The following is a 72,089-nucleotide window of genomic DNA, read 5'->3' on the forward strand; positions in this document are numbered from 1 at the left end:
CACGACATGCCGACAGTACAGGATAGAGGCCTGGACAACCCCTTCACAGAGGAGGAGGTCTGGGAGCCAATCAAGGCATCCTCATCGGAGAAGGCGCCAGGCCCAGATGGCTTCACAGGGGCTTTCTTCAAAGCTTGCTGGGGAACCATCAAGCAGGATATCATGGAAGTTTTTCATAGCTTCTACCACCTAGCCAGGGGCGACTTTAGCAGCCTGAACACAACCATGATAGTACTCCTTCCAAAAAAGAAGGCGCGATGAAGGTGCAGGATTTCCGACCGATCAGCCTAATTCACTCAGTAGCTAAGTTAATTTCCAAGGTTCTAGCTATCAGACTGACGGGGGTGATCAGCAGCATCATCTCCCCGGCGCAATCTGCCTTCCTGAGCTCCAAGTCCACACAAGATAGTTTCCTGTATGTTCAAAACGCAGTACGCTCGCTACACCGTAAGAAGAGGCCCGCGCTGATATTCAAGCTAGACATCGCCAGAGCGTTTGACAACGTCTCCTGGGAGTACCTATTAGAGCTCCTCGAGCGGCTAGGGTTCCCGTCGCATTGGCGCGATTGGATATCTCTCCTTCTCAGCTCCGCGACATCGCCAGTCATGCTAAACGGCTCCGTCGGCCCAAAGTTTAGGCATCAAAGAGGGCTCAGGCAGGGGGATCCTCTATCGCCCCTACTGTTTATCATAGCCATCGACACACTGCATAGGCTAGTGGAGGCAGCAACGCAGCTAGAGATCCTAGCGCCGCTGCCAGGAAGAGATATCACGTTGAGAGTTAGCCTCTATGCGGACGACGTGGTCATCTTCGCCAACCCTGACAAGGGGGAGATCGACGCCCTGTTACAGCTGCTGCGGGACTTCGGTCATGCCACGGGCCTGCACGTAAACCCTGCCAAGTCGACAGTATCCGCCATTCGCTGTAGGGACATAAACCCCGGCGACGTCCTTGCAAACTTCGGGGGACAGACACTAGGCTTCCCGGTACGATACCTAGGTCTGCCTTTGACGATCGCTAGACTCCTCTTAGTGCACATACAATACATCCTCGGTAGGATTAGGGCCAGACTCGCTGGCTGGAAGGGGAAGCTTATGAGCATCGCAGGCAGAGGGGTCCTAGTCCGCAGCGTCCTCACTGCCCTGCCGACTTTCGCCCTCGCTGTGCTATGAGTACCAAAGAAATTCCTAGACGACATAGATAAGGCGAGGAGGCATTTCCTTTGGGCTCAAGACGACCCAATCACTGGGGGTAAATGTAAGGTCAACTGGCCTATGGTTTGCTCGCCAATCGACAATGGAGGCCTAGGGATTTTGGAGCTAAGTAGATTCTGCAGGGCTCTCAGGCTGAGATGGCTTTCGCTGTCTTGGACTAGCCCAGACAGACCATGGATTGGTTCGCAACTACCATGCGATAACGGCGCTAGGAACCTTTTCTGTGCCTCTACGGCGGTCTCACTAGGAGACGGGGCAACGGCCTCCTTCTGGCACTGCTCCTGGACAGGAGCGGGAAACCATAGATCGGAATTCCCAACGCTGCACAAACACTCTAGAAAGAAGAACCGTACAGTGAGAGAGGCCCTCCAAAACGACACATGGATTAAGGACCTTGCCCACGGCAACAACGCTCACATTTGGGTAGAGGCGCTTAGGCTGCATAGATGGTTACAAACTTCAGGGCCTCACCTACAGGAAAACTAAAGTGACAGCATCTCTTGGATTCACGAGGCATCAGGTCTATACTCCGCTTGCTCAGCGTACAAGGCTCAGTTCCAGGGGCACACAAGATCACAATTTAGGAAGCTGATCTGGGCTTCTTGGGCACCTGCTAGACTAAAAATATTTTACTAGCTGCTATTGCGAAACAGGCTATGGTGCAACGACCGCCTGGAGAGGAGGGGCTGTCCTAATGGGTACTTTTGCCAGTTGTGCCTCCGAAATCTGGAAACGGCAGATCACTTGTTCTGGCAATGCACGAAGGTGCTTGAGGTTTGGACACTAGCGTCGGCCAGACACGGATGTGTCTCTCTTAACCCAACGGAATGGAAAGACAGGACCACACCACACGATATCATAATGGACATGATAAGCAAAGCCAGGCCAGAGCACAAGAAGGGATTAGGACTATGATTCTACTTATCTTATCACAAATCTGGAAGGAGAGGAACAACTGCACCTTCAGACTGAAGACTCCCGCCGTCAGAAACAAAACTATTTCCATACAGGATACCATGGAGCTTTGGAGGCAGGCAGGTGCTGCCTGTCTCGTGCACCCCTTCGGGGACTCAACGGGAGTAGTCATGTAGTGGGCTTTTTTCCCTACGGGGACGGATGTGTCTTATCCTTTTTTTGTTTCTTCTGAATTTTTCCTTTGATCCGTCATGGATCGCCACCACCTTGTTGTATTCCCGCTCTCTACCTACTTCGTTTAATATATGACAGCCAGCAGCTGGATCTTTCAAAAAAAATTCTCTTACAGATAAAAAATGAAAATTCTTTTCGTGAGCAGAAAGTTTCTGTCTTTTCCAACATGACCAAACGATCATCCCCAAGACTAATCATAAAGGTTTTGCTTGGCACAAATGCAAAAAGAAACACAAAAAACACAATCATAACAGAATTATGAAAGTGTGGAAAACACAAAACAGAAAGAAAAGGATAGATTCGTTGGGTTGCCTCCCAACAAGCGCTATTGTTTAACGCCCTTAGCTAGGCATTGATAAATCAATGATGCTCAGACAAAAGACAAGAATTGAAGCACAACGAGAGCATCATAGAGCATGTGAAAGTCACATCTAAGTCTAACATACTTCCTATCCATATGCATTTTATAGGAAAACAGACTGTCAAGACAACCAATAGTTACAATATGCAAGGAAGAAGAAAGAGACAATAGCAATCTCCACATAACGAGAGGTGATTTAGTGATATGAAAGTTTCTACCACCATATTTTCCTCTCTCATAATAATTACATGTGGGATCATATTCGAATTCAACAATGTAACTATCACATAGGATATTCTTTTCATGATCCACATGCATGCAAAGTTGACTCTCTTCAAAAATAGTGGGATTATCATCAACTAAAGTCTTGACTTCTCCAAACCCACTTTCAATAATATTGGAAATCTCATATTCATCATGAGGCTTAAACAAATTTTCAAGATCATAATAAAAATCGTCGCCCGACTCATGATCATTGCAACAAGTAGTGGACATAGCAAAACTAGCATCCCCAAGCTTAGGGTTTTGCATATTATTAGCATGATTGTCACTAATAGAATTTATAGTGAAATCATTGCAATCATGCTTTTGATCCAAGGAGCCCTCGTGAATCACTTCATTAATTTCTTCCTCACAATTTTCAGATGCATGCATCTTAAGAAAAACTCCATAAAGATAGTCAAGTGCACTCAATTCACTAGCAATTGGATCAACATAATTGCATCTCTTAAAGAGATTAGCAAGTGCATGAGGATCCATATCACTAGATTTTCAGCAAGTGAAGATGCAAGCATATTGAAGGCACATGGCACACAAGCGAACAAGGAGCAGGAGAGAAAAATGGCGAACGAAAAAGGCAAACGAAAAAGGAAAAGGAGAAAGGCAAATGAAAACGGCAAATGTGAAGTGGGGGAGAGGAAAACGAGAGGCAACTGGCAAAAAAGGTAAATGCAAGAGATGAGTTTGTGACACCTACTTGGATATATCTTGACTTGATCTCTCCTCCGAGGCAACAGCGCCAGAAATCCTTCTGCTACTGCGTCAAAAGACCTTCCCTAGCAACGGCGCCAGGAATCCTGCTGCTACGGCTACGCCTATAGGGACTTCCTTAGCAAATATGCAAAGGATTTCCCCGCGGCCTTGGAGCCTTGCGTTGGTGTTCCCTTGAAGAGGAAAGGGTGATGTAGCATTGCGGCGGTAAGTATTTCCGTCATTTTGAGAACCAAGGTATTTATCCAGTAGGAGGAGAGTTCAAGTACCTGCACAAACACAAAGAGCTTGCACCCAACGCTATGAAGGGGTTGTCAATCCCTTATAGATTGTTTGCAAAGTGAGAACTGAAAGAAAGAGTAAACAAAGCAAAGTAAACGTGAAAGTGGAAACGATTGTTGTGAATAGACCCGGGGGTCGTAGTGTTCACTAGTGGCTTCTCTCATGAAAGCAAGTAGACGGTGGGTGAACGAATTGCTGTCGAACAATTGATAGAACCACGAAAAGTCGTGACGTTATCTAAGGCAATGATTTTATCTATAGGCATCACGTCCAAAACAAGTAGACCGATACTTTCAGCATCTACTACTATTACTCCACACATCGACCGCTATCCAGCATGCATCTAGTGTATTAAGTCCAAAAGAACAGAGTAACGCCTTAAGCAAGATGACATGATGTAGATGGAGAATCTCATATCTACGATAAAGCCCATCTTGTTACCCTTGATGGAAACAACATGATGCGTGCCTTGCTGCCCCTTTTGTCACTGGGAAAGGTCACCACACAATATGAACCCAAAACCAAGCACTTCTCCCATTGCAAGAATCATAGATCTAGTTGGCCAAACAAAACCCAAGACTCAGAGAGACTTACAAGGATATCAAATCATGCATATAAGAAATCTGCAAAGACTCAAATATAATTCATAGATAATCTAATCTCAAATCCACAATTCATCGGATCTCGACAAACACACCGCAAAGACGATTACATCGGATAGATCTCCATGAAGATCATGGAGAACTTTGTATTGAAGATCCAAGAGAGAGAAGGAGCCATCTAGCTACTAACTACGGACCCGTAGGTCTAAAGTAGACTACTGACGAGTCATTGGAGAGGTGACGATGCACCGGGAAGGGTCTCCAGATGAGATCTCGCGGAAACGGAAGCTTGCGGTGGCGGAAAAGTGTTTTCGTGGATGCCCTGATTTTTTTGGATTTTTAGGGAATTTATAGGCCAAAGAGCTAGGGCAGGGCAGCGGCAGGGAGGCCACAAGCTTGGTTGCCGCGGGCCCTCCCTGTCCACGGCAACAGGGCTTGTGGGCTCCCTGTGGGCCCCCTGCCTTGGCCCTCAAGTCTCCCGATCTTCTTCCGTTCTAGAAGAATTATTGAGGGGATTTTATTCCGTTTGGACTCCGTTCCAAAATCAGATCTGAAAAGAGTCAAAAACACAGAAAAAACAGGAACTGGCACATGGCACTGGATCAATAAGTTAGTCCCAAAAAAGATATAAAAGGTAAACAAAACATCCAAAGTTGACAAGATAACAACGTGAAACCATCAAAAATTATAGAAAGGTTTGAGACGTATGAGAAGACCATGCAGCACGAGGAGGTCGATCGAGGGATCGTGGAAGAGCAGGTGGCAGGGGTTGGGGCAATCCTTATACCCACCCGAAATCACCCCTACGTAAGAGATCTTCCCAGGAGGCTGGTCTGGGTGAGGGACATGGCAAGGAGGAAGATGTGATGAGCCCTTTGAAAACAACTAGGCCGGACAGGGAAGGACCGGAGACTGAACCGGCAGCCCGTCAAAGTCTGAATTTAGCTCTATCAGCTAACCAACATAAGCAAAACCTTGTGGCACACGCGGCATCCAGGAGCACTTTAAGCCTTTATCAGGCAAAGGAGCATGCAATAGGGGCTGGGGCAGATGCAGATTTTCGGATTTCTGACACACCACCGCCACCACCTGCGTACATCTCCCCGCGAGAGATAAAGAAAGCAAACAAAACAGCCTCACCGGTCAAGTGTAGCAATTTGGGGGTAGCAAGGACATCAGACAAAGCTTTGGCAATAGCGGCGGCCTCCCTCGAGGAGGACCGTCGGGCCTAATGTCGATCCTATGTTGGAACTGTCGCGGGTTGGGCGACCCCACAATAGTCAATGAGCTCCGTGATCTTGCGTGGGAGAGTGTGCTGACGGTCCTATGTGTTGTGGAGACACAAATAGCAAAGAACAACGTGGATGGTTTGGCAAGGACTTTGGGGTATGATCACGTTTATGGAGTAGGGAGCTCGGGGAGAAGCGGCGGGCTGTGCATGTATTGGAGGAAGCCTCTTATGCTGCAGCAATGAAATTTTTCTCAATATCACATCGACATGGAGGTATCACAGGATGGGAGAGACCCATGGCGTTTAACTTGTTGGGTATGGGGAGGCGAATAGGAGCATGTGATATAAAACATGGGACATCATGCGCTTTTTGAAGGCAGATAGCGACCTTCCGTGGCTGTGCATTGGGGATTTTAACGAGGTCCTGAGAAGGGAAGAGCGGTTTGGACCAAACGAACGAGATGTGGGACATATTAATGCCTTCAGAGAGGTGGTGTATGTATGCCAGTTAGGTGACTTGGGGTATATGGGACTCAGTTGCACCTTCGAAAGGAGAGTGCAGAATGGGGCCACTTGTAGAGTGAGACTTGACAGAGCTATGGCGACGGTGGAGTGGAGTTCATTGTTTCCTTGGCTTCTGTCCGTCACCTTCATGCAGTCAAATCAGATCACTCCCCTATTCTCCTTCTTAACAACATGGAGGTGCACAAGCAGCGAACTAGCAAGGGAAGGCCGTTCCGATATGAGCTTATGTGGGAAAGGCACAATGATTTTCAGGCAGTGGTACAGGAAGCATGGACGGCCTCGACAGCCAAATCAGCTCGGGAAATAGGAGACAAGCTGCAGTTAATGGCGGCGACTCTGAGCGGCTGGGGATCCACCATGTTTGGCTCTGTCCACACGGAACTGAGGATGTTGCGAGTCAGGCTTGGTGAACTCTAAGAGAATCCGTATCGGATAGCAGCCTCAGGCGAGGAAATTAAAGCGGAGGATAGAATCATAAAGCGGAGGATAGAATCATCCAGTGGCTGCTAGAAGGGGATCAGAACACGAATTTTTTTCATCAGAAGGCGTCGAGTAGGCGAAAGAAGAACTGTATTGTGAACCTGACGCGCCCAGATGGGACTATATGCAATGAGCAGATGGAACTTCAGCAAATGGCGATCGATTTCTATGAGAATCTGTATGCATCTGAAGGGGTTATTGGAATGGAAGAGCTGCTGTCTCATGTACCTTGTAAAGTAACAAGCCCCATGAATGATACGTTATCAAAAGACATAACCGAAGGAGAGGTGAAATGCGCTTTGTGTCAAATGTATCCCACCAAGGCCCCTGGACCTAATGGTTTCACGACTCACTTCTTCCTGAAATACTGGCATTTGTGGACGTTCATTGTTATTATTCCTAAGGTACAAAACCCCACACTACTATCTCAGTTCCGGCCCATTAGCTTGTGCAATGTGATTTTCAAAATTACATCCAAAGTACTTGCTAACCGACTAAAGCAGATTCTGCTCGAAATTATCTCTGAAGAACAATCGGCGTTTGTGCCTGGTTGCCTAATTACTGATAATGTCATTACGGCATATGAATGCCTTCATTTTTTGAAGAAGAATAGGAGCAAGAAGAATGGGCATTGTGATGTCAAGATTGACATGATGAAAGCTTATAATCGTGTCGAATGGGTATATCTGGAGGCCATCATGAAGAGGCTAGGTTTTTGTGACATGTTTGTGCGCCAGTTCATGAGAGGGGTTACTTCGGTTTCGTTCTCTCTTCTATTTAATGGAATGCAGACTAGTGAGTTCAAGCCATCCAGAGGCATCAGACAGGGGGATCCTATCTCTCCCTATTTGTTCTTATTAGCGGCCGAGGGCCTTTCCTGTATGCTAAATCAAGCAAGCAATTAAGGGGCCTTTGAGGGGATTCATATTGCTCCTACGGCACCTAAGGTAAACCATCTACTGTTCGCGGATGACTGCTTGCTATTCAACAAAACTACCCCCGAGAACGCCTTGAAATTAAAGGATATCCTAACCATGTACTGCCAAGCATCTGGGTAGCGTATAAATAATGATAAATCCTCCATTTATTTTGGGAAGGGATGCCCGGCTTCACAACGAGAAATGATAAAGGGAAATCTTCAAATCCAGAAGGAAACCATATGTGAGCGATACCTGGGGCTACCATCGGATGTGGGACAAGCAAAGAATGGTGTTTTCTCATACCTAAAGGATAGGGTATGGAAGAACATTCAGGCTGGATGGAGAAGTGTTTAGCAGTCAGCGGCAAGGAGGTGCTGATCAAGTCGGTGGTGCAGGCTGTACCAACTTACTCCATGGCTCTCTTCAAACTACCAAGGGGTTTATGCCAGCATATAACTTCTATGATTCAGAAATTCTGGTGGGGCTGCAAGGCGGGGGAGAGAAAAATTGCATGGGTATCCTGGGAGACCATGTGCCTGCCGAAGTATAAGGGGGGACTAGGCTTCCGAGATATGGAGATCTTCAACTTAGCACTGCTCGCCAAGCAGGTTTGGAGAATTCTTTCTGAACCCAATACCATGAGCGCGAGGATACTCAAGGCAGTGTATTTTCCAACCTCCGATATTCTATCTTCCCAACTAGGTTCACGGCCATCACAGATTTGGCGTGCTCTATGCGAAGGAAGGGATATTTTGTACACTCGACTGATCAAGCGGAATGGAAATGGCGAGAATACGAACATCTGGAATGACAACTGGCTACCAGGAGATCATTGTATGCGCCCTCTTAATGTGGTATCTTCAAACCCCCCGGAGAGAGTTGCTGATTTTATATCACATGTGGATCGATGCTAGGATGAACAAGCTGTGGCAGAACATCTGCTCCCGATGGATGCAGATATAGTGCGCCAAATCCCACTCAGTCATACTCCTCAAGATGACTTCTACGCTTGGCATTACGAGCTATCAGGCGTGTTCTCGGTGCGCTCGTGCTACGTGATGGTTATGGCGACGGAGCTTAGACGAGAGAGATGGCTCAATGGAGAAGCGGAACCATCAAATCTTGCCTAGGAGGAGAGCAATTGGAAGAAGCTGTGGGGGGTTCAGGTCCCGGCCAAGCTTCAGATATTTGCATGGTGCCTTGCCCGTGCGTCCTTGCCGATGGGGCAGGAGAGGGAGAGTCGCCATATGACAGAAGACGCATGATGCACGATATGCCATGCCGCGATTGATAGTTGGAGAGATGCATTTCTAGACTTTAACATGGCTAGAAGTGTATGGTCCCTGCGCGATGATGATGATGACTCTTTGCTGCCGGTGTATGGCGATGAGACGACGGACCCGAGGCTATGGCTACATGGACTATGTAATACACTGAGCAAAGATCGGTTTGTGGTTGTTCTTACTACGCATTGGGCGATTTGGTGGGCACGGTGAAAGGCGATTCACGAGAAGGAATTCCATAGCCCACTGTCAACACATCTGTTCATTGAGCGCTATCTACAAGAATTAAGAGGATTACCAGATAAGAAGCATAACACCAGGAGGACGGCAAACACACCATCCCCATGATGGATTCCACTTGCTATAGGAGAGGCGAAGATGAATGTGGATGGAGCTGTGGCCAAGTCATCAAATATCAGGGCGGTTGGAGTCATATGTCGCAGTGCACAGGGAGTGTTTCTTGGGGCTTCAGCGACAATTTTTCATGGAGTGACAGAACCGGCAGTGATCGAGGCCCATGCATGTAGAGAAGCAATAGCCCTGGCGGAAGACTTGATGATCACCAAAGTGCGCATAGCATCTGACTGTCTGTGAGTCGTTAATGATCTGAACAGCCAAGTGCGCCGTGGAGAATATTGCATGATCTTGAATGACATTCAGGAGAGAAAATCGAGTTTTATCAGTTGTGATTTTGTTCGTGAACATCGTGATAGTAATAGTGAGGCACATAAACTTGCAAGGATGGCTACTACCCTAGGTCTAGGCCGTCATCTTTGGTTTGATTGTCCTCCTAACAACCTATGTATCCCCAAAACATTATGAGATGAATAAAGTGGGTTGTCTATCAAAAAAATATGCTACAATGTTTATGTTGCGTATGTATTGTGAACTTTGCAACGTATAGTCAAAACATTGTAGAATATGTTTTGCTTTATAGGGTGTATCCTTGTAGTGGAAGGAGGCTTCCACCGCCTCGACGAAAAAGGTCGTCCTCCTTAAGAATGAAGCTGAAACGTATTTAGCTCGTGCCAAAGTCCTCAACGAGAAAGCGGGGACCTCGTGAGTGCGAACCCTTTTATCTATAGGTGTCTCTACTGTTGTGGAGCCTATGAATGTTTTGTTTATTTAAATTATCGTGGTTGCATCCCATATTTTTTTTGTTTCTTTCTTAAAATGATGTATTTTGTATTATGACGACGAAGCTTGTTCCAATGACTCAGTTTTTCTATCTTAATTGTCGACTTTACTGACGTATAATGCTTTTTCATTTATTTGGCTATATAATAATAAAGTTCCTTGTTATGAAAATGTTCCTTTTTAATGTGCACCGCGCATGCAAGAAGGATTGGAATCTTGCGGATGTGTGAATACAATCCGTCAACATTCATGAACAATTTAGGCATGCATATTCTAGAGAAGCATCTGTGTAAGTGCTTGCACATCTTTTAGAATATATATGTAAGAAAACTATCACCCTGACATTCACATGTTTTCTTTAAAAATCATGTAAGTTTTCTGTGCATTCTAAAAGAAGAAATGGAAAACACCAGAAAAATGTGCGCGAAAAACCAACCAACCAAAATAACCGGGGGCAAAAAATTTAAAAAAACTGGGCGTCTATAATTCCCCACGGCCACACGTGCAATTGTGCTTAGTCTTATCATTGTGAAATTGTCAATACAAACTCTGTTGATTATTTGTTTGTTCCTCTTCAAGAAAACATGTATTACCAACATTTATGTCATCCACCCCTATTGTTGGAGACGTTACCTACGGATAACCCGCCCTTAGTGGGCCGGGTCATCAAAGGGGCGAATCACCATTAGAAGTGTGTCCCGTGGCCGAGAAGCTGGATGGCGGTTCGAGAGGTTATGCAGATGATGGATTGCCAAGGGAGTTCCCAAATCTTGGAGGGCACGACGACTTAGAGATAGGGAAAGCTATGAAGAGTAGCATGGCCAGGACTATTGTAAACACTAGGGCGTCGACGTTTATATAAAGGCGAGTCCCATGGAAAGGTCAGGCGAGTTAGAGAAATTGAGAGCTAGGTTGGGCGAGTTACGCCCTCCTTGTAATCGAAACCATCATCAATCTACACAAAGCAGGACGTAGGCTTTTACCTCCTCACGAGGGGTCGAACCTGGATAAAACTGAGTCTCGCTTTCGCTCACCCCCTTCGTGTCGCCACCAAGGTACGATGGCTCCATCTTTAAGTCCTTTCATGAGGACATCTGCCGTGATAAAACCATGACAGTTGGCGCCCACTGTGGGGCTAGCGCATGATGGAGTTGAGTTCTCGAAGGGAGCCCTACCAGGGTCAGAAAGCTACGCGGCCGGCATCATGACAAAGAGCCGCCGCGGAAGGTACTATATCGACAACTCGCTATGGGGGCTAGAAGCCGATTCAGTCGAATCTGGTAACATAGTCCCGTTCGGAAGGATCAACATCTTCATCAGCATGATTGGGACGCCCGTGCGTGAGCCGGACACCTCCACCAACATCGTCTAGCCGGCCAGGTATGTCCTCCCCATCACACGGCGAGACAGAAGTCGCCACGCCTTCATCGGTTTTACGCAGGGAAACGACCCTACAAAACGAACCGACGGCCCAGGAGATCACCCCTGTCAATTCTATTGGTGAGTCGTTCTTGGGCGAGACATATTCAATCCATCCTCTTCAGGAAGGACAACTCGGAGGGCTGTCATTGGCAATGGACCCCGAGATCCTCGAGAGATCCCATCGAAAAATCGCCATCTATATGACGGGGTCGGCACAGCCTAAGCAAAACCTGACCGGGAACAACGAAACCGGTGGGACGTCAAAACCCCCAGCACAAAACATGGCGGAGTTAGCGGCGGAGGTCGCCAGCCTTATGGCGACCGCTGTCACGTCCGAGAATCAGGAATCTATCAACACCAAGCTAGCGAACTGCGGGAGGCGATGGCAAAGGCGTAGCGGGACATGGAAGCAGAAGCCGCCAGGGTAGAGACGCAACAGGCTGCAATCACAGCGGAGACGGAGCGGTTGAACACCGAGGGCTAGTGGCTCGAGAGACAGCAGCACGCGTCCGACGCGGTTCACCAAAGGAGGCACCACGGACGTATCCCGGCCGATTTACATCCGCCCGCCTCTTCGACACTCCCTGCATCCCCGGGGTGGGTCCTAATCGACCTTTACAAACTGTTCCAAGGGGAGGTCTGGCTCCACCACCTAACCCGCCACTGCCTCAACCGATGGATGCCCATGCGACCCGGTTCCACACGCCATGAGGCCACTTCTCGAATCCCGTGGATAATGTGCTGGCGGCAACCCGCCACCTGGAGTCCCTTCCGATTTATGGAAACTCCTCGGCCGAGATAGAGGCCAGAAATGCCATCGAGATGCTAAAGACGGCTGTGGTCTAGCACGCGCAGTATTCTCATAGCCTCGAGCAGTTGCACTCCACGCCTCAGGCGAGCCACACCACAAGTCGCCACGAGGATTACCCGCAGTAACCAGCGGGCCATGGCGATTCCCTCAATGTAACCCGCTCGAGATGCCCGACACACGACCCCAAGACATCGTGGACGCGGCGCGAGCTGCGCATCAGATCGAAACAGCAGCCGCGGCGGGTCAGGTCTATCCGGCTTATACCTCGAGATCTCCCGCGCCCCTGGGCACCGGAGGCAAGCACATCGGAGTATCATGTCTCACACCGGTTCTGAGCAGATGCCAAAGGACTTCAAAGGGACCCGGAAGGTCCCTAATTACTCGTTGGATCTTGAACCGGGGTCATGGATCGAGAGTTACGAACTCGAGATGGACATGCTCGATGTAAATGAGGCGGTTTGCGCCAAGTATTTCACGATGATGCTCGAGGGGATGACGCGCGCGTGGTTGAAAAACTTACCGTCTAACTCCATCGACACCCAGGCAGAGCTAAAAGAACGCTTCATGAAGAATTTCAGAGGAACTTGCAAACGCTCGATGACAATCGTCGACCTGCAGCACTGTGTTCTGCGGCCGGATGAGTCGGCTCATCACTGGACTCGGCGAGTCGCGGAGGTGATTCATTCATCAGAAGGCATCTCGGCGGCTCAGGCAGTGTTGATCCTAGAGAAGAACTGCCATTACGAACCTCTGGTACTAAAGCTAGTGTGACTTAAGCGGAAAGTACACGACATGGGCGAATTAATGGAAACCCTCACTAGGTATGCTGAGTCGAATGACACCAAGGATCCAGGGGAGCACGACGACAAAGTTAGTACCGCCAGGAAGGGCAAGTTACCAAAGGGCCACTCTCAGTTTCAGGGCCGGGGCAACCACCACCATGGCGGACACGGCAAAATGAGACAATAGGAAGGTCCTACGAATTTTTTCACTAATACTAATACCGGCAACGGAAATCCGCGCCAGAAGAAGCGGGGCTTCAGCGGGAAGAAACCACACAATTATCACGAGATGCTCAAAGGCCCCTGTCCGCAGCATGCCACAGTGGAGGGACCGACGACTCTCTCTTGGGAGGATTTCTACGTGATGCAGGAATTCCGGGCCGAGGGGCTCAGAAGAGGACAGGGCGATGACCAGGGCCAGCGAAAGGAGCAACCCGGTGCGTCCAGGTCATGCCAGATCCCGTTCGGCGGTTTTCCTAACGCGGGACCACATGGCGGGTCGCAGCCCAACACTGGAAAGTACCAAGTTCACAACAAGCAGTATAACTCGCCAAGAGTGTTTCAAGAACCACCCCCACAAGGGGATCTCCAGCGACAGGAAGAACGTGGCGGCTTTCAGAATAACCCTAAGAAACTGCACAGCGGGCAATACCACGTGTTCACCACCAACACCTGCAAGTGGGATCGGAAGGTGAAATACAGAACCTTCAGCGTGGTCGAGCCGGCGCTCCCCCGTTACCTTCACTGGTCTGAACAACCCATAACCTGGAGCACGGAGGACCACTTGCCCCGAGTAGATAACCCTGGTGACTTGGCTTTGGTCCTGGCTCCCCAACTGGGGGTTACACTCTTTCCAAAGTCCTCATGGACGGAGGCAGCAGCATTAACATCTCATACTTTGATACCTTCCGACGAATGAATCTCTTGGAGAAAGACTTGATGCCATCATCCACGGTCTTCCATGGTATCATCCCCGGTAAGTCGGCGTATCCAATTGGGCGGATTGAACTTAACGTGGCCTTTGGCACAGAGTCCAACTACAGGAGCGAGTTTCTCATGTTCGAGGTGGTCAAGATCAAGAGCCCCTACCATGCGTTGTTTGGAAGGCCGTCATACGCTCGATTCATGGCCCGCCCATGTTATGTTTATCTCAAACTCAAGATGCCCGGACCCAAGGGACCTATCACCATCAGCGGAGAGAGGAAGATAGCTAAAGAATGTGAAGAAGGAGATACAGCTTACGCCGAGACGGTTTGCGTGACCGAAGAGTTTAAGTTTCACCTAGCTAATGTTGACCCGGCTGACATCACGCCTCTCAAAAGGCTAACCATCGACTCTGAGCCGCCCCTCAAGTTTAAACCGGCGGAAGATACCAAGGTCATAGACTTCACGCCTGGCAACTCCACCAAGCAGTTCACTATTGGGGCGGGTCTGGATCCCAAGTAGGAAAGCGCACTCATCGAATTCATCCGTGAGAATCGGGACATCCTCGCATGGAACCCTTATGATATACCAGGTGTACCGAGAGAATTCGCTGTGCACCATCTTAATACTGACCCTAAAGTTAAGCCAGTTCGGCAGTACCTTTGCAGGTTTCATGAAGAGCGTCGGAAGGCGATCGGAGAGGAAGTCGCCCGGCTCTTGGCTGCCGGATTTATCATCGACGTTTTCCATCCTGAATGGTTGGCTAACCCGGTCCTGGTGCTCAAAAAGAACGATACTTTACGCATGTGCATCGACTACACTGACCTCAACAGAGCCTGTCCGAAGGATCCCTTCGCCCTTCCCCGCCTTGATCAAATTATTGATTCAACCGCGGGTTGTGAGCGTTTGTGTTTTCTGGATGCGTACTCAAGATACCACCAGATCAAGATGGCGGTGGTGGATCAGGAGAAGACATCCTTTATAACCCCTTTCGAAGCTTTCTGTTACGTCTCTATGCCGTTCGGACTCAAGAGTGCGGGGGCGACTTTTCAGCGGTGCATCACAAACTGTTTGCACAACCAGATCGGTTGTAATGTCCATGCTTATGTGGACGACATCGTGGTCAGATCTCGACAGAAGGAGTCGCTCTTGGGGGATCTCAAGGAAACTTTTGACAATCTACGCGTCTACCAGATGAGGCTTAATCCCACCAAGTTTGTGTTTGGTGTTCCTCCAGGGAAGATATTAGGCTTTTTGGTATCGGAGCATGGCATTGAAGCTAACTCGGACAAGATTGAAACTATTACTTTGCTGAAGAAACCGACTAACATTAACCAAGTATAGCGCATGGCGGGTCGAATCAAAGCTTTGAGCCACTTTATAAGTCGCCTCGGGGAGAAGGCCATCCCTCTCTATCAGCTGCTCAAGAAAACTGATCGGTTCGTATGGACGGGTAAGGCCGACGAAGCCTTTGAAGCCTTGAAGGGACAATTAGTTAACCCGCCAGTATTGGCGGCTCCGACGGATAAGGAACCCATGCTCCTATACATTGCGGCCAATTCCAAGACAGTTAGCGTGGCGGTGGTTGTCAAACGGAAGGAACAAGGAAAGGAGTATCCGGTCCAGCGACCGATGTATTTTATCAATGAGGTCCTAACCCTCTCCAAGCAACGTTACCCGCATTGGCAGAAGCTGGTTTTTGGGGTGTTTATGGCGAGTCGGAAGCTAAAACGCTACTTCCAGGAACATCCAATTACGGTCGTCAGTTCCGCTCCCCTCGATGACATCATACAGAATCAAGAGGCAACCGGACGGATCGCCAAGTGGGCCATCGAGTTAAGGCCCCATAATGTGCGGTATACGCCTTGGACGACAATCAAATCTCAAGCACTCATGGACTTCATCAATGATTGGACCGAGTTGCAAATCGAAGAGGATAGGCCCGATCATACTTATTGGACCATCTATTTCGATGGATCCAGGCAATTGGAAGGCTCGGGGGCTGGCGTGGTGATAACTTCGCCTCAAGGTGACAAGTTTTGCTATGTCCTTCATCTCATGTTCCCATGTACCAATAATGCAGCAGAATTTGAAGATTTGCTCCATGGTTTGACACTCGCCAAAGAGATGAACCTCACGTGAGTTAAATGTGTGGGCGACTTGGATTTTTTGGCACAGCACGTTTCTGGCACCTGGGATTCACGAGACCCTTTGATGGCGGCTTACAGACGAGCTGTGTCAGATGTGGTGGGTCACTTCCATGGTTATCAAGTGGATCACATCGACCGGCGACTTAATGAAGAAGCGGACGTTCTTTCCCGTCTCGGTTCACAACGTAAGCCGGGTCCCCCCCAATGTCTTTTTGGATATATTGTATAACCACTCGGTGAGACTGCCTTCAGAGGAAGACATAGCGGTGCCGGACCCCGAGTCTCAACTCGTGGCGGCTCTTCATGCTACTCCGGACTGGGCGGCTCCTTATATGGTGTATCTCACCAGAGGCGAGTTACCTGCCGATGAATTATTGGCTCGCCAAATCTTCCGTTGGTGTAAATCCATGGTCATACACAATGGCGAGTTGCACAAACGAAGCACCTCAGGGGTATTTCAAAGATGCGTCTCTCCTGAAGAAGAATGTATGATCCTCAATGAGATTCACGCTAGCGACTGTGGTCATCATCCTGGGTCACGATCTTTTAGTTTCTAAATCCTTCAGACATGGGTTCTATTGGCTGACGGCTCACGCAGACGCAGAGGAGATCGTTTGCCGATGTGATGGCTGCGAAAAATTTGGATGTCAGATGCACGTGCCGGCTCAGGAATTGCGGATGCTACCGATCACTTGGCCATTTGCACTATGGGGGCTGGATATGGTTGGCCCTTTGAAGATGCCATCCACTAAAAAGACTCACCTATTGGTAGCGGTTGATAAGTTTACCAAGTGGGTTGAGGCAGAGCCCGTTAGTAGCTGTGATGCCGACACTGCCGTCAAATTCTTGAAGAAACTGATTTTCAGATTTGGGTATCCTCATAGTATCATTACTGACAATGGTACTAATCTATCCAAAGGTGCAATGCAAGAGTTTTGTTCACGAGAGCATATCCGGCTTGACGTTTCTGCGGTTGCACATCCCCGGTCCAATGGGCAGGCGGAAAGGGCAAATCAGGAATATTGCAGGGGATTAAGCCTCGGCTCATGGTACCTTTGGAACGTACTCCAGGGTGTTGGGTGGAGGAGTTGCCTTTAGTATTATGGAGCATCAAGACAACTCCAAATCGCTACACGGGCTTTACTCCTTTCTTTCTGGTCTACGGGGCAGAGGCGGTGTTACCAAGTGACATCAGACACGATTCACCACGAGTCGCCGCATATGTGGAACAGGACAATGAGCTGGTACGACAAGACTCATTGGACGCTTTGGAAGAGGAACATGACGTGGCCGCGTCACGATCAGCGATCTACCAACAAGATTTACGACGCTACCACAGCCGTCGGGTCAAGAGTCGGACTTTCCAAGAGGGCGACTTGGTGCTCCGTTTGATTCAAGATCACACTGGTATGCACAAACTATCACCTCCGTGTGAAGGACCGTTTGTCATTAGTAAGAATCTTCGAAATGGCTCATACTAGGTGGATCTTCGCCCAGATCGGCCAACTACGGAGGTTGAGGAACCTCGCCCCTGGAACATAGCCCACCTGTGGCCTTACTACACTTAGAGCCATGGGCTCCTTTATTTCCAATTTTTAGCAAATTGTAATTCATTATTGATGAAATCAATAAAGCTGGCACCCATGAACTTCGGGGTCCTTTGCCGTTTCATCTTTTGAAAGCATGAATCTTTGTTGTTCTATAAGTTTCCCAAACATGGACGCTATCAAGGTCAAAGAGCATAAGTCGCCATGCTGCACTTATTTCAAAACTGGGCCTTGGTAAAGCCAAAGAGGACCAGTCGCCACGTGCATGGTTCAAACATAGGCGCCTGATATGATTTTGAGAATTAAGCCGGCTTACTTGGGGGCTACATGTCCCCAAGTCATTTCCCAGTAAGAGCGTACTCGCTTCTGCGATCTTATGCCTGGCTTTTCCTAAATCATAGGTCACTTGGGGTCTAACACTCACTGAATTCAGCCTGAATACCCTCTTGGCTAGCGAAAAATTACCGCATTACAAATTATTATACTGGACTATGTGTTGAACAAGTCGCCACATGGACCTATGTACTTTGGGCGTGTCAATCCGTCATTTGGACCCTGAACTCGCCTTGGTTAAAACATAAAAGGTAACGGCCGGAGTTACACATGGAGAATAGAGAAACCATTGGTTCATTGAACCTGCTTCACTGAATCTTGACTCGCGCCTGATCAGCCGGTTTAAAGAATAAGGCTTTTTGCAAAGACCTTCGAAGGATAAACACTAGAGTTTCACAAACTCATCTTGTCCTGTCGCAGCTCATTGAGCCGACGAAATTTTATTTTCTTGATGGCACGACCACAAGGTCCCATACTATTTTTGAGTCGGCCTCTGTTTATAACTCGCCATGACTCATTGGGCCAGTTTTTAACTATTATTTTCCATAACCCAGGGGGCTGGTCTACTCTTTGCCATAAACTCACTGAGTCGGCTTATGTTTTTCCTGACACATAGGATGAAGGCTTTTATGTCAAATTGTGACACTTCCTTGATTATCAAAGTTAAAGGCGATTCACGCATAGACTCAAGGAATAACTGGTTTAGGAAAGGTCAAATCAAAAGGCACTAGTGGCCAAATTGTTTCTCCACAACATCAAACAAGCTATTACATGGCTCCCATGGCCAAGACGGGTGTCATCCCCCAGTGAAGAAAGGATCAGTTTGGCTTTTTAAGGTCACACTTACACCTTAGGAAGATTCAAGCCGCCTCTGAGTCACCTTGTCTTGAGCTCTCTCCAACTTCAATTTGTAAGTCGCCCAGTTTCCAGTTACACTTGGATAGGGCGACGAACTTGTCTTCATCATCAAGGAAGAGGGACAAATCCATGTCAAGGTCAAAAGGAATCTTGGTCCAACGAGGAACCAAGCTAGCAATTTCGTACGAGGGGGAAGTCACCTTCTTGTTCTTCTCATCATATGAGGCTTGGTATTTATTCAAATCCAAGCCGGCTACCAGCTGAGTCGCCGGGAAGCGGGATTCCTTGATCACCCGGTGGTAGTCCTCCTCGGTGAACTCCGGCCCATCGCCCTTCAGTTCAGGGTAGCCAGCGGCTATTTATTCTGGTTTGAGCTCTGGGGCATAGGCTAAACACTCGCTTAGGGTGTTCAGGACTCCCTTCCGGGTGGCTGATCTTTTCAGTTCCTCTATATGGGGAGGCAACGTGGACAGATAGCTGAGCATGTTCTTGATGGTTTTAACTGGCTCCTTGCTACCAATCACCGCCTTAATCGTCAGCACGCCCCCGGTATATAGCTGCTCGGTGAAGGTATATATTGCCTTTAGCTTCAGCATGCACTCATCTGGGAGATTGGCGGCTCGTGAATCTACAAAGCACACATCAGTATTTATAGTTTTTGGGAGATTAGATTTATTTCTTCAACAAGCTAGGGTTAATGTTTACCAAACATGGCTACAGTCATGTTGGAGATGTGCTTTTCAAGCCGGAAATCTCTGGCTGGGCAGCTTCCAGTTTTTCTTCGACTTGCTCACCACGCTTAAGGATGGCGGCTTGGTCAGCTTTGGCTTTCTTCTCCAGTTTTTGATGATCAACTTTCATTTTTTTCAGTTCAGCCAGAATCAAGTGATATTTCCTCTCCGACTCAGATCGTGCATCTTGTTGTTCAGCTAGATTCTTCCTTAAGTCGGCTATAGCTGACTCAGTCTGGGTCACAGACTCCTGCAACACAAAATTTGGGGAAGTCAAATTTCAAAATTATTGCAAGCAAAATTCCTGACACTTGGGGGCTAATGTATGATTTTATTCAAAGTCATACAATATTCAAGACCCGACTCATCTTTCAAAAGATGACCCGTCCCTTGGGGGCTACAGGTTACAGATTTTAACTATATTCAAGACCCGGCTCATCTTTCAAAAGATGACCCAGCCCTTGGGTGCAATGGGTTGAAGATTTTAACTATATTCAAGACCCGACTCATCTTTCAAAAGATGACCCGGCCCTTGGGGGCTAAACGTTGCTGAGTTTAACTATATTCAAGACCCGGCTCATCTTTCAAAAGATGACTTGGCCCTTGGGGGCTACAGGTTGAAGATTTTCTCTATATTCAAGACCCGACTCATCTTTCAAATGAAGACCCGGCCCTTGGGGGCTACATGTTGCAGATTTTAACTATATTCAAGACCCGGCTCATCTTTCAAAAGATGACCCAGCCCTTGGGGGCTACATGTTGAAGATTTTAACTATATTCAAGACCTGTCTCATATTTCAAAAGATGACACGGTCCTTGGGGGCCATCGGTTGAAGACTTTAACTATATTCAAGACCCGACTCGTCTTTCAAAAGATGACCCGGTCCTTGGGGGCTACATGTTGAAGATGTTAACTATACAGAAGACCCGGCTCATCTTTCAAAAGATGACCCGTCCCTTGTTAGGCTAATGGGTGAAAGAGAATACATAAATATACGTACAGCATGCTTAACCTTCATAAGGCAAATCAAGCTTTTGTTCATCTCATAACTCGTCTCTAGGCGACTTCCGAAGCCAGAGCAGAGTTGGTCAAATTCCAGCTTCTCATACTGGGGGAGCTTGAACTTACTGATGTCTTGATCCATGGAAGGATGACATTCCTTTGAAGTATGCTTGCATCACACCGCAACTGAAGGTGTGGAGTAGCCAGTACCTGTGATTATGACGACATCTGGATCTCCAGTCGCCTTGAGAGGACTTGGTGGGTTAACCTTGTCAGTAGTTTCCTTCAAAATTACGGGCGAGTCATCTCACACATCGGGGATATTGTCATGAGCCGCCGCTTGATCTTCATCAATCTCTGGGACAGAGGCGCTTGTGCCTAAGGCTTCAGTTGTCTTAGGAGCAGAAGATACGTCGGCAGTTTTCCTTTTCTTAGCTTGTGCTTTGAGATAAAGGCACCAAGATTAAGGCACATATCGTTATTTAAAAGAAATAGAGTGAACAAAGGGACTCACCCTTGCACACGAATCATTGGCGGGAGAGCTGACATTGCCGAGTCGCCAGATGAAGGGGAGACGTCTGATAGAATAAAAGCTTAAAGGCTAAGGAACTTGAGAATCGTATTTTCCACAAGGAAGAGTATGGTAAAACAATAGTGTACCTTGCTGGTTCGCTTCCGACCGGTTGTCTTCTCAGGCAGACTGGAAATAAAGTCGCCAGAGTGACTACGGGTTTTGCGCTTGGGAGTATATCTTCCTTTCTTCAAAAGAAAATCAGGGTCCATATAAGCATATGAGTGAGACATGGGGACATTCCCACAGATCCGTCTGGCTGGTCTAGGATAAGGGAAAGGTGAGTCGGAAGAAATAGAAATTACGTCAACCGCATCATCTTGGCTCTCGTTGTCCTCGCCCTACACATAAAGACGCATGGTATAAGCATGAGTCGGAATATATAGGTGATAAGTAAGGGGAAGTTTTACCTCTGACTGCTCTTCGACAGCTCGTGACTGATTCATCCATTTTGCATCATGCATTCATGTTGATATTTATTGCTTTTTGGGCTATTATTACACTTCACGGTACAATCCTTATGCCTTTTCTCTCTCATTTTGCAAGGTTTACATGAAGAGGGAGAATGCCGATAGCTGGAATTTTGGCCGGAAAAAGGAGCAAGTTTGACATGCCTATTCTGCCCAACTCCAAAAGCCGTGAAAATCAACGTGGATTTTTTGGTATTTATAAAAAATACTAGGCCGAAGAAGTGCCAGAGGGGCGCCAGCAGGTGGCCACAAGCCTGCTAGGCGCGGCCACCCCCTGGCCGCGCCTAGGGGGCTCGTGAGATCCCTGCTAGCCCACTGGCCCCACTCTTTTGCTACAAGAAAGATTTTGGTCTGGAAAAAATCAAGAAGAGGCTTTTCGGAGGATTTGCCGACGCCACGAGGCGGAACTTGAGCAGAACCAATCTAGAGCTCCGGCAGGACGATCCTGCCGGGGAAACTTCCCTCTTGGAGGGGGAAATTGTCGCCATCGTCATCCCCAACACTCCTCTCATCGGAGGGGACTCATCACCATCAACATATTCATCAGCACCATCTCATATCAAACCCTAGTTCATCACTTGTAACCAATCTCCGTCTCGCGACTCCGATTGGTACTTGTAAGGATGCTAGTAGTGTTAATTACTCTTTGTAGTTGATGCTAGTTGGATTACTTGGTGGAAGAGTTTATGTTCAGATCTTTGATGCTATTCATTACCTCTGTGGTCATGAATATGATTAATCTTTGTGAGTAGTTACTTTTGTTCATGAGGACATGGGATAAGTCATGCTATAAGTAGTCATCTGAATTTGGTATTCGTTCGATATTTTGATGTGAACGTCGACTACATAACAATTCACCATTATTTGGGCCTAGAGGAAAGCATTGGGAAGTAGTAAGTAGATGATGGGTTGCTAGAGTGACAGAAGCTTAAACCCTAGTTTATGCGTTGCTTCGTAAGGGGCTGATTTGGATCCACTAGTTTAATGCTATGGTTAGACTTTGTCTTAATTCTTCTTTCGTAGTGGCGGATGCTTGCGAAAGGGGTTAATCATAAGTGGGATGCTTGTCCAAGTAAGGGCAGTACCCAAGCGCCGGTCCACCACATATCAAACTATCAAAGTAACGAACGTGAATCATAGGAACATGATAAAAACTAGCATGAAAGAAATTCCCGTGTGTCCTCGGGAGCGTTTTTCCTCCTATAAGACATTGTCTAGGCACGTCCCTTGCTACAAAAGGGATTGGGCCACTTTGCTGCACCGTTGTTACTTTTGTTGCTTGCTACTTGCTACGAATAATCTCACCACACAACTACTTGTTACCGATAATTTCAGTGCTTGCAGATATTACCTTGCTGAAAACCACTTGTTAGATCCTTCTGCTCCTCGTTAGGTTCGACACTCTTACTTATCGAAAGGACTATGATAGATCCCCTATACTTGTGGGTCATCAAGAATCTTTTCTGGCACCGTTGCCGGGGAGTGAAGCGCCTTTGGTAAGTGGAACTTGGTAAGGAAACATTCATATAGTTTGCTGAAATTTATTGTCACTTGTCACTATGGAAACTAATCCTTTGAGGGGTTTGTTCGGGGTATCTTCACCTCGAACGGAAGCACAAAGAGTTGCTCCTCAACCTGCTGCACCTACTGAAAATATTTTCTATGAATTTCCTTCAGGTATGCTTGAGAAACTGCTGGCTAATCCTTTTACAGGAGATGGAACATCACATCCAGACTTGCATCTAATCTATGTAGATGAAGTTTGTGGTTTATTTAAGCTTGCAGGTTTGCCCGAGGATGAGTTCAAGAAGAGGTTCTTTCCCTTATCTTTGGGGGATAAGGCGTTGACATGGTATAGGCTATGTGATGATACTAGATCATGGAACTACAATTGGTTGAAATTGGAATTTCATCAAAAGTTTTATCCTATGCATTTAGTACATCGTGATCGGAATTATATTTATAATTTTTGTCCTCGTGACAGAGAAAGCATCGCTCAATCTTGTGGCAGGCATAAACCAATGTTATATTCATGCCCCAATCATGAGCTCTCGAGAGAAGTTATCATTCAGAACTTCTTTGCTCGGCTTTCTCATGATGATCGCACCATGCTTGACACTTCTTGTACTGTTTCTTTTATGAAGAGAGATATTGACTTCAAATGGAATTTATTGGAGAGAATTAAACGCAACTGTGAATATTAGGAGCTTGATGAAGGTAAGGAGTCAGGTATGAATTTCAAGTTTGATTGCATTAAATCCTTTGTTGAAACAAATACTTTTTGTGATTTTAGCGCTAAGTATGGAATTGACTCTGAGATAGTAGCTTCATTGTGTGAATCATTTGCTGCTCATATTGATCTCCCCAAAGAGAAGTGGTTTTAATATCATCCTCCCTTAGAAGTCAATGTAGTTAAACCCAATCCAGTTGAAGAGAGAGTCATTGCCTATAATGATCCTATTGTTCCTAGTGCTTACATTGAGAAACCACCTTTCCCTGTTAGGATAAACGATCATTCTAAATCTTCAACTGTGATATGTAGAGGCTACATTGGAACACCTACACCCCCTGAGCAAACTAGAGTTGAACCTAGCATTGCTATTATCAAAGATCTCCTGTCATACAATGTTGATAGCCATGATATTCACTTCTGTGAAGATGCTGCTAGAATTGCTAAACCACACGCTAGAGACAAACATAGGCCTGTTGTTGGCAGGCCTCTTGTTTTTGTTAAGATAGGAGATCATTGTTATCATGGTTTATGTGACGTGGGTGCTAGTGTTTGTGCAATACCTCAATCCTTATATGATGAAATCAAATACGAGATTGCATCTATTGAGATAGAACCTATTGATGTCACTATTCAGGTTGCCAATAGAGATACTATCTGCCCTGTGGGAATTGTTAGGGATGTTGAAGTCTTGTGTGGTAAAACGAAGTATCCTGCTGATTTCCTCGTTCTTGCTACCACTGAAGATAACTTTTGTCCCATCATATTTGGCAGACCTTTTCTCAATACTGTCAATGCTCATATTGACTGTGAGAACCAAACTGTCACTGTTGGCTTTGAAGGTGTGTTACATGAGTTCAATTTCTCCAAGTTTGATAGACAACCTCATGAAAAAGAGTTGCCCAGTAAGGATGAAACTATTGCCTTAGCTTCTATTGCCATGCCTCGTACTGATCCCTTAGAGCAATACTTGCTTGAGCATGAAAATGATATGCATATGGATGAAAGGGATGAGATAGATAGTAGCTTCATTGTGTGAATCATTTGCCTATTGAACTGCTTGGGGATCCACCCCCACAAAGGGTGATCCTATGTTCGAGCTTAAACAGTTGCCTGATACTCTTAAGTATGCTTATCTTGATGAAAAAGAGATATATCCTGTTATAATTAGTGCTAGCCTCTCAGAGCATGAAGAAAAGAAGTTACTAAAAACTCTGAGGAAGCACCATGCTGCCATTGGATATACTCTTGGTGATCTTAATGGCATTAGTCCCACTCTATACCAGCACAAGATTAAAACTGATCCTGATTCCAAACCAGTTGCTGATCATCATAGAAGATTAAATCCTAAGATGAAAGAGGTAGTAAGAAAAGAAATACTAAAGCTCCTGGAAGCAGGTATTATCTATCCTGTTGCTCATAGTGATTGGGTGAGTCCGGTGCATTGCGTCCCTAAGAAGGGAGGTATTACCGTTGTCCCTAATGATAAGGATGAATTGATCCCATAGAGGATTATTACTGGCTATAGGATGGTGATCGATTTTAGGAAATTGAATAAAGCCACTAGGAAAGATCATTACCCTTTGCCTTTTATCGACAAAATGCTAGAAAGACTGTCTAAACACACACACTTCTGCTTTCTAGACGGTTATTCTGGTTTCTCTCAAATAGCAGTTGCACAAGCTGATCAGGAGAAAACCACTTTCACCTGCCCTTTCGGTACCTTTGCTTATATACGTATGCCTTTTGGCTTATGTAATGCACCTGCTACCTTTCAAAGATGCATGATGGCTATATTCTCTGACTTTTTTGAAAAGATTGTTGAGGTTTTCATGGATGACTTCTCTGTTTACAGGTCTTCTTTTGATGATTGCATCAGCAACCTTGATCGAGTCTTGCAGAGATGTAAAGACACCAATCTTGTCTTGAATTGGGAGAAGTGCCACTTTATGGTTAATGAAGGCATCGTCTTAGGACACAAAAATTCTAAAAGACGTATTGAAGTCGATAAGGCTAAGGTTAATGCAATCGAGAAAATGCCATACCCCACAGATATCAAAGGTATAAGAAGTTTCCTTGGTCATGCTGGTTTCTACAGAAGGTTCATTAAAGACTTCTCTAAGATTTCTAGGCCTCTTACTAATCTCTTGCGAAAGGATATTCCTTTTGTTTTTGACGACGATTGTGAGGAAGCCTTCGAAATACTTAATAAGGCTTTGATAACTGCACCTATTGTTCAACCACCTGATTGGAACTTACCTTTTGAAATCATGTGTGATGCTAGTGATTATGTTGTTGGTGTTGTCCTAGGACAAAGAGTTGATAAGAAGTTGAATGTTATTCACTATGCTAGTAAAACTCTAGACAGTGCCCAAAGAAACTATGCTAATACGGAAAAGGAATTTTTAGCAGTCATGTTTGCATGTGAAAACTTCAGGTCTTACATAGTTGATTCTAAAGTCACTGTCACTACTGGAGTCCAGTTCTTTGCCATCTGCCAGGTCTTTGCCGTCTGCTGGCTGATGGCAAAGAACTTCTTCGCCGTCAGTTGACACAAGGCAGACGGCAAAGGGCTGACTGATGGCAAACATACTGTGATTCTAGTAGTGATAGTGACTTTAGAATGAACTATGTAAGACCTGAAGTTTTCACATGCAAACACGACTGCTAAAAACACCTGACTCCCAACCACCGACGCCCGACGCCACCAACCCCCAACCCTCGACCCCCGACCCCCAATGCCACTGACACCCGACTCCCGACCCCCCGACGCCCGACACCACTGACCCCCGACCCCCGACGCCCGACACCACCGACCCCCGACCCCCGACCCCCGACTCCCGACCCCTGATGCCCGACACCACTGACCCCCGACCCCCGACGCCACTGACCCTCGACCCCCGACCCCCTACTCCCGACCCCCGACACCACTAACCCCCAACCCCGGGCCCCCGACACCTCTTTGACCTCTTGTTGATCGAAAAGACCCCAACCCCCGACGCTAGTGACCCTCGACCCCCGACGACACTGACCCCCGACCATCGACGCATTTAACCCGACTCCCGACCACCGACACACAACACCATGGACCCTCGACGCCACTAAGCCCCGACCCCCGACACCTCTTCTACTTACTGTTGAACGAGAAGGTGCTTTTCGACCTTCTAGAGGCCCACGGGGTCATAGTTTTGTAAATTATGAGTTAGGTCACATATTTTCCGATTATGTTAATTATAGAAACATCATATTTGTGTTGATCGTGAGAATTTTAATGTGCAGTTGTTCGAGGACCTCCACGTGCGTTGGATGAGCTCTACCCCTGCGTTTGTTGGTGAGCACAAATGACTTCTCCTCCTACCCCCTTAATTTGCTCTGTTCCGATCTTCGTGCCGATGAAACTAACTAGCTATAGGTTTCTTCCATCATGAGTATGCGTGACCAGTATGCGTCTCCTGTTCGAAAGGGCGCCATCTATAAATATGCATTTCTTTGCATATTTATAACCGCCATCCTTTCGAATTGTCCAACATTATCCATGGACAGCCCGAGTATGTGTAGATTGTGTTCGTTTTCCCATATGCTGTGCTCTAGATCCGATGTAGAATTTTGTTAGTGCCTCCCTATTGTTCTACGGGTACACATCCTCTCTGCTTATTGTCGAGAGGTGTATCTGGAGAACAGCGGGGAGGTGATGCCGAAATTCTGCGTTGCATCTGGAGCAGAGCATGGGAAAACGAACACAATCTACACATACTCGGGTGGGATTAGGAACTATCTTTACCTATTAGCGTGTAGGTTGCATGGACGTAATAAAACTGACAAACTTGATTAGTCTATGAATATAGATGATGAATTATATATTTATTTCTTGTGCGCCCATAGGTAGTTAGGCAACATGAGTGATCGTGCTTGGATGTACACTGGTGAACCTAGTCAGAAAGACATCACCCATGAATGGTTAACAAAAACCAGGGGGTTTGTGAGAGCCGCATTTGCAAATGGCCAACAAAAAACATGGTGCCCCTGTCCCAACTGCGACAAATGGAAAAAGCAGACAGAGTTTGAAATGGGTAAACACCTGCAGAAGTGGGGTTTTACGCCTAATTATACGGTGTGGACTTTTCATAGTGAGTTTGACCAACGTGCCAGAGCTGAGGTGATTCGTCGTCGCACCGACGAGCATGGTATAGGGATTGAAGACATGGTGCAATACTTTGATGATGCTCGGGATTCGGACGATGAGATGGAGGAATCTGCAAAGGCCTTCTATGAAAAGTTGGAGTCTTCAAAATGTCATCTCTATCAGCAAACTGAGCTTTGTCAGCTGGATGCCATCGCGCAAGTAATGGCTCTTAAGGCTCAATTCAACCTAGGCAGAGAATGATATGATGCAATGATGATGATACATGCCTGTGAGAATGGATGTGCCTTATTTAGGCTTGAGTATGCAGCCTTGAACTATTGCCCCATTTGCAATTCTTCCAGGTATATTTTAGTAGACAATGGTATGGGTGAGAAGAATAAGACCAAAATCCCCATTAGTGTTCTGCGGTATCTGCCAATCGTACCAAGACTTCAACGTCTTTTCATGGTCGAAGAGACGGCCAGATAGATGACATGGCACAAATTGGGCAAAAGAACCGAACTAGATGCGGATGGGAACAAGATGCTGGTACACACTTCAGATGGTTTTGCGTGCATGCACTTTAATGCATTACATAAGGATAAATCGGAAGATCCAAGGCAACCTAGAGTTGCCATCAGCACGGATGGGTTCAATGTGTATGGTATGACGGCAGCACAATACAGTTGTTGGCCTGTATTTGTCATTCCACTAAATTTGCCACCCGGAGAGATTATGAAAAGAAAGAACATTTTCCTGACGTTGATAATTCCGGGGGCCAACTATCCGGGGAAGAATATGAATGTGTACATGCAGCCGCTTGAGGATGAGTTGCAAGAAGCCTGGGATAATGGGATCAAGACCTACGACGCGGCTACCAAAACAAATTTCAAAATGCATGTGTGGTACATGTACTCAACGCATGATTATCCGGCGTTTGCACTATTCACTAGCTGGTGTTTGCATGGAAGGTTCCCGTGCACCACATGCAAGGCAGCTCTTAAGTTCCGTTGGCTGCAGGATGGTCGCAAGTATTCTTACTTCGACATGCATAGAGAATTCCTGGATCCTGACCATAAGTTCAGAAAAGACAAGAAGAATTTCATCAATGGTAGAGTTGTCAAAAAACACTGCACTAGCTGCGTTGGCAGGCCAACAGACCCTTGATCAGTTAAGCGCTCTAGAGCCTGATCCTTTGCGTCCAGGATACTTCAAAGGGTATAATACGAAACATGCCTGGACTCACAAGTCATGCTTATGGAATCTGCCTTACTTCAAATACCTCCTTTGCCCACACAACATCGATGTGATGCACACTAAAAAGAATATTGCGGAGGCCATTTTTGGTACATTGTGCGACATAGAGGGGAAGTCAAAAGATAATCCTAAGGCTAGAATCGACCTGGAGGCTCTATGTGATAGACCGTTGCAAAACTTGCGACAACGGAAAGGAAAGCAAAGCATAGCGAAGCCAAAGGCATGGTTCAATCTTGAAAGGCCAGCTATGAGGGAAATGTTATTGTGGGTGAAAATGCTGTTGATGTTCCCCGATGGGTATGCTGCGAATCTAAAGAGGGGAGCGAGTCTTGAGAAATTGAAAATATTTGGTCTCAAGAGTCATGATTGGCACATATGGATTGAGCGGGGTAATGCCGGTGATGTTGCGTGGATTTATCCCTGAGGATGAATCGCTAGTACTGGCAGAGCTGAGCTATTTCTTCCGTTCTCTTTGTGCGAAAGAACTATCGCCTCGCGTGCTAAATGAAATGGAAGAGTTGGCGGCGGAGTTGATCTGCAAATTAGAAAAGATCTTTCCACCGGGCTTCTTTAATCCAATGCAACATTTGATTTTGCATCTCCTGACCCGGGCTAAATGGGGGGGCCCGTTCAAAATCGATGGTGCTACTGAACTGAGAGGATGCAGAAGATGCTTCGAGCTAAGTGTAAAAATAAACGTCGAATTGAAGCATCGATGGCCGAGGCATTCATTACTGAGGAGGCGGCAAACTTCGTGACAGCACACTACGAAGCCAAAAATCATCATTTGCATGACCCGAAGCCTCGGTACAATGATGGTGATCCAAAAAAGTTCGATCCAACCTCAGCCTATTCAAAGTTAAGCTCGCACCATCCGATGCTTCGAAAGGGAGATCGTTGGATGTCGAAGAATGGCGGCCCATTTCATTGTACATCTTCACCAACCTAACAGAAGTGCGGCCGTACATCGAGTAAGTTCTCGGTAAATTATTGTTCCGCAACTTCTAATTCCTTTGAACTACTCTTATTCCCGGATATTTGATATAGTCGATACGTCGCCGAATTCTCGGATGGAGCGGTCATCGAAAAGGATTTCGTCGAACAGTATGAGCTTCTCGCAAAGCATGGAGGCGACTATCTCGGTTTCATCTCTTGGATCAAACAAAGGGTAATTAATTACCATTAAGGGCCCATTTGATTTCTTGGCCTAATTTGCGGTTAATGCATCCATTCTTTCGTATTAAACTTGTAGGTTGATGCAGAGTCTATGGAAGCCGAGTTGAGACAAGTCGCTAATGGTTTTGACTATAAGGTCCGTTCATTTGACAAATACAACATCAACGGGTATCACTTTCGTACCTTTGGCAAAGAGGTATCTATGCCCGACCTAAAGACTACAAATTGTTCTGTCTCTGCTATCGGCGAAGGAGGCACCAAGTATTATGGAAGAGTTGAAGCAATTTATGAACTTCTATTCTATGGTGAAAACACACCGACCATCGTAGTCTTGAAATGTTATTGGTTTGAGCCGAGGGAGACTAGAAGGACTCATGAACATATAGGACTAGTCGAAATCAACCAAAACACCCACTTAGATGTTCCCGATGTCTATATTACGGCTCAATAGGCGACACAAGTTTTCTATCTACCGTGGGCCTGCCAAACTGATCCAAATCTCAAAGGTTGGGATGTCGTTTATGAAGTGCCACCACATTTTAGACCACCTACCCTCAATGAAGAGGATTACGAACCTCACATTAACCAGACACATATGAATGATAATTCTTCCTAGAAACACGTATGTACAAGAAACGTTTCAAGAACCGCTCTACTTCACCACGGAACATTGAAGTAGACAGCGACAGTGAATCCGTCTTAACCCCTGAGCCCAAACAGGAAGAGATGGAAGAAGAAGAGGTTACTGCTGCGGATGACCTCACACTTATTGACCGATTACATAATTGTGGCCTTCCACGTGTTCTTCCTGATAGTGATGATGATGATGCATTTATTGATGATAGTGATGATCATGATACATTTACTGACCCCGAAGCATATATAGACGAGCACGATTGTTATTAGTTCATGTCAGGTATTCAACTAAATTACATACAGTTTATTACTCATGTTGGTATTTATGTTGTACTAATTTCATTTACTATTTGTCATGACAGGTATTGATAGATGGTGGGAAAGGGTCGAAAGCACTCCGCGGCTCCTTCTTCGTCGGCGGGTGGTGTGATGGGTACTTCCATTCCTGCCTCGCCTCTTCGAAGAGCGTTGCTCTCTACTCTGCAAGGAGCGCCCCTCGTGAGAGGAGGTTGACCCCCCGTGAAGCCGAGAGGTACTAAAGGTACACGTTGTATTCATGTTGGTATTTATGTTGTACTCATGTTGTATGCATATTGGTATTTATATACATTTTATTACTCATGTTGGTATTTATGTTGTACTAAAGGTACACGTGGCTGCGAGAGAGGTAGGGCGGTGGATGCCACGCCTTCTGAGGTGGAGGCTACATGGTCTCCGCCACCACCCCAAGCTGATTCACCTGAGCACAAGACTTCTAGGGTGGATTCATCTGAGGTGGAGGCTACACGGTCTGCGGTACACGAGCCTCCGGTCGACGAGCCTCGGGTCAACGAGCCTTCGACCCACGAGACTCGTGTCCCAGAGGCTTCGTTCCAGGCAACTCCGGAGCAAAGCAGGGATGAGGGTACGTCCCAGAGACCATGTGGGATACCTGGGCTGAGCCAAGTGGCCATGCTGGTAGCGACGAGGAGCTTGGGGCTCCCGCTCGTGCCGGCGACCCCCGAGGAGAGGTGGTCGATTAGGCCAAATGGGGACAAGTAAGTTAATTTACTCTTATTTAACCTTTTGCCTTCATGTTTTCTAAAATATCTAATGTTTTGGCTTTAATTTGTCATACCGTAGGGGTTGGATTGTTGCCAAGGGTGTCCGCAAGCCCAATCTCGTCCTTGGTGTGATTTTCCGTCAAAACTTCCCAGGGTTTGTTACGTTGCCCGGTTTGGAGCGAGAGGTAGGAATTACCTGGGAGCAGTACTTGGGTGCCCGGCCCCGCCGGAGGTGGAGATCGATGGTGTTTTGTGCCACACGAGGGCCAACATGGTGTTCCTACAGTTCTAGGTAATTTCTGCTTCACACAATTATAAATCAACCATAGCTAGTAATTGTACAAATCGGTGTTGTCTCATTTGCAGACCTACTACAAGTGTGAGGAGGGATACGAGGAGGACGCGACAAAGGTTATCAAAACCGAGTGTCGCCGCCTACTTCAAAACTTTCGGCACGAGGCTCGGGTGCAGGTTGTTCGAGACTACTATGCCACGCGACGTATTAGGAAGGACAAGGCGAAGTGTCATGATTCTAAGATGGAGAAGGAGCATTACATGAAGGTAATTACATATTATTAAGGCTTTGTAGTTAGTTTCCTTGATTTGGTTCTTACGCGCTCAATTTCTCTTTATTAACTTAGGTGCCCCCGAGATGGTGTGTGGATAAGATGGATTGTTGGGAGGCCTTCGTGGATCAGTGGTGCTCCGAAACGTGGGAGGCCAGCCACAACAACGCCAAGGAGAGGCGTGGCAAAATGGTTGTTGTGCCACACCATCAAGGGAGCGTCAAATTAGTCCAATTTGGCGAGAACTGGGTATGTGGTTTGCTTCATGCCTCATGCAATTCATTCTTAATGCTATCTTGAGCCCTTTACTAATATAAATTTCCTCTCTCTCTCTCTCTCTCTTTTAGGCGCGTCACAATAAGACGGAGGTGCCACAGATGTACGACCTGTATGTGATGGCCCATACTACCTTGTACAAGAAGGTCAAGGCATTCTCTGAGTCTGACCTCGAGCATCCACAAAACTTCACCAACATCTCCTCCCACCACAAGCTCATGAAGTACAGAGATCACGAGAAGGCGAGGAAAGGAGAGGACTTTAACCCGAGCGAGGGGCCTATTGATCCAGAGATGGTTATGATAGCTGGAAACGGGAGGCCCCATGGCTCGATCGCCATTGGAGACGGCCTTATATGTTGTCCTAGCACTCTCCCGCAGATAAAGGCACGCCAAACAAGCTCCTGTCCGGAGATAACACCTCGTCCACGGCCAGTCGAGCTCGCCATCGAGGTTTGTTTAATGGATTCAACTATCTTTCTGCATTATGTTGTGCGTTGGAACCAATATGATTACAATGTTAACAATGAGTTGTTTTGCATGCTGCAATTCAGAAAGAGAGAGAGGCAATGCAGGCGGTTATGGCGGAGAAGGATAAGGAGATGAGGGAGCTGGAGGAGAGGACGACTGCATTGGTGGAGGCGGAGAGGGCAAGGAATGATGCGTCTAACATGGCCATATACGAGCTCTTCGTGGTAAGTTTCTTCTTCATATGATTTCAAATTTTGCATTTTAATGTCCATTTCATTAATAACTAAAAAGTTTGACTTGTCGAAACCAAATGATCAGTCTATGTGCGAGAAGACCGGCCAAGTCCCTCCGGCGATGCTAGTCATTAACATGGCGGGGACGGTGAGTTTCATTTCAGTGCAGTGATCTTAAGAGTGTCCTCATGCTAACGACACATTGCAAACGATGTTTGGTGCAGAATATCTCCCGAAACGCATCGCACGACCCTTCTATAGTGGAGCCTTCTCCAGGGCATCCTTCTCCAGGTGAAACAACCAAAGCCACCGTGCTTCACCGCCGTGATGACGATAATGGTATGTTATTTCTAGTGTTTTAATAAAAATTAGATATACTTAGCTAAGTTCTCTCCTAAATGACATAATAAGGCTTAGGTAGCTCCAAGATGACATATTCCCCCTAATTTAGGTATTAAATGGCCTATAATTAGATTAGCTAGATCCAAAATGGCTTAATAAGCATAGTTTGCTCCGGAATGACATATTTTACCCAAGTTAGCTCCGAAATGAACTATAGTTAGGTAGGCTTCCACCTAAATTACATAATTAGCTTAGTTAGATCCAAAATCCCCTATTTAAAAAATGACATATACTTAGCTAATTATCCTCGAAATGACATAATTAGCTCCAAAATGACATATACTTAGCTAATTATCCTCCAAAATGACATATTTAACCCAAGTTAGCTCCGAAACGACATATAGTTAGCTAGGCTTCCACCTAAATGACATAATTAGCTTAGTTAGCTCCAAAATGACCTATTTAATAAAAAATGACCTATAGTTAGTTAAGTTCTCTCCTAAATGACATAATAAGGCTAACCTAGCTCCAAGATGACCTATTCCCCCTAACGTAGGTATTAAATGCCCTATAATTAGCTTAGGTCGATCCAAAATAGCTTAATAAGCATAGTTTGCTCCGGAATGACACATTTTACACAAGTTAGCTCCGAAATGACCTATAGTTAGCTAGGCTTCCACCTAAATGACATAATTAGCTTAATTAGCTACAAAATGGTCTATTTAATAAAACATAACCTATACTTAGCTAATTATCCTCGAAATGACATAATTAGCTCCAAAAAGGCATTCTTAGCTAATTATCCTCCAAAATGACATATTTAACCCAAGTTAGCTCCGTAACGACATATAGTTAGCTAGGCTTCCACCTAAATGACATAATTAGCTTAGTTAGCTCCAAAATGACCTATTTAATAGAAATGACATATAGTTAGCTAAGTTCTCTCCTAAATGACATAATAAGGCTAACTTAGCTCCAAGATAACCTATTCCCCCTAACTTAGGTATTAAATGGCCTATAATTAGCTTAGCTAGATCCAAAATGGCTTAATAAGCATAGTTTGCTCCGGAATGACCTATTTTACCCAAGTTAGCTCCGAAATGATCTATAATTAGCTAGACTTCCACCTAAATGACATAATTAGCTTAGTTAGCTCCAAGATGGTCTATTTAATAAAACATGACCTATACTTAGCTAATTATCCTCGAAATGACATAATTAGCTCCAAAAAGACATTCTTAGCTAATTATCCTCCAAAATGACATATTTAACCCAAGTTAGCTCCAAAACGACATATAGTTAGCTAGGCCTCCACCTAAATGACATAATTAGCTTAGTTAGCTCCAAAATGACCTATTTAATAAAAAATGACCTATAGTTAGCTAAGTTCTCTCCTAAATGACATAATAAGGCTAACTTAGCTCCAAGATGACCTATTCCCCCTAACGTAGGTATTAAATGGCCTATAATTAGCTTAGCTAGATCCAAAATGGCTTAATAAGTATAGTTTGCTCCGGAATGACACATTTTACCCAAGTTACCTCCTAAATGACCTATAGTTAGCTAGGCTTCCACCTAAATGACATAATTAGCTTAGTTAGCTCCAAAATGGTCTATTTAATAAAACATGACCTATACTTAGCTAATTATCCTCGAAATGACATAATTAGCTCCAAAAAGGCATTCTTAGCTAATTTAGCCCGAAGAAGGGGACAAGAGGAGAAGAAAGAGGAAAAATGAAAAGAAGGAAGAAGAAGAAGAAGAGAAGAAGTAGGACAAGAAGAAGGGGAAGGAGGAGGAGAAGAAGGAGAAGGAGCACCTCCTTCTCCTTCTCCTTCTTCTTCCTCCTTATCCTTATCCTTCTTCTTTTATTCTTCTTCTCCTCTTCCTTCTCCTTCTCCTCCTCCTCCTCCTTCTTCTTTTACTTCTTCTTCTCTTCTTGCTTCTTCTCTTTCTCTTCTTCTACGTAGCTCAGACTCATCCAACAAAGACTAAATTGACTAATTACCCTACAAAATGACATAATTAGCTTAGTTAGGTGAAAACGTCATAAGAACCTTGGTTAGCTCATTAAAATGACCAATTTAGCTAAAAAATGAAATAATAAGCTCAATATGGCATAAGAACCTTGGTTAGCTCATGAATATTATATAAATAGCTTGGCTTCCACCTAAATGATATAATTAGCCAATTTAGCTCCAATATGGCTTAATAAGCATAGTTAGCTCCAAAATGACATATTTAACCTAAGTGAGCTCCGAAACGACCTATAGTTAGCTAGGCTTCCATCTAAATGACATAATTAGCTTAGTTAGCTCCAAAATGACCTATTTAATAAAAAATGACCTATAGATATCTAAGTTCTCTCCTAAATGACATAATAAGGCTAACGTAATTCCAAGATGACCTATTCCCCCTAACTTAGGTATTAAATGGCCTATAATTAGCTTACCTAGATCCAAAATGGCTTAATAAGCATAGTTTGCTCCGGAATGACGTATTTTACCCAAGTAGCTCCAAAATGACCTATAGTTAGCTAGGCTTCCACCTAAATGACATAATTAGCTTACTTAGCTCCAAAATGGTATATTTAATAAAACATGACCTATACTTACCTAATTATCCTCAAAACGACATAATCAGCTCCAAAAAGGCATAATTAGCTAATTTAGCACGAAGAAGGGGACAAGAGGAGAAGAAAGAGGCAAAATGAAAAGAAGGAAGAAGAAGAAGAAGAGAAGAAGAAGAGAAGAAAAAGGAGAAGGAGGAAGAAGGAGAAGGAGAAGGAGGAGAGAAGCTCCTTCTCCTTCTTCTGCTCCTTCTTCTCCTTCTTCTCATCTTTCTTCTTTTCTTCTTGTTCTCCTCTTCCGTCTCCTTCTCCTCCTCCTTCTCCTCCTCCTCGTTCTTCTTCTTCTTTTTCTTCTCCTTCTTCTTTTCTTCTTGCTTCTTCTCTTCTTGCTTCTTCTCTTTCTTCTTCTACGTAGGTTATTTTCCCCAACAAAGACATACTTAGCTAATTATCCTCCCAAATGAAATAATTAGCATAGTTAGGTAAAAACATCATAAGAACCTTGGTTAGCTCATTAAAATGGCTAATTTAGCTCCAAAATGACATAATAAGGTCAAAATGTATTAATAATCATAGTTGGCTACAAAATGACATCTTTTATCCAAGTTAGCTCTAGAATGACCTATACTTAGCTAAGTTCTCTCCTAAATGACATAATAAGTCTATCTAGCTCCAAGATGACCTATTCGACCTAACTTAGCTATTAAATGGCCTATACTTAGCTAAGTTCTCTCCGAAATAACCTATATGTATATACTTCTTCATCTAGTATTATTCTTCTAACTTTCTTATTTGTCATTTTGCAGATTACATTCACTTCACGGGAAGCTTGGATTATATTGATGGAATGCTTGAAGATGATTTCTTTAATCATGGCTTCACGGAAGCTTGTATTGAAACTATTGTAGTATAAGGATATATATGAAACATTGTATGCATGTGGATGAAACTGGTGTAATATATGGTTTGGTACAGATGCAACTTGCATAATATGTATGTACTATGCATGAAAATTATTTTAATATGCTTATGAGTATGGAAACAGATTTATTTTTGTCAAATATATATATATATATATATCCCGATTATTGCGAAAATTGTTGGATATAATAAGAAATAAAATAAGAAGGGGCTGGTTCCTCCCTTTGCCATCTGCCCCCACATGGCAAAGGGGGAGGGCCGACGGCAATGAGGGGAGAGAGGGGTTGGTTCCCCCATTTGCCCTCTACCCCCACATGGCAAAGGGGGCAGGGCAGACGGCAAAGAGGGGAGAGAGAGGGGCTGGTTCCCCCCTTTGCCGTCTGCCTCGCATGGCAAAGGGGGGAGGGCAGACGACAAAGAGCGGAGACAGAGGGGCTTAGTTCCCCCCTTTGCTGTCAGCCCCATCATGGCAAAGGGGGGAGGGCAGACGACAAAGAGGGGAGAGAGAGGGGCTTAGTTCCCCCCTTTGCCGTCAGCCCCCTCATGGCAAAGGGGGGAGGGCAGACGGCAAACAGAGGAGGCCTACCGTTAACACTTAACGGGGCCGCTGGTGTATCTTCCGTCCTATTTAATTTGCCGTCTGCCCCCTCATGGCAAAGATTCTTTGCCGTCCGCTTTACAAAAGCAGACGGCAAAGAACCTCTTCACCGGATTTTTTTTGCCGTCTGCTCACCGACGGCAAAGCCTTTGCCATCAGTGGTTCCCCCTTTGCCATCAGCCATGGCAGACGGCAAAATTATAAATATATTCACACTCATCATGCTGCTATTGAGTACCTCATGGAGAAAAAGACGCTAAACCTAGACTTATCAGATGGGTTCTCTTGCTACAAGAATTTGATTTGCACGTTGTCCACAGGAAGGGTGCTGATAACCCCGTAGCAGATAACTTGTCTAGGTTAGAGAACGTTCTTGATGACCCACAACCTATTGATGATAGATTTCCTCATGAGCAATTGAATGTCATCAATGCTTCACGTAGTGCATCGTGGTATGCTGATTATGCAAATTATATCGTTGCCAAATATATACCACCTAGTTCCACATACCAGCAAAAGAAGAAATTCTTCTTTGACTTGAGACATTACTTTTGGGATGATCCTCACATTTATAAGGAAAGAGTATATGGTGTTATTAGACGTTGTGTACCTGAACATGAACAGGGACAGATCCTACAGAAGTGTCACTGTGAGGCCTACGGAGGACACGATGCGGTGGATAGAACTGCACACAAGGTATTGCAATCAGGTTTCTATTGGCCCACTCTCTTCAAGGATGGCCGTAAGTTTGTCTTGTCTTGTGACTAATGTCACAGAATAGGTATATCGGTAAACGTCAGGAAATTCCTATGAACTATTCACTTGTCATTGAACCATTTGATGTTTGGGGCTTTGATTATATGGGACATTTTCCAAAATCCAACGGGTATACTCATATCCTAGTTGCTGTTGATTACGTCACTAAGTTGGTAGAAGCTATCCCCACTAGTAGTGTTGATCACAATACCTCTATTAGGATTCTTAAAGAAGTTATTTTCCCTAGATTTGGAGTCCCTAGATATCTAATGACCGACGGTGGTTCACATTTCATTCATGGTGCTTTCCGTAAAATGCTTGCTAAGTATGATGTCAACCATAGAATTGTGTCTCCCTATCACCCTCAGTCAAGTGGTTAAGTGGAGCTAAGCAATAGAGAGATTAAACTGATTCTGCAAAATATTGTCAATAGGTCTAGAAGTAATTGGTCTAGGAAGCTCAATGATGCACTGTGGGCTTATAGAACTGCCTATAAGAATCCCATGGGCATGTCTCCGTACAAAATGGTGTACGGTAAAGCATGTAATTTACCTCTTGAGCTAGAGCATAAAGCTTATTGGGCAATCAAAGAACTCAACTTTCATTTCAAACTTGCTGGTGAGAAGAGGTTATTTGATATTAGCTCACTTGATGAATGGAGAACTCAGGCATATGAAAATGTCAAGTTGTTCAAAGAAAAGGTTAAGAGGTGGCATGATAAGAGGATACAAAAACGTGAGTTCAATGTAGGTGATTATGTCTTGCTATTTAATTCTCGTTTAAGATTTTTTGCAGGCAAGCTTCTATCTAAATGGGAAGGTCCCTATATTGTTGAGGAAGTATATCGTTCCGGTGCTATCAAGATAAATAACACGGAAGGTAATTGTCCGAGAGTGGTAAATGGGCAGAGAATCAAGCATTATATCTCAGGTACTCCCATAAATGTTGAAAGCAATATTATCAATACGATAACTCCGGAAGAATACCTAGGGATATTGATCAGCCTGTTTTAGACTCCGAAAACAAAGTGGTATGTGATTGGGTAAGAAAACAAACTCCAAAACTTTTCCAGTAGGGATTTTTCTCCGTTTTGGAATATTTGAAAAAATAGAAAAAATTGAAGTAGTCCGGAAAGCGCACAAGGAGGCGACAAGCCTACCAGGTGCGGGCCACCCCCTGGCCACGCCTGGGAGGCTTGTGGCCACCTCGTGTGCCTCCCGGACTCCGTTTTCATGCGGAGTACTCCTTCTGGTCTGGAAAAAATCATTATATATTTTCTCGAAAGGTCTGACCCTTGTATCACGCAAATTACCTGTGTTTTCGTTTTGAGCCTGTTTCTGTTGCAGATCTAGATCGCTATGACGTCCCTGAAAGCCCTGAAGGACAAGATCTTCAAGAAGGTCATCAATCCCTGCCTCTCGGGAGTGCTGCAACACCCTCAATCTATCGAGATCCATGAGGGGATGTTGCACATCCGTGATGTTGAGGGGCCCAAGAAGACCGGAAGCATGGAGGCGAGGCTCGAAGCAATGGAGCAATAGGTCTTCAACTGCCAAGGGATAGTGGAGCGTGGACTCAACGCCAGCCACATGATGATCACGGAGTTCACCAGCAAGCACATGATGGATGCCAATGACATTGGGAAACACCTCTCCAGGCTCTATGACAGGATTGATCACCTCCAGGCCCAGATATATGACCTGTAGAACCAAAACTGTGAGTATGATTATAGATTTAAAGCAATACGGTTGGCTGCAGATTTGAGGATTCCGGAGACTTGTTCATCTTTCCATGATGGATCACCTATGCCTTGTAAGACGGAGGATCAAACCCATGTTGCAACAACTCCACCACCATCACCTCCAAACGAAGACAACTGAGCATGGGCATGGGCAATCCCCTTGGCTTGTGCCAAGCTTGGGCGAGTTGCCCCGGTATCGTATCATCATCACATCTTTTGTCTTTACCTTTGTCTTAGTTTGTTCCTTTTCAGTTTTCTCTTTCTCTAGTGGAATAAAGGTCTTAGTGTTTTAGGTTTGTGTTTTGCTTTGTGTCACCCCCGATGTATTCGAGCTCGTGAGCCATATAATAAAGAGTGTCTTAGTTGAAGGGCCTTGCCTCATGCCATGATCAAAAGATTGAGAAAAGAACAAAAGCATGAAAGATCATGTAATGATCTTATGGGAAGTGATGGCTTCACATACAAAAAGAATGATGATTGAAACTTGTTGAGGGTAGACAAACGTAGACCTTGGTCGTTATTGCAATTAATTGGAAGTGATAAAGAAGGAGAGGTTCACATATAAATATATCATCTTTAACACCATCTATGATTGTGAACACTCACTAAACTATTACATGCTTAAAAGTAAATTTTGGACACGGAAGACAACATAATGAATTGTGTTTGCTTGGTTCCGAACAATGTTATATGATTAGAGATCCCTTAGCATGTGACGATTGCTTCCACCTCATACTAGCCAAAACTCCTGCACCAAGTACTACTTGTGCATCCATAAACCTTCAACCCAGTTTTGCCATGAGAGTCCATCATACCTACCTATGGATTGAATAAGATCCCTGAAGTAAGTTGTCATCCGTGCAAGCAATAAAAGTTGCTCCCTAATATGTATGATCTATAGTGTGTCAAAAATAACCTTTGTACGAATCTGTGTTGAGGAAGACATAAAAGCGACATACTACATAATAAAGTTCTTTATCACAGGAGGCAATAGAAAGTGACGTTCCTCCGCACTAAGAGGACACGCATCCAAACCTCAAAAGCGCGTGACAACCTCTGCTTCCCTCTGCGAAGGGCCTATCTTGTACCTTTACTTTTTTTCCCTGAAAGAGTCATGGTGATCCTCACCAATTCCTTATTTCGCCTTTATCTTGGCTAACGTCATATGCTTGGGAAAGATCTATATTCATATGTCAACTTGGAAGTAAGTATTCATGAATTATTATTGTTGACATTACCCTTGAGGTAAGCAGTTGGGAGGCGAAACTATAAGCTCCTATGTTTCTCTGTGTCCAGCTGAAACTTTGATCTCATGAGTACCACGTCAGTTGTAGCAATTGTAGAGAACGAAAATATGATTGAGTATGTGGATTTGCTTTACAATCTCTTATTTGACTCTTTCTGATGTTGTGATAAATTGCAATTGCTTCACTAACTAAAGGCTATCGGTTGTTAATTCTTGGTAAGTTTCTTGATTCATGCTTTACTTTATGAAGGAATTGTCACTTTAGCATGAGAATTGATATGATGATATTGCTATTCTAATCATGATCATGATGCCTGCATGTTCGTATCTTGTTTGGTCGACACCTCTCTCTCTAAACATGTGGGCATATTTATTTATCTTGGTTTTCGTTGAGGACAAGCGAGGTCTAAGCTTGGGGGAGTTGATACGTCCATTTTGCATCAAGCTTTCATATTGATATTTATCGCTTTTTGGGCTGTTATTACACTTCACGGTACAATCCTTATGCTTTTTATCTCTTATTTTGCAAGGTTTACATGAACAGGGAGAATGCCGACAGCTGGAATTCTGGCCTGAAAAAGGAGCAAGTTTGAGATGCCAATTCTGCGCAACTCCAAAAGCCGTGAAAATCAACGTGGATTTTTTTGGGATTTATAAAAAATACTCGGCCGAAGAAGTGCGAGAGGGGCGCCAGCAAGTGGCCACAAGCCTGTTAGGAGCGACCACCCCCTGGTCACGCCTAGGGGGCTTGTGAGGTCCCTACTGGCCCACTGGCCCCCCTCTTTTGCTACAAGAAGGGTTTCGGTATGGAAAGAATCAAGAGAAGTCTTTTCGGAGGATTCCCCGCCGCCACGAGGCGGAACTTGAGCATAACCAATCTAGAGCTCCGGTAGGACGATCCTGCCGGGGAAACTTCCCTCCCGGAGGCGGAAATCGTCGCCATCGTCATCACCAACACTCCTCTCATCGGAGGGGACTAATCACCATCAACATCTTCATCAGCACCATCTCATCTCCAAACCCTAGTTCATCACATGTAACCAATCTCCGTCTCGCGACTCCGATTGGTACTTGTAAGGTTGCTAGTAGTGTTAATTGCTCTTTGTAGTTGATGCTAGTTGGATTACTTGGTGGAAGAGTTTATGTTTAGATCTTTGATGCTATTCATTACCTCTCTGGTTATGAATATGATTATGCTTTGTGAGTAGTTACTTTTGTTCCTGAGGACATGGGATAAGTCATGCTATAAGTAGTCATGTGAATTTGGTATTCGCTCGATATTTTGATATGTTGTATGTTGTTTTTCCGCTAGTGGTGTTATGTGAACGTCGACTACATAACACTTCACCATTATTTGGGCCTAGAGGAAGTCATTGGGAAGTAGTAAATGGATGATGGGTTGCTAGAGTGACAGAAGCTTAAACCCTAGTTTATGTGTTGCTTCGTAAGGGGCTGATTTGGATCCACTAGTTTAATGCTATGGTTAGACTTTGTATTAGTTCTTCTTTCGTAGTTGTGGATGCTTGCGAGAGGAGTTAATCATAAGTGGTATTCTTGTCCAAGTAAGGGCAGTACCCAAGCACCAGTCCACCCACATATCAAACTATCAAAGTAACGAACATGAATCATAGGAACATGATGAAAACTAGCATGGCATAAATTCCCGTGTGTCCTCGGGAGCGTTTTTCCTCATATAAGACTTTGTCCAGGCTTGTCCCTTGCTACAAAAGGGATTGGGCTACTTTGCTGCATCGTTGTTACTTTTGTTGTTTCCTACTTGCTACGAATCATCTCACCACACAACTACTTGTTACCGATAATTTTAGTGCTTGCAGATATTACCTTGCTGAAAACCACTTGTCAGATCCTTCTGCTCCTCGTTGGGTTGGACACTCTTACTTATCGAAAGGACTATGATAGATCCCCTATACTTGTGGGTCATCAGTGACTCGCCGACAACCGAAGAATCCTTGGTGGTGGCTTTACCTTTGCCTGCCTTCTTTTTCTTCTTTGGCGGCGGCTGTCACTTTTGGACCCCTTTGCGAAAAGGGATCATTTTTCTGATGAACATAAGTAAATTTCAAACCCAGAACATCAGTAAGTATATTTATAAGGAAAAGGCAGGCGGCTTAGACTCTTACTGCTGGAGCCGGGTTGGAGCGGCAGAAGGCCTTGAGCCCAATTTTGGCGCATTCTTCCAAAGGCTCGCCGATTAGCTTCTTAATTATTCCAACAATGTCACTCTCTGCGAGTCTTTTGTGGTGGAAACATTGCGGATGGTTTACCGTACCATCATATTCATGCATTAATCCATCTCGGCGACTCAAGGGAAGAATATTCCACTCCACCCAGCAGCGGAACAGATCAATCCCAATGAGCCCATTATTGGTCAAAGACCGTAACTCGAAGAATATGGGGATAAATTCAGATTCTTCCTCTTCTGTGAGCTTCTCAGGCTGTTTGAAATCCATAGGCAGGCGATCCTCTCTGAAGCCTGGTAGTGGGTTCTCGCTAGGTGGGGAGGTGTCTCGACAATAAAACCATGACTCGGCCCAGCCTTTGGGATGGCTAGGCAGAAGGACTGATGGAAATGCACGCTCGTGGCGTCTCTGAATGTTGACTCCTCCAAGTTCATGATTGGGACCATTGGTAAACTCAGTCTGGCGATTCAGATGAAAGAAGTTCCAAAATAAAGGAATTGTGGGCTCTCTTTGCAAGTATACTTCGCAGAAAACTTGGAACTGGCAAAGATTGTTGATGGAGTTGGGTCCTAGATCTTGAGGATGGACGTTAAGGAAATGCAAGACGTCTCGGAAAAACTTCGACCCAGGCGGCTTAAAACCTCGTTCGAGGTAGTCGGTGAAAACGACTACCTCTCCACCGGCAGGATTGGGAATTAACTCGCCCGGGGCGGTTCTCCAACCAATGGCTTCCTTACTGTCAAGATGACCCGACTTGACAAACTTCTCGAGAGTAGCATCATCGCTTTTGGTGGGTATCCAATTGCACTTCTAAATAACAACCATGACTACAAAAGAAAGGAGAACAAGGCGGTTCAGTGAAGACTATGAAGTGTTCTAACTCGCCAGTTCGGGTCTACAGTGTGTTTGAAGGATTTGGTAACTCGCCAATAGGTGACAAATATCCTAACTCGTGATTCATGGACACATCTTTAAGGAATTGCAACTCGGCCTTTAACCGAAAAGGAGGGGGAGTAGCTATGACGATAAGTTTAAGTCGCTACGGAGGAAGAAGTTGAACGACGACACTCAAGGGTCCTTTTTCCTTAGGGATATTCTTGGGGTACAGACAAACATGTTTCTAAAATAAGCAGTAAATTATAGATCTACGAGTGGACCAAAATAAAGGAATAATGCTCGGTAAAATGATGAAGGTTATGAATATAAGGCAGCGACAGTACTATCGCCTCGATCTACGGTGCAAGAGCTTAAGGTAGTGAAAGGATGCAATAAAGTGACCATGGTTTATGTCGTGCTTTTGTCACGGAAGATGTCCTCGTGAAAGGACTTAGAGATGGAGCCATCGCACCTTGGCCGCGACTCAAAGGGGGCGAGCGAAAGCGAGACTCAGATTTACCCAGGTTCGGCCCCTCGAGTAGAGGTAAAAGCCTACGTCCGGCTTTGTGTGGATTAATGGTGGTTTCGATTACAAGGAGGGCGTAACTCTCCTGACCTAGCTCTCGATTCTCTCTAACTCGCCTGACCTTTCCCTGGGACTCGCCTTTATCTACAGGTCGAGGCCCTATGGTTTACAAAGTCCTTCCATCCTACTCGTAATAGCTTTCCTTATCTCTAAGTCACCGTGCTCCCCACGATCAGGAGCTTCCTTGACGTTCCATCATCCGCACGTTCCCTTTGAACCGCCCTACAGCTCCTGGGCCATAGCATGCACAATAATGGTGAGTCACCCCTTTGGTGACCCGACCGTGTTACCTACAGGTAACATCCCCAACATTAGGCCCCATATTGTCGGGAATTCATTCGTGTCAATAAACTCCCATCAACTTGGGGTGACTCTCCTCATTTCTGGCCTTCGGCGAATGTTGTGCCGCCATCCGTGGTAATTAACCTGAGTCTCCATATAGTATTAAATGACGACACCTCATCCCCTTGGTTCCAGAGCTCCAAACATTTTAACTGTCAATGGATCTTTCGCGCATAATTGCTTATCCCGAAAATCTAGGCGCCATCATCGCAATCTCTGACTTGTCGCCTCGATCTCCGCCTTGACAGCCTCGTTTTCTGTTCCTTCCCTTTAAATAACAAGAGAAATGGGGGGAAAGATACCCTGTCACCAACCTAAATATCGTCTTCGTCTTCCCTGTGCCCTCCAACCTCTAGCTCCTCGACATCGTCTCCGGCTCCTGGAGTTTTCCCCCTCGACCGCGACTCTCCGGGCGCCAAGGAACACGAAGCTCCGAGCATTTGTCCCCGGCGGAGATCTACTGTTTACAGGTACATATCTTCGTTAGGACAAGAACACCATGACCGTAGCGTCCTTGCGAGCTAGCTTCATAACGCGATGAACACCTTGAACTGTTTGGATCTGTTCCCCCCTCTGGTGATTGGCTTTAGGTGGTAACAGGTTCGGCCATTTAATCATTTCCTCCTGCCAGTTTAAATCCATGTACTGCTAACCAACATTGTAGTTGCGTTATATGCGTAGTTCATCACCATTACTCCACACGGTATCTTTCTATTTTAGTCCATCCGTAGATCCATAATTTACCGCCTGTCTGTAGAAACATGTTTATTCACCTGTTGAGAATATCTGAGAGTCACTTCTGTAACCATGATGCCTAGTTTCAGTCTTTGTAGCGACTTAGTTTCATTACTGTAGCCATGATGCCTTCTCTTCCAGTCTGAAGGGCGGGTTAGAAATCTTTTTGAAGATACACCTGTAGATCGCTCAAATAGTGGGCCATGTCGTACATCAATCTTTGGCGGGTTAACAATTCTTGTACGAACGCCGTAGGCCCATACCGGTGGGTTAGAACATCTCCTAGTCTGTTACTGAGTAGCCTCGTACTCCATTTTTTTGTAGTCATGGCTATTACGAGGTGTGATTGGTTGCCAACAAAGGTAGACGATGCCACGCTTGAAAAATTCGTTAAGGCGGGTCTCCTCGACAGTAAGGAAACCATTGGTTGGAGAACCGCCCCGGGCGAGTGGACCCCCAACCCCGCTCCTGGAGAAGTAGTGATCTTCACCGATTACCTTGAGCGTGGGTTTAAGCCGTCTGGGTCAAAAAAATTCCAGGACGTCCTCATTTCTCAACCTCCATCCTCAAGATCTAGGACCCAACTCCATCAGCAACTTATGCTAGTTCCAGGTCTTCTGTGAAGTATATTTGCAGAGAGAACCCATGATCCCTTTATTCTGGAATTTCTTCCATCTAAACCGCCAGACCGAGTTCCCCAACGGTGCCAACCACGAACTTTGACGAGTTAACATCCAGAGACACCGCGAACGTGGATTCCCGGCAGTTCTTTTGCCCAGCCATCCCAAAGGCTGGGCAGAGTCATGGTTCTACTGCAGAGAAACTTCTCTACCAGGCGACAATCCTCTCCCGGGCTTCAGAGCAGACCGTGTGCCTATGGACTTCAAATTTCCTGACAAACTCTCAGAAGAAGAAGAGTCGGAGTTTATCCCACTCTTCTCCGATTTGAAATTTCTAAACAACAACGGGCTCCTCGGGATCGACTTGTTCCGCTGCTGGATAGAATGGAACATCCATCCCTTGAGTCGCCGCGACGGGCTGATGTATGATTATGACGGCACAGTAGACCATCCATAGCGTGTCAGTCGCCGCCAGCTTTCAGAGAGCGAAATCGTCGGAGTCATTAAGAAACTAACCGGTGAGTCTCTGGAAGAATGCGCCAAAATTGGTCTTAAAGGCTTCTGCCACGCCAACCCGGTGCCACCAGTAAGAATCCAAGCCGCCCTTTGTCTTGTCTATGTTTAACAAATTTTGTGGCTTTACGATTTGCCTCTATCCATCAGAAAACCGCTGTGTTTTGTCGGAGGGGCCCCAGAACTGTCGCCTCAAAGTCCACCAAGGTGCCAACGAAGAAGAAAAAGACGGTGAGCAAAAAGAAAACCGCCACCAAGGATTCATCTTTTGTTGGCGACTCACACGCAGACGAGGCACATTCAGAGGTAAGGTTTTTCCCTTGCTCCTTATCTATGTGTTCCGACTTAAGTTTACTCCATACATCCTTTTGTGTAGGGCGATGATGATGAGAGCAAGAATGATGCAGTCGAGGTAATTTCCATTTCTTCTGACTCACCTTCTCCTTCCCCTAGACCAGCCAGGCGGATCTGCAGAAAAGTGCCCATGTCTCACCCTCATGCTTATATGGACCCTGATTTCCTTTTGAAGAAAGCAACATTTATCCCCTCACGCAAGACCCATAATCGCTCTAGCGACTTGATCACTGGACTGCCCGAGAAGACAACTGGTCAGAAACGCACCAGCGAGGTATATTCCTGTTTTATTATATCTTTTGCCATGTGAAATATGACTCGCCACTTTGTGAATTTCAAGTCTTTGTTCTGTTAGACTTCTGCTCCCACATCTGGTGACTCAGCCATCTCTGTTCTCCCGCCGATGATTTGTGTGCAAGGGTAAGTCTTCTTTCGTCACAGGGCACAAGCGAAGAGAAGAAAAACCGGCTACTCTCCTTCTGCTCACTGAACATATGATGCCTTAGGCACGGGTACCTCAGTTCCTGAGGCTGAAGAGGAGCAAACGGCGGCTTGTGACATTCCTGCGGGCAATATTCCCGACGCCCGGGAAGACTCGTCCGTCATTTTGAAGGAGACCGCTGGTCAGAGTAACCCTCCAAGCCCTCTCAAGGCGATTGACGATCCAAACGTCGTGGTTACTGGCGTTGGTTACTCCACTCCCCCAACTATTGTTCTTTCCAAACATACTTCGAAGGCGAGTCACCTTTCCCCTGATGGCGACGCAGAACCCCTCAAACTCCCCCAATACGAGAAGCTGGAATTCGACCTGCTTTGCTCCGGCTTCGCAAGTCATCTGGAGAGGGATTTTGAACTGAACAAAAGCTTGCTCCGCCTTATGAGGACCAAACACGAGGTATGTTGATGTATATTCCTGTACCCATTAGGCTTCCAAGGGTCGGCTCATCTTTTTGGAGGATGAGCCGGGTCTTGTATTATAAAAACTTCAACCTGTAGCCCCCAAGGGACGGGTCTTCTTTTTGGAAGATGGGCCGGGTATTGTATTAGAAAAACTTCAACCTGTAGCCCCCAAGGGCCGGGTCATCTTTTGGAAGATGAGCCGGGTCTTGTATTAGAAAAACTTCAACCTGTAGCCACCAAGGGTCGGGTCATCTTTTTGGAAGATGAGCCGGGTCTTGTATTAGAAAAACTTCAACCTGTAGCCGCCAATGGCCGGGTCATCTTTTTGGAAGATGAGACGGGTCTTGTATTAGAAAAACATCAACCTGTAGCCCCCAAGGGCCGGGTCATCTTTTTGGAAGATGAGCCGGGTCTTGTATTAGGAAAACTTCAACCTGTAGCCCCCAAGGGCCGTGTCATCTTTTTGGAAGATGACCCGGGTTTTCATGTGGTATGAATTTTGATAAAAAATCATACATTAGCCCCCAAGTGTCAGGAGTATTGCTTGCGAAAATTTTGAGACTTGTCTCCCCAAATATGATGTGCAGGAGTCTATGGCACAGACTGAGTCGGCGGTAGCCGATTTAAAGAAAACCTCGCTGGACAACAGGATGCTTACTCCGAGTTGGAGACGAAATTCCGCTTGCTGCACGCTGATCTAGAAAAAATGAAGGCCGAACAGAAAAAATTTGAGAAGAAAGCCAAGGCCGATCAAGCCTCCATCTTGAAGCGTGCTGAGCAGGCAGAGGAGAAATTGGAAGCCGCCCAACAGGAACTGCCTAGCTTTAAAAAGCATGTGTCCAATATGACAGTCGCCATGTTTGGTAAGCTTTATCTTTGAACTCGTTTGACTAAGTGCTACGGCAACAAAAGTCCTTCCCTGGCGCGTAGGAAATCTTCTTGTTACTTATCTAGTTTGCGTCGGTTTTTCCCTTGAAGAGGAAAGGGTGATGCAGCACAGGAGCAGTAAGTATTTCCCTCAGTTTGAGAACCGAGGTATCGATCCAGAAGGAGGGCCTCGTCAAGTCCAAAGTACCTGCGCAAACACAAACAAGCTTGCACCTAACGCTTCAAAGGGGTTGTCAATCCCTTCAAGATTGTTTGCAAAGTGAGATCTGAAGGTGGAAAGTGCAACAAAGTAAAAAGTGTAAGGCTGAAAATATGGTGTGGAGTAAACCCTGGGGGCCATAGTGTTCACTAGAGTCTTCTCTCATAATAACAAATATCACAGTAGGTGAACAAATTACTGTCGAGCAATTGATAGAACCGCGCAAAGTCATGACGATATCTAAGGCAATGATATAGCATATATGCATCACGTCCGAGACAAGTAGACCGATACTTTCTCCATCTACTACTATTACTCCACACATGGACCGCTATCCAGCATGCATCTAGTGTATTGAGTTCATGACAAACACAGTAACGCTTTAAGCAAGATGGCATGATGTAGAGGGATAATCTCAAACCAATGATGAAAACCCCATCTTTTTGCCCTTGATGGCAACAACACGATATGTGCCTCGCTACCCCTTCTGTCACTGGTGAGGTCACCGCACAGTATGAACCCAAAACCAAGCACTTCTCCCATTGCAAGAGTCATAGATCTAGTTGGCCAAACAAAACCTACAACTCGAAGAGAATTACAAGGATATGAAATCATGCATAAGAGAGATCAGAAGAAACTTAAATAAGATTCATAGATAATCTGATCAAAAATCCATAATTTATCGGATCTCGACAAACACACCGCAAAAGAAGATTACATCGGATAGATCTCAATGAAGATCATGGAGAACTTTGTATTGAAGATCCAAGGGAGAGAAGAAGCCATCTAGTTACTATCTATGGACCCGTAGGTCTATGGTGAACTACTCACGCATCATCGGAGAGGTAATGGTGTTGGTGAGTGATACGTTTCCATATTATCTACTTTTCCAAACTCTTTTGCCCTTGTTTTGGACTCTAATTTGCATGATTTGAATGGAACTAACCTGGATTGATGCTGTTTTCAACAGAATTGCCTTGGTGTTATTTTTGTGCAGAAATCAAAGTTCTCCAAACGTCGTGAAAATTTACGGGGAGCAGTTTTGGAAAATATCAAAAATATCTGCGCCAAGTTCCACCTCAGGGGGTGGGCCAATGGGCCACAAGCCCCTGCCCCGCCACCACCCCCTGGTGGTGGTGGGCAGGTTTGTGGGGCCTACACGGCTCTGCCGCCCCCAATTCCAGCTCTCTAGGTTGCCTTTCGTCCCAGAAAAAATAAAAAGAGAAGTTTTCGTCAGGTTTTCGATACGGAGGCGCCGCCACCACCTGTTCTTCATCTGGAGGCAGATCTGGAGTCCGTCTTGGGCTCCAGAGAGGGGAAATCGTCGCCATCGTCATCATCAACCTTCTTCCCTCTCCAATTCCATGAAGCTCTTCGTCGTTCGTGAGTAATCCATCCGTAGGCTCGCTGGGCGGTGATGAGTAGGATGAGATCTATCATGTAATCGAGTTAGTTTTGATGGGGATTGATCCCTAGTATCCACTATGTTCTCAGATTGATGTTGCTACTACTTTGCCATGCTTAATGCTTGTCACTAGGGCCGGAGTGCCATGATTTCAGATCTGAAATTATTATGTTGTCACGAATACATGTGTGTTTTAGATCCGATCTTGCAAGTCGTAGTTACCTACTATGTGTTATGACCCAACAACCCCGGAGTGACAATAACCGGAACCACTCCCGGTGATGACCAAAGTTTGAGGAGTTCATGTGTTCACCAAGTGCTAATGCGTTAGTCCGGTTCTTTATTAAAAGGAGGACCTTAATATCCCGTTGTTTCCTTTTGGACCCCACTGCCACGGGAGGGATGGACAATAGATGTCATGCAAATTCTTTTCCCTAAGCACATATGACGACACACGGAATGAATGCCTACATCACATTGATGAACGGGAGCTAGCCACATATCTCTCCGTGTTATAGCTGTTGCATGATGAATATCATCCAAACAAATCACCGACCCATTTCCTACGAGTTTGTCCTACTACTGCTGTTACTTGTCATGCTCTGCTGCTGCTGCTACTACTGTTGCTACTACTATTACTTGTCTTGCTCTGATGCTGTTACCACTGTTGCTATTACTGTCGCTTGCTACTGTTACTACTTGCTACTTCTGTCACTACTGCTGTTCCTTGCCGCTGCTATTGCTCGTTACACTGCTCCTACCTGCTACACTGTTGGTTCACCGGACGTTGACGGGAACTAACAACTTCCGTCAATGCGGCAACGGAGGCGCCATTGATACAATCTTTAGGGATAGTCTTCCGTCAACAGAACATTTCTGACACTGTAGTTATCATACTACTTTGCTGTTACTACTTTGCTTGCAGATACTAATCTTTCAGGTGTGGTTGAATGTGACAAATTCAGCTGCTAATACTTGAGAGTATTCTCTCACCTCCCGTCATGCAAACCAACAAATTGGGTTGAATACTCTACCCTCGAAAACTGCTGCGAACCCACGCGCTGGTGGGCCATCAACAACATTCTTCTAGTTTCATTACTGGGGAGTGCTATCAGCATTCTTCTGGTACCGTTGCAGGAGAAGGTTTGTTGTCATCAGCATTCGTCTAGCTATCGCCAGAGAGTGCAAATCTGCATTTTTATGGCGCCGTTGCCGGGAGGTATTGCTATATTCTCTGAGTCACTTGGGATTTATATCTGCTGATCACTATGAAGAATCTGAAGGATCCGAAGACCAAAGTCTTGCCCTCAACTACGAGGGGAGGTAAGGAATTTCCATCTCGCTCTGCACTTGATTCACCTTCAGTTATGAGTAAGTTTGCGACATCACCTCCTACTAGAAATCTTGATATGTCGCCTGTGCTTGATGATGCTTGTGATACTACTGCTAGACATGCTATGCTTGATACTATGCCTGATACTGCTAGAGATGCTATGCTTGATACTATGCCTGATGATGCTATGCTTGATACTATGCCTAATGATGTTATGCCTGATAGTGCTAGAGATGCTATGCTTGATACTGCTTTGCCGGATGATGCTAGAGATGGTATTTTGCCCGATGACGCTATGCTTGATACTGCTAGAGATACTCCTTTGCCTGATGTTCCACTAGGAGTGTTCCTTGATGCTCACATTGCTAGAGTTACTGCCAATACTCGTGATGCTTCTGATACTGCCAATACTATTGAGATAGAACCTGCTTTTGCTCCTGCTAGATCTAGCTCTCCTAGATCTAGCTCTCCTAGATATGAATTGCGTGATATACCTGAGGGTTACGTTATGGAGGGAGAGATAGCTAAGGATTTTCTTGCGTGTAAGGATGCCTATGACGTTGAGAAATTACTTCTCAAGTGGAAGGAAAAATCTCGGGAAGCTAGGATGAAAAATGACCCAAAGTTTGCCACTTCGCCTATCTTTGTCACCGATAAGGATTATGAATTCTCTGTCGACCCTGAGATAATCTCTCTAGTCGAATCTAATCCTTTTCATGGTTATGAGTCTGAGACGGTAATAGCCCATCTTGCCAAACTATCCGAAATAGCCAACCTCTTCACTAATAAGGAGAAGATCCGCCACTACTATATCCTTAAGCTGTTTCCTTTCTCTCTAAAGGATGATGCTAAAGCCTGGTTCACCTCTCTTGCTCCTGGATGTGTGCGTAGTCCCCAGGAGATGGTATATTACTTCTGTGAGAAATATTTACCTGCCCATAAGAAGCAAGCTGCCTTGCAGGAAATATACAACTTTGCTCAACTCCAAGAAGAGAGTCTTCCACAAGCTTGGGGGAGGCTCGTCCAGCTACAGAATGCTTTTCCTGATCACCTCTTAAGAAGAACGAGATACTTGATATCCTCTATAACGGACTTACCGATGCCTCTAGAGACCACCTAGATAGTTGTGCCCGTTGTGTTTTTAGGGAACGAACTGTAGAACAAGCTGAGACCCTACTGAATAACATCTTGATGAACGATAATGCTTGGACTATTCCCGAACCACCTCCTAAGCCAACTCCTAATAAAAGAGGTATTCTATTCCGGAGTCCCGAAGATATGCAAGAAGCCAAGAAATCTATGCAAGAGAAAGGCATTAGATCTGAAGATGTGAAAAATCTACCACCTATCGAAGAGATCCATGGTCTCGATAACCCGATACAGGTAATAGAAGTGAATTCGCTGTGTAGGTTTGATGAGAGTGATATTCCTTTTGATAAACCTGCTAGCCTATGCTTTGATGAATTTGACAACTTTGTTGCCAAACAACAGAGTTTCAATGATTATGTTAGCAGACATTTGGAACAAAGTACTCGTATGCTTAGCCATTTAAGTGCTTGTGTAGACAAAAATGTCAATGCTCTGAAGCTTTTGAGTAAACATGCCTCTATGATTACTACTCAGGTAGAACAAGTACTTAAAGCTTAGAATGACCTGCTAAATGAACTAAATGACAACTCTATCAGAGTCATTACTAGAGGAGGCAAAATGACTCAGGAACCTTTGTATCCTGAAGGTCATCCTAAGAGAATTGATCAAGATTCTCAAGGAATCAATGCTGATACACCTAGTCATCCTAAGGAGAAGAAGAAGGATGATAGAAGCCTACACACCAGATCACCAAATACTGTCACACCTGAAGAACCTAATGATATTTCCGCGTCTGATGCAGAAACACAATCTGGTGATGAACATGAACCTGGTGACAATATGGACAGTGATGTTCATAATAATGCTCAACCAAGCAATGATAAGGATGTGGAGATTGAATCGACGGTTAATCCTGATAATCCACAACCTAAGAGATACAACAAGAATGACTTCACTGCTAGGAAGCATGGTAAAGACAGAGGGCCATGGGTTCAGAGACCTATGCCCTTTCCTCCTAAGTCATCCAAGAAAAAGGATGATGAGGATTTCGAGCGCTTTGTTGAGATGATAAGACCCGTCTTTCTGCAGATGCGATTAACTGATATGCTCAATATGTCTCCATATGCCAAGTACATGAAAGATATCGTGACTAATAAACGGAAGATACCAGATCTTGAGATCTCCACCATGCTTGCCAATTACACTTTCAAAGGTGGAACTCCTAAGAAACTTGGTGATCCCGGAGTGCCCACTATACCTTGCTCCATTAAAGGAAACTGCATAAGAACTGCCTTATGTGACCTTGGAGCCGGTGTTAGTGTTATGCCACTCTCTCTTTATCGTAGACTTGAGTTGGATAAGTTGACACCCACTGAAATTTCTCTGCAAATGGCCGACAAATCAACTGCTTTCCCTATCGGCATTTCCGAGGATGTGCCTGTTGTGGTTGCAAACACCACTATCTTAACAGACTTTGTTATCTTGGATATTCCCGAGGACAATGCCATGGCTATCATCCTCGGAAGACCCTTTTTAAACACTGCAAGGGCTGTTATAGATTGCAACAAAGGCAATGTCACTTTCCACGTCAACGGTAATGAGCACACAATGCACTTTCCGAAGAAACGATATCCAGTGCATTGCATCAATGTTATCGAAAAGACTTCACCGATTCTCATTGGGACCTTTGAATGCCCTATTCCTCTTGTCAAGATGAAGTATGATTTGCTTGTTGGGGAGATACATATCCCCATTGAGGTGACTTAGTGGCTATTCGAAAATTCTCCGTTCTCTCTTGCGATTCGAGAAGGTTTTGTCATAAGGACTTGATCAACCCCATTGATGGATTTCTTTCGATGACCACGAGATGGATGAATCAAAGAGTCACAAACCTCTGTTTTGAGTCTTCATTTTCTTTTGCTGAGAAGAAAAATTATAGAATTAGTTTAGTTTTTCCTGTTTTCTGTTTTAGCGTCCCGGATAAAAATACCTCGAAAATAAAAGTTTTCCGATGGTCCTGAAAATTTAGTACGATTTTTTCTGGAATTTTCGAAAATTTCTGGGCCTAAGAGCTAGCCTGGGGGCCAGACCAGTGGGCCACAAGCCCTACCACCGCCACCTACCCCCCTGGTGGCGGGGTACCATTGTCAGTAATGATACTATGTGGATATCCGAACCTGAAAATTAGCTTCTTCAAGAATTTGACAGCCGTATCAGCGTCACAACTGCTAACGGGTTCTACTTCCACCCATTTGGTAAATTTGTCAACCGCCACCAACAGATGAGTCTTTTTGTTGGAAGACATTTTGAAAGTACCGACCATATCGAGCCCCCAAACTACAAATGGCCAAGTGATTGGTATCATCCGCAATTCCTGATTCGGTACATGAATCTGGCGTCCAAACTTTTGGCAGCCATCACATCAGCGAATGATCTCCTCTGCGTCTGCGTGAGCCGTCAACCAATAAAACCCATGACTGAAGGCTTTAGAAACCAAGGATCGGAATCCAGCATGATGACCACAGTCGCCCGCTGAATCTCATTGAGAATCATACATCCTTCTTCAGAAGAAACGCATCTCCGAAATACCCCTCAGGTGCTTCGTTTGTGTAACTCGCCATTGTGTATGACCATGGATTTGCACCGACGTACAACTTGCCGAGCTAGTAGCTCGTCGGCAGGTAACTCACCTCTGGTTAGATACGCCATGTAGGGAATCACCCAGTCCGAAGTAGCGTGAAGAGCCGCCACGAGTTGAGATTCGGGGTCTGGTACCGCTAGATCTTCCTCCGAAGTCAGTTTTACTGAAGGGTTATGTAATATATCCAAAAAGACATTGGGAGGAATCGGCTTACACTGCGAACCAAGGCGGGAAAGAGCGTCCGCTGCTTCGTTAAGCCTTCGGTCGATGTGATCCACTTGATAGCCATTGAAATGACCCACCACATCTGACACATCTCATTTGTAAGCCGCCATGAGAGGGTCTCGTGAGTCCCAGGTGCCAGAAACCTGTTGTGCCACCAGATCTGAATTGCCCAAACATCTCACCCGTGAGAGGTTCATCTCCTTGGCGAGTCACAGACCATGGACCAAAGCTTCATATTCTGCTGCAGTATTGGTACATGGGAACATGAGCCGGAGGACATAGCAAAAATTGTCCCCTTGAGGCGAAGTTATCACTATGCCAGCCCCGGAGCCCTCCAACTGTCTGGACCCATCGAAATAGATGGTCCAATATGTAAGGTGTGGTCTTTCCTCGGGGATTTGTAACTCGGTCCAATCATTGATGAAGTCCAGGAGTGCTTGAGATTTGATAGCTGTCTGAGGTGTATACCGCACCTGATGGGGTGCAAGCTCGATGGCCCATTTGGCAATCCGTCCAGTAGCCTCTCGGTTCTGTATGATGTCGCCGAGGGGGACGGAGCTGACGACCGTGATCAGGTGTTCCTGGAAGTAATGTTCCAATTTTCGACTCGCCATGAATACTCCAAAAACCAACTTTTGCCTATGTGGGTAGCGTTGTTTGGAGAGGGTAAGGACCTCACTGATGAAATACACGTGTCGTTGGACGGGATACTCTTTTCCTTCTTCCTTTCGCTCGACAACTACTGCCATGCTGACTACTTTGGAATTGGCCGCAATGTATAGGAGCATAGGTTCCTTGTCTACTGGAGCCTCCAGCGCTGGCGGGTTAGCTAATTGTCGTTTCAAGGCTTCGAGGGCTTCATTGGCCTCGTCCGTCCATACGAAACAATCGGTTTTCTTGAGCAACTAGTAGAGAGGGATGGCCTTCTCCCCAAGGCGACTTATGAAACGGCTCAAGGCCGCGATTCGACCCGCCATGCGATGTACTTGGTTAATGTTGGGTGGTTTCCCCAGTGAAGTAATTTCCTCAATCTTCTCCGGGTTGGCCTCGATGCCACGTTCTGATACCAAGAAACCTAACAACTTCCCTGCACGGACACCAAAAACACACTTGGTAGGGTTAACCCTCATCTGATAAACAGGCAGGTTGTCGAAGGTTTCTTTGAGATCCTCCAAGAGTTACTCCTTGCGGTGAGATCTGACCACGATGTCGTCCACGTAAGCATGGACGTTACGGCCTATCTGGCTGTGTAGGCAGTTTTGGATGCAGCGCTGGTAAGTCGCCCCCACGCTCTTGAGCCCAAACGGCATAGACACCTAACAGAAAGCTCCAAACGGGGTTATGAAGGATGTCTTCTCCTGGTCCGCCACTGCCATCTTTATCTGGTGGTATCCCGAATAAGCGTCCAAGAAACACAGACGTTCGCAACCGGCCGTCGAATCAATAATTTGATCAATACGGGGGAGGGCAAACAGATCCTTCGGGCAGGCTCTGTTAAGGTTAGTGTAATCAATGCACATGCGGAAAGTGTCATTCTTCTTGAGCATCAGGACCGGGTTAGCCAGCCATTCTGGGTGAAAAACCTCGATGATGAACCCAGCGGCAAGGAGCCGGGCTACTTTTTCTCCAATCGCCTAATGACGCTCTTCATTAAACCTGCGAAGGTACTGCCGTACTGGCTTAACTTTAGGGTTAGTATTAAGATGGTGCTCAGCGAATTCTCTCGGTACACCCGGCATCCCAGCAGGTTTCCATGCAAAGATGTCCCAATTCTCACGGATGAATTCGATGAGCGCGCTTTCCTATTTGGGGTCGAGACCGGCCCCAATAGTGAACTGCTTGGTGGAATCGCCCGGCGTAAAATCGATAACCTTGGTGTCATCCGCTGGTTTGAACTTGAGGGGCGGCTCAGAATCGATAGTCGGCCTTTTGAGCGGCGTCATGTTCGCCGGGTCAACATGGGATTGTTGAAACTTGAGCTCCTCGGACGCGCAAGCTGACTCGGCATAAGACGCATCTGCTTCTTCACACTCTTGGGCTATCTTCCTGTCGCCGTGGACGGTGATGGGACCCTTGGGTCCGGGCATCTTGAGCTTGAGATAAACATAGCATGGGCGGTCCATGAACTTGCCGTAAGTCGGTCGTCCAAACAGCGCATGATAGGGGCTCCTGATCTTGACCACCTCGAACAAGAGGGACTTGCTCCTGTAGTTCGATTCCGTGCCAAAAGCCACATTGAGCTTAACCCGCCCAATCGGGTACGCCGACTTACCAGGGACAATACCGTGGAAGACCGTGGATGACGGCATCAGGTTCTTTTCGAGGAGGTTCATCCGCCGGAAGGTGTCGAAGTATAGCATGTTGATGTTGCCGCCCCCGTCCATGAGGACCTTGGAGAGGGTGTATCCCTCGACTTGGGGAGCCACGACCAGGTCTAAGTCGCCAGGGTTGTCGACTCAGGGTGGATGGTCTTCCCGGCTCCACGTTATGGGTTGCTTTGACTAGTGATGGTACGGAGGGAGCGCTGGCTCCACTACGAAAGTTCTGTGCTTCACCTTGTGATCCCGTTTACAGGTGTTGGTGGTGAACACGTGGTACTGCCCGTTGTTCAACTGTTTGGGGTTATTTTGGAACCCGCCCCGATCCTCCTGCCGCTGGGGGTCTCCTTGCGAGGGGGGGGTTGTTGGAACATTCCCGGTGGGTGGTACTGTTGGTTATGAACTTGGTATTCATCTGCATTGTGCTGCGACCCGCCCTATGGTCCTTGGTTGGGCAAACCTCCAAACGTGACATGTCGCGACCCGGATGCACCGGGTTGCTCCTGCCGCTGGTCCTGCTCGCCGCCTTGATTTCTTTTGAGCGCTTCGGCCCGAAACTCTTGCATTACGTAGCAATCCTCCCACGAGTGAGTCGCCGGTCCTTCAGCCGTGGCATGCGGCAGGCACGGTACTTTAAGCATTTCATGGTAGTTACGTGGTTTCTTCCCACTAAAACCCAGCTTCTTTTGACGCTGGTTTTTGCCAGTATTAGTATTAGCAACGAATTCCGTAGGACCCTCCTGTTGCCTCTTCTTGCCATGCCCGGCATGGTGGTTATTGCCCCGGTTCTGAAACTGGGATTGGCCCTTTTGTAACTCACCCTTGCGGGAGGCTCCAATTTTATCGTCTCCCTCTCCAGGATCCTTGGTGTCATCCGACTCAGCGTACCTGGTAAGGGCGTCCATTAGCTCGCCCATGTCCTATACCTTTCGCTTAAGTCTCCCTAGCTTCAGTACCAGAGGCTCGTAATGGCAATTTTTCTCCAGGATCAACACCGCCTGAGCCGCCGAAATGCCTTCCGATGAATGGATAACTTCCGCAACCCGCCGGGTCCAATGCTGGGCCAATTCATCCGGCTGCTGGATGCACTGATGTAAGTCGACGATAGTCATTGGGCGCTTGCAAGTCCCTCTGAAGTTCTTGATGAAGCGCTTCTTCGGCTCTGCCCAAGTGTTGATGGAGTTGGGTGGTAGGTTTTTCAGCCAAGTGCATGCCGTCCCTTCGAGCATCATACTGAACTATTAAGCGCATACCGCCTCGCTTACGTCGAGCATATCCATAGCGAGTTCATAGCTCTCGATCCATGACCCGGGCTCGAGGTCCGGCGAGTAGTTGGGAACCTTCCTGGGCCCTTTGAAGTACTTTGGCATGCGCTCGTTGCGCAAAGCCGGCGCGAGGCATGTTACTCCAATGTGTTTGCCCCCGCCATCCAGGGGTGCGGGCGGCGATGGTATGTAAGCTGGGTAGGGCTGACCCGCCACGGTCGTTGGCTCCACATGCCGCGCGGCTCGTACTGCATCCACAATATCCTGGGCTCTTGTGTCGGGCATCCCGAGCGAACCGTGTTGTGGGAGCCGCCGCGGCCCGCTGGTTACTGCGGGGAAGTCCTCGTGGCGACTTCTGGTGTGACTCGCCTGAGGCATGGAGTGGAGCCGATCACAGCTATGGGAATACTGCGCACGCTAAACCACGGCAGTCTTCAGCATCTCGATGGCGTTTCTAGCTTCTATCTCGGCCGGGGGGTTTCCGTGAATCGGAAGGGACTCCAGGTGGCCGGTTGCTGCCAGCACATTGTCGACGGGATTTGCGATGTGACCCCGCGACGTCTGGAATCTAGTCGCATAAGCGTCCATGGGCTGAGCCGGCGGCGGATTGGGCGGTGAAACCGTTCCTCCCCTCGGGGCGGTTTGTAAAGGCCGATCAGGACCCGCCCCGGGGGTGTGATACGTCTCAAATGTATCTATAATTTTTGATGGTTTCACGCTGTTATCTTGTGTTCTTTGGATGTTTTATGTACCTTTTTATATCTTTTTGGGACTAACTTATTAATTCAGTGCCCAGTGCCAGTTCTTGTCTTTTTCCATGTTTTTGACTCTTTTCAGATCTGATTTTGGAACAGAGTCCAAACGGAAGAAAAACCCCTAAATGATTTTTTCCCGAACGGAAGAAGACCAGGGGGCTTTTGGGCCAAGCCAGGTGGGCTCCAGGGAGCCCACAAGCCCCCACTCTACCACCAGGGGGAGGCGTCGGTGGGCAGGCTTGTGGCCTCGATGGCCGCCCCCTTACCTAGGTCTTTGTCCTATAAATTCCCAAATATTCCGCAAAAAATCAGGAGAGCCTCGAAAATACTTTTCCACCGCCGCAAGCTTCCGTTTCCGCGAGATCTCATCTGGAGACCCTTCCCGGCGCCCTGCCGGAGGGGACTTTGGAGTTGGAGGGCTTCTTCATCATCATCATCGCCCCCCCAATCACTCGTGAGTAGTTCACTTGAGACCTAGGGGTCCGTAGTTAGTAGCTAGATGGCTTCTTCTCTCTCTTGGATCTTCAATACAAAGTTCTCCATGATCTTCAATACAAAGTTCTCCATGATCCGATGAATTATGGATTTGTGATCAGATTATCTAGGATATATATTTGAGTCTTTGCTGATTTCTTATATGCATGATTTGATATCCTTGTAAGTCTCTCCGAGTCTTGGGTTTTGTTTGGCCAACTAGATCTATGATTCTTGCAATGGGAGAAGTGCTTAGTTTTGGGTTCTGCCATGTGGTGACCTTTCCCAGTGACACTAGCGGCAGCAAGGCACACATCAAGTAGTTGCCATCCAGGGTAAAAAGATGGGGTTTTTATCATTGGTTTGAGATTATCCCTCTACATCATGTAATCGTGCTTAAGGCGTTACTCCGTTCTTATGGACTTAATACACTAGATGCATTCTGGATAGCAGTCGACGTGTGGAGTAATAGTAGTAGATGCAGAAAGTATCGGTCTACTTGTTTCGAATGTGATGCCTATAGATATAATCATTGCATAGATATCGTGACGACTTTGCGCGGTTCTATCAATTGCTCGAAAGTAATTTGTTCACCCACCGTCTACTTGCTTTCATGAGAGAAGCCACTAGTAAACACTATGGCCCCGGGGTCTATTCACATCCATCGTTTACATCTCTGCTTTTACTTTGCTTTGTTACTTTGTTGCTTTCGGTTCTCACTTGGCAAACAATCTATAAGGGATTGACAACCCCTTCATAGCGTTGGGTGCAAGCTTTTGTGTTTGTGGAGGATCTTGAGATACTCCTCCACCTCATTGATACCTTGTTTCTCAAACTGAGGGAAATACTTACCACCGCTATGCTACATCACCCTTTCCGCTTCGAGGGAACACCAACGCAAGGCTCCAAGGCCACGGGGGAAATCCTTTGCATACTTGCGTAGGAAGTCCCTTAAGGTGTAGCCGTAGCTGAAGAATTCCTGGTGCCGTCGACACACCTGTTTCTGGCGCCATTGCTGGGGATACACAGCAAACATCAGAAGTATTTCTAGCGCCGTTGTAGGGGAGGAGAAATCAAGCTCTATCCAAGTCGGTCTCACAAACTCTTCTCTTGCATTTACTTTTGTTGCCAGTTGCCTCTCGTTTTCCTCTCCCCCACTTCACATTTGCCGTTTTCATTTGCCTTTCTCCTTCACCGTTTTCTTTTGCCTTTGCCGGTTTCCTTGCTTGCTTGTGTGCTTGGTTGTTTCTTGAAGACATGATGTCTGAAAACACCAAACTTTGCGACTTGTCGAGCACTAATAATAATTATTTTATTTGTACTCCGAGTGATCCCTCCACTAGTGCGGAATCGTATGAAATCAACGCAGCTTTGCTGAATCTTGTTATGAAAGAGCAATTCTCTGGCCTTCCTAGTGAAGATGTCGCATCCCATCTCAATACCTTCATTGAGATTTGTGATATGCAAAATAAAAGAGATGTGGATAATGACGTTATTAAGTTGAAACTTTTTTCCTTTCTCGTTGCGAGATCGCGCAAAAACTTGGTTTTCTTCTTTGCCTAAAAATAGTATCAATTCTTGGGATAAGTGCAAAGATGCTTACATATCCAAGTATTTTCCGCCAGCTAAGATCATCTCCTTACGTAACGATATCATGAATTTCAAGCAACTTGATCATGAACACGTTGCACAATCTTGGGAGAGGATGAAGCTTATGATTAGAAATTGTCCCGCTCATGGCTTGAGTTTGTGGATGATTATACGAATCTTTTACGCAGGCTTGAATTTCGCTTCTCGCAATATCTTAGACTCTGCCTCAGGTGGAACGTTCATGGAAATCACGTTAGGAGACGCTACAAAACTCCTAGACAATATCATGACCAACTACTCTAAGTGGCACACTGAACGGTCGCCTGCTAGCAAAAAGGTGCACGCTATAGAAGAGATTAACTTGCTTAGTGCTAAGATGGACGAGTTGATGAATTTGGTTGCTAGTAGAAACACTACCATAGATCCTAATGACATGCCACTATCTTCTTTGATTGAGAGTAGCAACGCTAGTTTGGACATGAATTTCGTTGGTAGGAACAATTTTGGCAAAAACAATGCTTTTAGAGGAAACTATGTTCCTAGGCCTTTTCCTAGTAACTCGTCTAACAATTATGGCAATTCCTACGGCAACACTTATGGAAATCACAACAAATTACCCTCTGATTTAGAGAGTAATATCAAGTAGTTCATCAACTCTCAAAAGATTTTCAATGCGACCATTGAGGAAAAACTACTCAAAATAGACGATTTGGCTAAGAGCGTTGATCGGATGTCATGTGATATTGATGCTCTGAAAGTTAGATGCGCTCCTCCCAAGGTCAACTTGGATGAAACTTTGGAAGCTATGTGTATCTCCATGAATGAGAGCAAAGAAAGAACCGCCCAAATTCGCGCTAGACATGAATGGTTTAAAAGGGTGCGTTCTAGTGATGCAAATCTCGAAGATCTTAAAGTGCTTGGTGTGTCTCCTCTTGAATCTTTGTTTTCGCGTGTCAAACCTACTTATGGAGGGGCTGGATATGAATCCACTTTGGTTGAAAAATGCCCCAATGATTCGGAGTCCACCTATCTTCATGATTAAGGTGTCGAGAGTGGAATAGAAGAAGTCAAAATTTTGGGTAGTAATGAAACTCCCACTTTGGATTTCAAGGAATTCAATTATGATTATTGCTCCGTGTTTGAATGCATTTCTTTGATGCAATCCATTGCAAACTCTCCACATGCTTATAGCCAAAGCAAAGTCTTTACCGCGCATATCGTAGATGCTATGATGAAATCTCTTGAAGAGAAGCTTGAACTAGAAGTCTCTATACCTAGAAAACTTCATGATGAGTGGGAACCTACTATCAAAATCAAGATCAAAAACTACGAGTGCAATGCTTTGTGTGATTTGGGTGCTAGTGTTTCCGCGATTCCAAAGTCTTTGTGATATTCTTGGTTTTCATGAGATTGAAGAGTGTTCTCTTAATTTGCATCTTGCGGATTCTACTGTCAAGAAACCCATGGGGAGGATTGATGATGTTCTTATTGTTGCAAATAAGAATTATGTACCCGTGGGTTTCATTGTACTTGACCTAGATTGCAATCCTTCATGTCCCATTATTCTTGGTATACCTTTCCTAAGGACTATTGGTGCTATCATCGATATGAAGGAAGGGAATATTAGATTTCAATTTCCTTTAAAGAAGGGCATGGAGCACTTTACTGGAAAGAAAATAAGATTGCCTTATGAATCTATGATGAGGGTTACCTATGGTTTGAGCACCAAAGATGACTATACGTGATTCCATCACTTTCGGCTAGCTAAGGGCGTTAAACAAAAGCGCTTGTTGGGAGGAAAGCCAATGAATATATCCTTTTTCTTTCTGTTTTGTGCTTTCCACACTTTCATAATTCTGTTATGATTGTGTTTTTTGTGTTTTTTGTGTTTCTTTTTGCGTTTGTGCCAAGCAAAACCGTTATGATTAGTCTTGGGGATGACGTTTGGTCATGCTGGAAAAGAGAGAAACTTTCTGCTCACGAAAAGAATTTTCATTTTTTTGCTGTTAGAGCTTTTGAGTTGATTCCTCTTTTTGCTGATTTCGACGCAAATTATTCAGACTGTCATAAGTTTTCAGAATTTTTGAAGTAACAGAGGTAGACGAAATATACATATTTCTACAGACTGGTCTGCTGTTAACAGATTCTGTTTTTTGTTGTGTTGGTTGCTTATTTTGATGAAACTATGGATAGTATCAGGGGGTATTAGCCATGGAAGATTGAAAGTACAGTAACCCAACATCAGCACAAGTAGAATTTAAGTTTTCTACAGTACCTAAGGAAGTTTTGGTTTGCTTTCTTGTACTAATGTTATCACGAGTTTCTGTTTAAGTTTCGTGTTGTGATGTTTTCAAGTTTTGGGTGAAGTTCTTATGGACAAAGAGATAAAAGAGTGGCAAAAGCTCAAGCTTGGAGATGCCCAAGGAACCCCAAGATATTCAAGGATGCCGTAAAAGCCTAAGCTTTGGGATGGCCCAGCAACGCATCCCCTCTCTCGTCTTCAATCCATCGGTAACGTTACTTGGGGCTATATTTTTATTCACCACATGTTATGTGTTTTTGCTTGGAGCGTCTTGTATCATAGGAGTCTTTTATTTTTTTTGTGTCACAATCATCCTTTCCGCACACCTAGAGATAGAGACATGCACACATCGTGATTTTGTCGAGCTTCACTTATATCTTTTGGTAGACAATTCAGCTCACATGTGCTTCACTTATATCTTTTGAGCTAGATACTTTGCTCTATGTGCTTCACTTATATCTTTTTGAGCATAGAGGTGCATGGCTTGGTAGTTGATCTATGCTTTGAAAGTAGTCTCAAAAGGGGTAGTTATCCAAAGGGATACAAAAACTTCCACCTTCATGTGCATTGAATAGTTAGAGAAGTTTGATTCATCTCAATTAGTTTTGAGTTGTGGTTGTGGTAATATTGCAGTCATGCTAGTAAGGTGTTGTGGATCTAGAAATACATGTGTTTAAGTTAGTGATTCCCGTAGCATGCACGTATGGTGAACCGCTATGTGATGAAATCTGAGCATGATTAGTATATTGATTGTCATCCTTGCGTGGCGGTCGGGATCGCGCGATGGTTTATACCTACCAACCCTTCCCCTAGGAGTATGCGTTGAAATCTTTTTTTCGATTACTAATAATTTTTTGGAACAAGTATATGAGTTCTTCATGACTAATCTTGAGTCCATGGTTTAGATGCACTTTCACCTTCCACCATCACTATCTTCTTAGTGTCGTGCAACTTTCGCCGGTGCACAAAACCCACCATTAGCCTCCCTCAAAACAGCCAACATACCTACCTATTATGGCCTTTTCAAAGTCATTCCGAGATATATTGCCATGCAACTACCACCATGACATGTGCCACCACGTCTACATTGCCATTGCATAATCGTAAGATAGCTAGCATGATGTTTCCATTGATGTCTATGCCATGTTAAATCATTGCCACGGTACACTACCGAAGGCATTCCATATAGAGTCATAGTTGCTCTAAGTTTTGAGTTGAAAGTGTGAGGATCATCATTAATGGAGCATTGTCCCATGTGAGGAAATAAAAGAGGCCAAAGAAGCCCATCAGAATAAAAAAAGAGGCCAAAGAGCCCACCAAAAAAATGAGAGAAAAAGAGAGAAGGGACAATGCTACCACTTTTTCCACACTTGTGCATATTAAGCACCATGATCTTCATGATTGAGAGTCTCTTGTTTTGTTACCACCATATAGCTAGTGGGAAATTTTCATTATATAACTTGGCTTGTATATTCCAATGGTAGGCTTCCTCAAAATTGCCTTAGGTCTTCGTGAGCAAGCAAGTTGGATGCACACCCACTAGTTCTCTTTAAGAGCTTTCACATACTCGTAGCTCTAGTGCATCATTTGTATGGCAATCCCTACTCATTCACATTGATATCTATTGATGAGCATCTCCACAGTTCATTGATATGCCTAGTTAATGTGACTATCTTCTCCTTTTTTTTGTCTTGCAACCTCCACTACATTCCACACCATCTATAGTGCTATAACCTTGGCTCACGCTCATGTATTGTGTGAGAGTTGAAAAGGTTTGAGAAAGTAAAGGTGTGAAACGATTACTTGGCCAATACCGGGGTTGTGCATGATTCTAATTCGTTGTGCAATGATGATAGAGCATAGCCAGACTATATGCTTTTGTAGGGATAACTTTCTTTTGGCCTTGTTATTTTGAAAGTTCATGATTACTTTGCTAGTTTGCTTGAATTATTATTGTTTCCACGTCAATAGCAAACTATTTTTTGAATCTAATGGATCTGAACATTCACGCCACATAAGAGGAATTACAAAGGACACCTGTGCTAGGTAGCATGAAAGCACCAAAAATTCATTCTTATCACATCCCTACTCGAGGACGAGCAGGAGTTAAGCTTGGGGATGCTTGATACGTCTCAAATGTATCTATAATTTTTGATGTTTTCACGTTGTTATCTTGTCTTCTTTGGATGTTTTATGTACCTTTTTATATATTTTTGGGACTAATTTATTAATTCAGTACCAAGTGCCACTTCTTGTTTTTTCCGTGTTTTTGACTCTTTTCAGATCTGCTTTTGGAACGGAGTCCAAACGAAAAAAAAAACCTCGAGCGGAAGAAGACCAGGGGCTTTTGGGCCAAGCCAGGTGGGCTCCAGGGAGCCCACAAGCCCCCAGTCCGCCACCAGGGGGGAGGCGGCGGTGGGCAGGCTTGTGGCCTCCCTGGCCGCCCCCTTACCTAGGTCTTTGTCCTATAAATTCCCAAATATTCCACAAAAAATCAGGAGAGCCTTCACGGCGCCCTGCCGGAGGGGACTTTGGAGTTGGAGGGCTTCTTCATCATCATCATCGCCCCTCCAATGACTCGTGAGTAGTTCACTTCAGACCTACGGGTCCGTAGTTAGTAGATAGATGGCTTCTTCTCTCTCTTGGATCGTCAATACAAAGTTCTCCATGATCTTCATGGAGATCTATCCGATGTAATCTTCTTTGGCGGTGTGTTTGTCGAGATCCGATGAATTGTCGATTTGTGATCAGATTATCTATGATATATATTTGAGTCTTTGCTGATTTCTTATATGCATGATTTGATATCCTTGTAAGTCTCTCCGAGTCTTGGGTTTTGTTTGGCCAACTAGATCTATGATTCTTGCAATGGGAGAAGTGCTTGGTTTTGGGTTCTGCTATGTGGTGACCTTTCCCAGTGACAGTAGGGGCAGCAAGGCACACATCAAGTAGTTGCCATCAAGGGTAAAAAGATGGGGTTTTTATCATTGATTTGAGATAATCCATCTACATCATGTCATCTTGCTTAAGGCGTTACTCTGTTCTTATCGACTTAATACACTAGATGCATGCTGGATAGCGGTCGACGTGTGGAGTAATAGTAGTAGATGCAGAAAGTATCGGTTTACTTGTTTCGGATGTGATGCCTACAGATATAATCATTGCATAGATATCGTCACGACTTTGCGCGATTCTATCAATTGCTCGACAGTAATTTGTTCACCCACCATCTACTTGCTTTCATGAGAGAAGCCACTAGTAAACACTATGGCCCCTGGGTCTATTCACATCCATCGTTTACATCTCCGCTTTTACTTTGGTTTGTTACTTTGTTGCTTTCAGTTCTCTCTTGGCAAACAATCTATAAGGGATTGACAACCCCTTCATAGCGTTGGGTGCAAGCTTTTGTTTTTGTGTAGGATCTTGAGATACTCCTCCACCGGATTGATACCTTGGTTCTCAAACTGAGGGAAATACTTATCACCGCTGTGCTACATCACACTTTCCGCTTCGAGGGAACACCAACGCAAGGCTCCAAGGCCACGGGGGAAATCCTTTGCATACTTCCCTAGGAAGTCCCTTAAGGCGTAGCCGTAGCTGAAGGATTCCTAGTGCCGTCGACACACCTATTTCTGGCGCCATTGCAGGGGATACACAACAAACATCAGGGTGCACGGTGTGTCAAAAAGGCGAGTTGGGTGTAAGTCGGTCGGGACACGCCCACTGTGCCTCCTTTGATGGACAGCGTCAGACGCGCGCTGTTGTATCTCGAGCCGCCAGCCTTCGGTGTTTAGCCGCTCCGTCTCTTCGGCGACCGCAGCTCGCTGTGACTCGATCCTGGCGGCTTCTGCTTCCATGTCGCGTTGTGCCTTGGACATCGCCTCCCGCAGTTTGGTTAGCTCGGCATTGATCGACTCCTGATTTTCACATGTAACCGTTGTTGCCATGAGGCTGGTTATCTCCGCCGCCAGTTTCGTCATGGTTTGCGCTGGTGGCTTGGATGTTCCCCCGGTCTCGTCGTTGCCGGTTGGATTCTGATGAGGCTGGGCCGACCCTTCCATGTAGATGGCGATTTGTTGGCGAGACCTCTCGAGGACTTCGGGATCCATTGCCAACGACAGCCCCCCCGAGTTGTCCTTCCTCAAGAGGGTGGATCGACTCCGTCTTGCCCATGGATGACTCGCCATCAGAATTGATGGGGGTGATCTCCTGGCCTGCCACTTCGTCTTGCGCGTCGCCTCCCTGCGTAAAACCGACGAAAACCTGGCAACTCTTGTTCTACCATGTGATGGGGAGGACATACCTGGCCGGCTCGACGATGTCGATGGAGGTGTCCGGCTCAGGAACGGGTGCCCCGATCATGCCGATGAAGATGTTGATTTTGTCGAAGGGGACTCGGTAGCCAGATTCAACGGAACCGGCCTCCGATTCCCATAGCGAGTGGTCGATGTAGTACTTGCCGCGGCGGCTCTTATTCATGATACCGACCGCGTAGCTTTCTAACCCTGATAGGGCTCCCTTCGAGAACTCAACTCCACCGTGCGCTAGCCCCATGGTGGGCGCCAACTGTCGTGGTTTTGTCACGGCAGATGCCCTCGTGAAAGGACTTAGAGATGGAGCCATCGCACGTTGGCGGGGACTCAAAGGGGGTGAGCGAAAGCGACACTCAGGTTTACAAAGATTCGGCCCCTCGAGTAAAGGTAAAAGACTACGTCCTGCTTTGTGTGGATTAATGGTGGTTTCGATTACAAGGAGGGTGCAACTCGCCTGACCTAGCTCTCGATTCTCTCTAACTTGCCTGATCTTTCCCTGGGACTCGCCTTTATATACACGTCGAGGACCTAGGGTTTACAAATTCCTGCCATCCTACTCTTAGTAGCTTTCCTTATCTCTAAGTCGTCGTGCTCCCCACGATCAGGAGCTTCCTTGACATTCCATCATCCGCACGTTCCTTTTGAACCGCCCAACAGCTCCTGGGCCATAGAACGCATAATAGTGGTGAGTCGCCCCTTTGGTGACCCGGCCCATTAAAGACGAGTTACCTACAGGTAATATCCCCAACAGTTTGCTACTGTCGAAAATGAACTATAAAGATATAAAGCGGATCTGAAGCAGGAAGGGACGTTTGTTGCGTCACGAAGCTAGCTCGCGGGGACAATGGCCATGGCGTTCTCGGTTTAACCCTACTAGGGGAATGCGTTTACCTGAGGAAAGGAGAGAAGCACCGGGGACGGATGCGAACAACTTCGCGCCCCGTGTTGACTTGAAGGCACCCGGAAGACCACGGTTGATGAAGGAGCTTCAGGAGCCAGTGACGACACCGAGGTGCTTGCGCAGGAAGGAGAAGCGCGCGAGGAAGACGAAGGCTAAGGTGGGGTAGGTGTCGGAGGTCCCCCCCCCCATTTCTCCTGCGGTTATTTAAAGGGCCGGAACGGGAATCAAGGCGGCGAGAACGGGGATCGAGGCCGTCAGGGCGGAGATCGAGGCGACAAGTCAGAATCTCTAATGATGGCGCCTAGGTTTTTGGGGTAAGTGAATATGGAGCAAAAGATCCGTTGGGTGGTTGTGGCATTAAAAATCCCGGGATTAAGGGATAAATTGATGTCATTAGAGATTACACGGCGAGTCGGATAAAATCACAACGAATGGCCACTTATCGTTTGTCGAAAGACAGAGATGGTATGAGTCACCCCAAATGGGTGAAGGTTTATTGACATGAATGAATTTAAGACAATATGGGGCCTAATGTTGGGGATGTTACCTGGACATAACCCGCCCTTAGTGGGCCGGGTCATCAAAGGGGCGACTCACCATTAGAAGTGTGTCCTGTGTCCCGGAAGTTGGATGGCGGTTCGAGAGGTTATGCAGATGATGGATTGCCAAGGGAGTTCCCAAATCTTGGAGGGCACGGCGACTTGGAGATAGGGAAAGCTACGAAGAGTAGCATGGCCAGGACTCTTGTAAACCCTAGGGCCTCGACCTATATATAAAGGCGAGTCCCGGGGAAAGGTCAGGCGAGTTAGAGAAATCGAGAGCTAGGTCAGGCGAGTTACGCCCTCCTTGTAATAGAAACCATCATCAATGCACACAAAGCACGACGTAGGCTTTTACCTCCTCACGAGGGGCCGAACCTGGGTAAATCTGAGTCTCGCTTTCTTTCACCCCCTTCGGGTCGCCACCAAGGTGCGATGGCTCGATCTTTAAGTCCTTTCATGAGGACACCTGTCGTGATAAAACCACGACACCTATCCTCTGATCTCTCTAGTACAAGACAAGGCTCCTAATTAAGGTGTAGGACTCCTTAGGGCTCCTTGTCCGTCCTTCACACCATGTATCATGTAAATGTACAGCCGTCGTCGGGTGTTAATGTTGCTTTACCATCCTTGGAGTACATAAGGTAAAACACTCCATTTCACCTTCTGTTCTAGGTGAGAAGGAGTTTGCATGGAAGAATAAGGCCTGACACCTACAGTCGGAACCTACGGTTCCCTTGGCCACCGTTTCCTCGGGCTTGGTGAG

Source organism: Hordeum vulgare, chromosome 5H (genome assembly GCF_904849725.1).
Source record: "Hordeum vulgare subsp. vulgare chromosome 5H, MorexV3_pseudomolecules_assembly, whole genome shotgun sequence".
In the NCBI taxonomy this organism is placed as follows: domain Eukaryota; kingdom Viridiplantae; phylum Streptophyta; class Magnoliopsida; order Poales; family Poaceae; genus Hordeum; species Hordeum vulgare.